The following is a 72,089-nucleotide window of genomic DNA, read 5'->3' as shown; positions in this document are numbered from 1 at the left end:
GAGATCATTACGGGCAGCCAAAGAAACTCCCTGTAGACCAGGTTTGGCTAACGGACTGTTGAATTCACTAACTCTCTATTAGAGCATTGTAGGTTTGTTAACTGAAGCGGTGCACAGGGCTCGTGAATAGGTGCTGGACGATTGGGAACCTCCAGTAGAGTGGAGACACGACCGGATACCTGGCGAGTGGGTGTAGGTGAAGAAGAGATACTCTGCCAGACGTTGCAATCCTGCTGGGAGGGAATATCAAGTGCCACTAACTACTGACTGTGCCATCTGAGTGACAGGATGAGATCGCTGGTCCCATGCATCGCACCGAGCCACGGCACCAGAGATTAAGTGAACAGAAAGAAGGATATTGTTACCATTTCTGTGTCTGATGCTTCCTAAGGTGGACCAGCAGTGTGCTTGTTAGGCCTGAAAAGCATTACTGGGGATATGGTATCAATACATTCCAGGTGTTGGCATATGTATCAGCAAAAAAAAAATGATAATCAGAGTTGGTTCAATATTGCTATTCCAAGATCCTGACGATAGATCTCCACATGGCTGAGGTCTGCGTTTGGGTCCTGGGGTGGAACTTTATTACAGTGTTTATTTGTAGGAATAGTATTGCTTATATGTATGATTGTAACCATCACGTCCACAAAAACATGTATCACATCTTGCTATAACCGTGGAACGCACAATGTCATGGCAATGCATGCCTGTTCACCTAGAAAGGAAAGATCTGCCCTGACATTTTTTGTGTAAAAAAATAGGCTGCACTGACGTATGCCATATTTTATAAGGGGGGAATGAAGAAAGATGTGAAGACGGGTTTAAATTATATCCTTTTCTGTATGAGGTTTAGACTTCTAAACAACAAGCTGGATTTTATGGCAGGAAAGGGGGTTAACTGATAAGGATTCCAGATGCGAGCTAAGAACCCCCTGGGGACATAATCTTAAACTGACCATTTGGCCAGGGTCTCTTAACTGGCCAAATACCATTACCCCCCTCTTTACCATAAGACCGAGTGACGTCAGAAGCGGAAAGAAAATACTATATAAACTAAAAGTTTGTACCGGCACATTGAACAATATTTCAGTTTTGTTGTTTCTTGCGGGAAATAAGACTTGGGCTTTATTGTTCCTTGCATGCAATAAACTCATCTGTTTAACTTCATCTCAGGATCCAGAACCTTATTTTTTCTGTTACAACAGTTTGTTAAAAGGACACCTTTCACATTGGCCAGCAATTGGATTCAGACCATTGAATTGTCATGAGCATTTAGCCATACAATACACAAAGTTACAATTATTAACATAGCTACAAATGGGGGGTAATGAAGATGGTGAAAATCAGGAAATAGACTGAGCAGTTTAGTCAATAAGTCAAACAATTTTTCATAACCCCCAACTTATAAGTGATTTCTCTAGAATGTACCCACGCAGTTGGTATAATTTTAGGCATGTAAATTCTTTATTCTCTGGCACAGCTTTGGTGAAAATGGTAACAATCCAGACACATATGGTTAAACAAATATTCATTAATGACAAACAATATATACACACAACAAAACATACACTCTACAAGTTACTGTAAATACAGTATGTACAAACAAGGCATTTCAGAGGCCTAACATCCTAATCACCCAGAACACCCCTAGATTTCTACTAAGTATTAAGCTGTTTTTTTTTAAATAAATGCAATATAACCTGCAGTTAAATCACTGTCTGCAAACCCAGATGCAAAAAATTGAAGCCTATCTCCCTATTCTAGAAATGCACCCAGAAGCAGGAAAGATGTTTGTAATCATTGTATCTTTTACATAGGAAACCCAAGTTGAAACCTAGTACACAGTTCCCATTGTTGATATCTAACTTAGAAACTACCTTAATGCCTATCTCTATTGTCTTTCTCCCAATCTTAGTTTTGCCAAAAGTGTCAAACACCAGAGGGCGGTGAAGACAGAAGAGTCATAGGACACCTGTTGGCTGAGTAATTGGTAGGACACCAGACAGGATCATGACCAAGGGGCCAGTATCAGAAGCAGTAGGAGATAAAAGAGAAATATTTAAGGCTCTGTAGCTCCATTTTCTATTATTTTTCACTTTTCCTGACTGCATGAAGGGAAGGAGGGTGAAGATTCAGGAATAGATAATCCTGGAGGCAGCTGCAGGGCGGAGGTTTGAAGAATGAGACTGAGAAGACCAGATGTTGCAGGAGCTGCAGCAGAATTCTATGCAGTACGTAGTTATTAGAAATGATGGTATACTAAAGTATTTCAGGTGGGTAGCTGCGTCAGCATGCTAAAGTATTTTCCTAATATCTACAATAATTATAAGATATTACATTTTGATAAGATAGATAAGATAAGATAAGCAAATAAAGATGGTAAGTGCAGATTAGCTTAGTTGAAAGAAAATAACTAGTAATTCAACACCAAAATATTTGTTTCTTTTGCTCCTCAAGATACATTTATATTAAGAACATTGCATTTTAAAGAATATTAGATATTTCTAAAACAAAATACACATTATAAAATGTTGAAAAACAATATCAATGTAACTACATAATTATTCTATGCATTATGCTTTTTAAGTCAAATTGTAACAGTACTGTTTTTAAGAGGCATAGTTTCAGCTACAGTTCTATTTAAAGATATTATTAATGTTCACAATATTTTCTTCTTTCACATTTTAACAATATTCACCAGTTAACAGCAGAAAACAAATCTATCAAAGACAATGCATTTATAAAACCTGACCGTTCCTATCATAGTACATCTCAAGTAGAGGTTATTTACTGGTAAAAAACATAGAAAAAAGAGCATCACTGTCTTGAAATGTTCCATAACTGCCCATTACCTAACTCGACATCAGCTTTTGCTTCATTTACAGTATCAAGCACAATGGCACTGGAAGTGTACTCACTTGTGAATCAGCTACTTCAGCTTCATTCAGCCCAGTTCCATTTTACTATTATGATTATTAACTTTTGAATGAAAAAATAATAACATTCAGTCCCACTGTTGATATCTGACTTCAGCATAAACTGCCTTATGTCTCTTGACTTCCTCCCCAACTTAGCTTTTCCATTAGTGAATTTCAAGGCAGAATAATTCAACATGTCTGCAACTTCATCCTGAAAAAAAAGGTATTTTATAAATATTTTTATAAATATTTCTATTTAATGATCTACAGTATTTCGTTACCCACCTCTATAATTGTATTTTTAAGTATAATGTTTTTTTTTTATTTCAAGACACAAAACATAAGGGGAGAATATACGTATTAAAAAGATCAAACCAACTTTTTTATAAATCTTTCACTGTTTCTAAAACAAATCTTAAATATTACCATGTCATTTTATCACATTCAGATATGTTATAATTTCAAATGGATTACTAAATTCACAAATATTACTGGAAGTACTGGAAGATAATCCACTTAAACATAGTACTAACTATACTACTGTTAAACTTATTTCAACTTCATGTATTTAAAGTTGCTAATATTTAATATCATACCTGTTCACATGACACGTTTGCGGTGGTGTCATTGTTGGGATTTAGCTGAGCAATGTTTCCTGAGAAGAAGATACTCTTGTAATAAAATAATTGATTATTTCCTTTCTCATCTAATCACATCACAAAATATGTTTAAATAGGTGTTCTTGCACAAATTAAAGAAGGATTAATCGTTTAAAAAATAACATAACTGCTCCGTAAAGTATAATACAATTGCATTGTATTTTCTGTAAAAAATATTGTTTTGGTTTTAAATGGAAGTCCTTAAGTTCGAGAGGAATAATGACAGACAAAGACAATTTCACCCAGCTGTTCTAAATCACTGTCATTAACAACTTTCACTAGATATACATCTCTTACATACAGTACACCTCTTCTCACATTTTCCACCTTTGCAGCTGTCCTTAGTTAATTAATCCCTCTCTCTGACTGGGGTTCCAAACCTCCTCATCCTACGTCCAGGAAGCTACCTTTTAACCAAGCAGGTTAAGCCAAAACATATTATACTTAAATACTGAAACATTCATAAAGGAACTGATTTTTTGTTGTTATTCCTTTTGAAATTTCAGTAACCTCACTAATGCTAAAATACAAAATGTTATGGCCCATTCTCTACTAATTGCATTTCTCGCAGATGTTAGCGAGGAATGAGAACTATCAAATTCATAATTGAAAATGAAAACTCAAATCCTCCATTTTACTTTTTTGAAGTGCTATTAAATAATCACATTAAGCTCCCCTCTACCTCACATCTGCTTTTCTTTTGCATGCTTCTTTCAACACATCTCTACCTTAGCAGCAGGCACTTCATTAATATTACTCTACATTGGGCCCTAAATTTCTCATTCTATGGTGAGGTCTTCAGAACTCAGCCAAAACCCTAATGCCTAACTTTTTCAAAACATTTTCACCATATTTTCTGATTGTCTGTCATTACTCTTTCTGAATTGCTTATTATTATCATTCAAAACAAGTAGGCAATTTTAAATATCAAGATGGTGATGATGTTGTTAGTAATCAATGATTGTGAGTTTATTATTAGTGCTGATTGTGACGATCATCAGATTGTGTGATATTTACAGACAATATTTATACAGGTATTGTATGAATATCGTATATGAGCATATTAGGAAACCTTTCTGTGGATATAACTAGCAACACAATTATTTTTATATGTTGTTGCAATGATGATAAGGCTGTAAAATCCCAGACCTGCACAGTGTTCACATTTCCTCTTCCATCTTCCACAGACAAGAACAATGATCACAATCACACACAGAGCAATAGACACCAGCATGCCAAGAACAAGGGGATCCAGAATACAGACAGATGGAGAAGTAGCAGCAATACTGGATTCTAAAAAAAATAAAAATAATTTAATTTCATATATATATATATTAACATAAAATTTTGAAATACTATTTTAAATGCAGATTTTACACATTACACACAGACATTGAGAATTTTCTAAAATACTACATGTTGATTTTTTCTTCAACCATGCACACAGAACTACAGTATTTCTATCTAGAGTTTAGACCTAAAGCCACCTTCATTCCATTTAGTAATATTTTAATGAAATACTGAAATGTCAGACAACAAAAACTTAAAGATGCTTTGTTAGTATTACATCCCTCTTAGAAAAAATAATAAATGTGATAAGATACAACTACAAAGGATAAAGAGTACTATATTATATCAGCTAACACATTCACACTCTTATTTCTGTATTAATATCCTGCTACTAACGAGCATAGAAAATTATATAGAAATAACTACATTAAAGTACTAAAAAGGTAACACATTATGATCTTTTCTTTCATATTAAAAATAGTACCAAACATTCAAAATAAAATGTTAAGATATTAATCATGTTCATTGCTCTTTAAAACATCCTTTTACATGGTGGAAAAGAGGCACGTTTTGGATTTCCCTTATTGAAAATTCTTAATACAGCTTGTATTAATACTCAATTATCTTAATATATTAGTAAATAAATTCCCTTAATTTTATTGCTGACTATATACTGTATATGATGGAGCAAGCTGAGGTTTAAAGCCTCTTCCTTCTCTGAAGTACATTGGACAAACCTGTCTTAATTGACTGATTGGAGTGAATGGAATTCCAACGGAAGACAAAGGAATAACTGATTGGCCCTGTGCTTAATTGGGACATTCCTTAGGAGTAGCAGCGATCACTGTAATAGTAAACAGGTGCAGAATGCAGGGAGCTGTGTCTAAGCTCCTGCAGTTCAGGAAGGGAAAGTGTCAATGGTCTGATTTGTGGAAAGTTTTGAACATAGGAGTGTTTAACTACTGTGCTTTAGTATCAACACCCAGCCAGCTGTCCTATGTCCAGTTCAAGTTTGAGAAGTTGGAAAGAGATCATGTGATATAATATAATATATCATATAATAATATGAGAATTCTCTGTAGTCTTTACAGTGTAGTAAAGTAGTGTTTATAGCTGGAAACTGCACCATTAGATGAGGTGTGTCAATAGGTCTCAGAAGAGATGTGGAACATGTAATGTATCTCCCAGACCTGTACTACTGATTCTTCATGGGCTAGGGTTAGAGATCATTTTACTACGCAATAAGCCGATACTAAGAAGGATGCTAAGATTTGAGCTGAGAGTCAGCAACATAAATGTCTTGAAAAATAGAAATAGTTTTTCATCAAAACTTACCTGTAATTTCCAGCAGTGTCCCATTTCCAAACAATATTCCACCACATGTAGCCACGGCACAGTAATAAGTCCCAGAATCAGAGTGGCTAAGGTTCTTCTTGGTGAGGGTATAGACACAGCTTTGTGTAGGAATCCCAGCCACAGAGCTCTTTTCACACTGATCACTCTTGCTTCCATTGGTGTTAATTATGTTTGGAAAGGATTCTCCTAAGACATTTCTGAACCAATGGATATCATGCTGCGCTGGACAGATGTCAGTGTATATTGTACACTGAAAAGTCACATTATCTCTTGGCTGGACTGGGATGGACACAAACTGTTGTACAACACTCCAGCTTATAGACTATATCTGAAGTAATAATAAGAAAGTTAACAGTGCAATCGATCCAATGAAAAAACATCCATCCATTTTCAAACTGCTTCTTCCAATTCAGGCTTGTGGTGGTGTCGAAAATTAACCCAGCAAGTAACAGGTGCTAAGGAGGATACACCCTGGATATTATTATATATAATATAACATATTATTTTCATTATATACATGGACATAACTCAGACTATGAAAAATATCTGCTAAATAACTGGGTACAATTGCAATATTAATTGTCAAAATTGAATAAATGATTGTTACACTCCCAATTGCTTTTATTTGTTCTAATGATATTTTGCTTGTTTTTTATATATATATAAATCTCTCTTGCTTTTCAGCATTTGTTTTGTCTGTTTACCCCTGCATTTGTCAATAGTTCATCTGCAAGAGACATTTTTTCTTAATCCTTAAAAGTACAATTTAATCCTGGTATTAGATATTAGATATCAAACTAATGAGATCTAATAATATAGAGAAAATATTCATTTGGCAAATATAATTTGGTGAGTTATTTGGTGAAGAAAATAATTGCTAAATTGTTTTGAGTTCTTGCTAAATTTAGAAGTGTTTGGCTGGACCTAAATTTGCAGCACTAGTGTCATTACAAAATCCACTTTGGTTTAAAATCACTGTCCTCAACAGTGTACTAGCACCTACATCATCAAACTGCAATCATACTAGGCAGATAGTACCTGAACAGTTTGAATTTTTTTTCATTTTTTTACAATTAGTAAATATTTTGCTCTTGTTAAATACAAACCATTTTTAAATTGATCATGTATTTTCAAAAAGGTTCCATTTCCAAAATGTACAAGGCTGTTTTTTATTGCAGCACAGTAATACGTTGCTGTATCTGAGGGCTGTGTGCTTGATATAGTGAGATGGAATCGCCCTTTAGCCTTCTCTGCCCTGAAGCATGGATTGTCTTTAAACTCATCACAAAGCTTGGTCAATTTTGATTGTGAAAGAGACATTGCTATGCATTGTGGCTTATGTACAGTGTGCTGCTTAAACCAAAACACATGAACAGTTTTCTCTTCTTGAAAGAAACAACGCAGGGTTACATTGTTCCCAGATTCTTTTGGCAGTAAGCCATGGGTTTGAGAAACTTCCTCACTCAGAGTTACATCTGAAATTAGAAAATTAAATAGGGATATTAGGGATGCAAGTCCAAAGATAAGGAATCAAAATTTATATAATGTAATATTCTGTATGCTCCTTGTTAGAATTTAGTATCTTCTGTCTCTAAAATGAAAACTGATGATGGAAAATATTTTTATACATGAAGAAAAAAATGAATTTGATGCTTATTAATATACATTTCAATAAACAAAATAATTTCACATATTCAACAATACTTGACAATGTACTATATATGTAAAGCATGTGATCTATCTTAATAAAGCAGGTTTTTACTTACACATTACATTGAAGAGCATGAGAGTCACACATAGTCCAATCATTTTCATAGTTGTTCTATGTTCACAACAGTTTGCCTTCTGAACAATGTAATGTTCAGTTCAGTGTAATGAACTGGAATAAAGGATCTCACTGCAAAATCAGTGTCAAGTAAGATAGAATATAGGTGGGGAAAACTGACTGAGTGATGTGATTGGCTAAAGAAAAAATCACACTAGGCTGTTTAGTAAGTGAGAGAACAAGCAACCACTTTTGAACGCATTAATAGTTTAAATTCAGTTTCAACCAAAATTTGCAGAAGCAGATGTAATAACCACACACAGTACACATTAGGACTCCGCACACAATGACAAGATGATGCTTGCAAGTTTAGAATTGGGCTGAATGCAGCTGATATTGATATATTGTGACATTGAAAATGTTTCTGGCTTGAATAAGGGTCTTTATATAATTGTTACTTACATTGCAGATGTACAGTGAAATTAGAAAGTGGATTATTTTTTAAAACAGAATAAAAAATAAAAAATAACCTAGTGCCAAATGCAACAAGTTAAAGTGTTTGTATAAGAATGTTATTCAATGCCATTAAGAACAATATATTGGAAAAAATACAGTGTTGCTCAAAACACTCCAACTTCCAATGATATCCTCTTTGGTTTGATTAAATATATAATCATGTTTTTGAAAGGAATAGTTTAATCAGAACTTGAATGCTCAAACTGAACAATTTTGAAGTTGAAAGAAATTAAGTGTCAAGAACTGCAGAGAACAAATTCTTGAGAGGGGTGGTGGAAGCTGCAAGAGAAACGTGTTATTTAGATAAAGGGCTGAGTAGGTGGAAGCAATGCGAAGTCAGGTCACATTCAAATGAGGCTACAAAAATAGATTTCTTGAAGTTCATTATAATGTTTCACAGTAAATAAATACAAGGATTAACTAAGAAATAAAATTGGCATAAATGTATACAGATGGAGTGCATGAAAGTTTAATAAATTCTGTCAAACTCTCAGCTTCATTAAAGGCAATTTCTTCCTGTAATGTATGTGTCCTTAAAATCTTGAATTATCTTGGAAAGTACAGACAGTAAAGGCCTATCTCGTGGAGCCAAAAAAGCGTGTGAAAAAGAATCTAACCACTATAGTTAGTCTCTCTAGTTTTGTCTATAGCTTAATAATAAAATAAAATATTTGATGCATTTCCACAAGGGAAAGGGTTACATTTTGAGAAGTCATGTACTCTTTGAAAAGTAGCAGATTGTGACAAACTTAAACAGCTTATTTTGCAAAAAAAATTAAAATCTGCCTGCCTGAGTGTATTGTAGCTAATTTCATCGAACAGATACATTGCTCTTATAAGCGTCTGTTTTAACAGATTAATTTGTGTTAACATATACAGATGCAGCCATTCAAAATGCGCGGGCGATACCGCATTATTTTCCGGTACGCTGTACGCAGTCTACCGCGAGTTACTGGTAAATACCGCGAGTTACCGGTAAATACCGCTAGTTACCGTAAATTCTCCTATAATACGGCAAGCAAAATAATAGTATCCGGAATTTCCGCAAGGTGGAGCTAATAAAGCTCAACCTCTCATGTTTGAGCTGTCGCCATCAAAGTCTTTAACGAAGATATTACTAATAGTATTAATAATGAATGACCTTGGACAAGCTGTAAGTGTAAACTCAAAGTATTGCCCTGGTCCATATTCTTTTTTTCATTGACACTCTTTGTAAAAGTAACACCACAGCATTTCGCAATCACGCATTTGTTTCCAATCATGCAAAGTACAGTAATTTTTGAGAATCGATTCACCATGCCTTTCACATGCTCTTAAAAGAGATTGATTTAGGAACATAAACATATTACCGTATGCAAACTGTACTGTATACAGTATGTATATGTATATTTAATGTCTTAACTGTTCCCGTTTAAGTATTGAATATTTATATGGAATTTTACCACTGAAGGGGAATCTTAGTGACTGAGCATAAAAAGAATAGGAGCATACTGCAATGCGTGTGAAGGCCATAAACAATATTAATTTTGAAACTTAAACATACAGTATATGGCTGGTCTCGGTACTTTAAAGAAAACATACACACCAGTATTCCATTTGTCCCTAAACATTTTAAGCATCGAAGTCTTTAACTAACGTGATACCGGAGTCAACAAGCATACTTTTAGAATTTGATTAAAAGGGAATATAATATGGAATCGCGTATCTCAAGAAATTAATAACGATATGATTATATTTGTGTACTGCGACAGGGCTTTATAGGGCTGTTTCGCCTCTTTCTTCATGCAACTTCCCTTGTAGCCCACTGGTCTACGTGCCCGATTACCAATTCATGGGTTGTGTGTTCAAATCCAGCTGGTGCTAGACTTTTCTTTTAACAAACATTTCTTCGAAAAAATAGAATAGCAATATTATGGACAATCAATTGACTTTTTTATTTCAAAATAACACAACATGATCTATTCTAAGTCATTTCTGATAACAATGAATAGTCACCTTCTTCCCTTCTGACAATGGTCCCTGCTTCTGCTTCCTGCTTCTATTGTGTGTGTGTGTAATAGAGTAAATTTTTATAGAGAAATGGAGGCTGGACAGTATGCGTTACAATATAAACATTTATATTGATTTAAATCGTGTTTTGATTTAAATTGCAAACGCATATTTAATTATATGTGTTTTTTAATCATAATCAGACTAATGCAACATAAATTGATACAGTATCTTTGTCTTCTAAGTATCTTAATAAACTTTCAGCATAGCTTTCTACCCGTTTAGATTTATTTTTCTTCGGATTTTGGGATCAAACGTGAAAGGATTAGATTGTAATCGTTTTTATTTTTCAAATACGTTTTAGAAAAGTGTAATCTATACCTAACCAGACTGTACACCTTCCTAAACCCCGCCCTGACCACTTTCACTCCTGTCCTGCTCTTCCCCACGCACCCCAGCTGGGTGCTCTTCGGCTTCTTCCTGGGACGAATGTATATTTTTATATTTACACCCAGCGCGGCACCTAGGGAGCGTCTGCATTCATAACTTAGTTTTTAAAATTAATCAAGCAATATGAAGCATCTCCTTAAATACATTGAGCACAGCTTTCTCACCACTTAAGATTACTTTTTGATACCATCCTTACACAAAGCAGAAACTTTCCAATGACATACAGTACAAGTGGAAAGATTACAGATTTTAATCGTCTTTAATTTTGTTACGTTATACGTTTTAGGAACGTTTCATCTAAACAAACACCACAAAACTATTCTCGATTGTGTTTCTGAATGTTATGTTACACCTACAGTAGTTCACTGCTTTAAATACATTGAATTAAGAAAGTTAGGTGTAGCACTTTAGATCTTTTTTTCTGAACCAGGGAAAATCTGATCATGTTTCTCTATAACAATAATAAAAAACTTTATTTTACATATCACCTTTAAAAGTGGCATCTCAAAGCAATACAGTAGATGGAAAAACAGTTAAAAGGGGCCAAAGTAAATACCAGACAAACGCAAATGCGTTTTTAATAAAATACTTTTATTCATTCAGCAGAGAGTGAGAGGGACATCCAGCAGAGAGAGACACACACACCGGTTTCCATTGACAAAAGTAATTGTTTTTTTTCAATTCCTCTTGTCAAACAGGAATGTTTTGTTTGTGGACACACTGTTAGACTAGAGGAAAAGAGCGCCTCCTTCTACGAAGCATTTGGTTGATCCGATCACGAATTATTTTCCAGTCGCACGAAGTAAGGGTTGAGAATCTCCGATTCACCATGCTACTAATGGTTTCCAGGAGATTGCAAGGCAAGGCACTTTTGCCTCTGGACCCTGTGGATTTATGCCATATTCACATGTATGGCTAGAATGTTCATTGTCTTCCAATGAAAGGCGTGTGCCTTTTGCCGAAGTCGGGAGACATTAGAGGCTTGCCACACCCGGACTGTTAAACCAATGCATTAGCACGTCAAAGCCCATTGAGGACCCGGGCGCAATAGTTGTTTTGTCCCTTGATTAACTGATCTGCATTAATTATGGAAATCGAGTTCCTGCTCTTTGCAGACGACCTGGTCCCGCTGTCGCCCACAGAACAGAGGCTGCACCAGAACCTGGCACTGCTGGAGCAGCACTGTCAGACCTGGGCGCCGACAGTCAATCTGGACAAGACCAGAGTTATGGTTTTCCAGAAAAAAAGCCAGACCTCAGGGAAACAGGTACAAATTCACACTTAACAACACATTAATACCTAACAACGGGAGGAGGGACAAATTAGGCCAGTACCCACTATTGTTAAACATACAGAAAAGAATATTAAAGTATTGAAGTATTGGCTTTAGTATTAGCCATACAGAACATTAAAGTGCCCCTTTTCCATTCAGCGGGTGCCTGAGCAGCTGTGTCCTATCTTCTGACAGTCGCCATTGTGAATGTCTGTAGAGTGTATCTTATTTTTAGTACTATATTTTTGTATTATATTCCCTATTAATCAAACTCTAAGAGTATGTATCCGCTTGTCCCCTCCTCCCGCCCCTCTCTGTGTACAGTAGGGCCTCCTGTCCAGCCAGAACATGTCCACAGACATTCACAACAGCGACATATCATAAAACGTTTGCACATATAGTTAAATTATTAGTTGTTTTTCAAGAAGTTAAAAAAAAACACTTGAATTACTTATCCAGTCTCTCGAAATAAAGTTATTTTTCAAGCAACTCAACAAACGTCGGGCAATGTGTTTTTTTTTAATCCAACATTGACAGCCACATCTTAAATCTTGGCAGTCAGCTCTCTTTTCTCTATTTGAATTGTGGCTTACACATCGCACGACTTTAAAAGCTAGAAAGACAGGTTTCGATTCACATTAGCTGGCGAGCCTTGTTAACAAAAAAACAGACAATACACAGGGAGGGGGAGGTCAAGCGAGAGAGAGAGTTTTTTACCCTCTGTCTAAAAACTCAAATAACCCGGGGCAGAGACTCTGGGGGGGATCATTGCGTGGTACAGAGCGGAGCTCAGTCAATTCTTATGGAATGTGTTTTCTTTCTTCTTTTTTCAGCATGGAATAAACCTGTTACTTGATTCATATGGATGCCCGGTTCCGCCGGGGATTCAAAACATTTTTTTTTTTAATCAGGTATCAAAGGGAATAGCTGTATTAATAATGTAACATGCCACTGTTTGTGCATGAACAAAGTTATACTGAGACTTCCTTAGATTCGCGATTTAAAAAAAAATAAAAATAAAATTGAATCCCCGGCGGAACACATTCCATAAGAATCAGCGCTTTTACAGTATATATCGCCTTTAAAGGTGGCTTCTCAAAACGCTTTACAGGATAAAAACAACAAGAACAGCAACAACAACAATATTGTATTTCATTGCACTTTGAAAACCAAGTAATAACTTAACTATATGTGCAAACGTTTCATATGTCGCTGTTGTGAATGTCTGTGGAGTGTATCTTATTTATCTTACGTCCTGGTTATCTCGCTCGCCCTCCCCCCTCTCTCCCTCAATTCAATTCAATTCAAGGTGTTTTATTAGCATGACAGATGGGTACAATCAGTGTTGGGCATTTACTTTGCTTTGAGATTCCACTTTTAAAGGTGATATATAAAATTTTAACTAAAATAAATAAATGAAATCGCTTTAACATGCTAATGCCTTGGTGTAACAGTCCAGGCATGGCAAGCTTCCAATGTCAACTTGACTCGATTGGAAGACAATGAACATATTCTAGCCCTAAATGAATTAATAGCAAACATGGTTTACATAAAAGACATTTTTCCAAGAAAGTTTATAATAATACGATCTATAGTTGAAATCTGAGCCTAAATATATAGAAAAAGCATTTTCAGAGAGCAATCACGCTGTGTTTATGTAGAAAAAGCGATTAGGTTTATGAGCAATCTAATTACCTATTCGCTTAAATGCTATATAAAATAAAGTTTATTTAAAGATGAATGATAAGTGTCGCAGTTTAAATAATTTTCATAGTAGGGCTTGGACAGATTGTGCATTTTTGCAATTTACGTTGCATTGTCCAATGTGCTGCTGTAATACAGTTTAGAATACAGTAAGTCTAAACTATATCAGCTTTATTTATGGGTTGCAATTTAGAAAAAGTCAAAAACCGCACTCAAAATGCAATTTAGAGCTTTCTGGCAAGAGGAGACACCCAAATTAATAATGTAACATGTCACTGTTTGTGCATGAACAAAGTTAAACTGAGACTTCCTTAGATACGCGATTTAAAAAAAAATAAAAATAAAATTGAATCCCCGGCGGAACACATTCCATAAGAATCAGCGCTTTTATACAGTATATCGCCTTTATACACATATATTTAAACACGCGTTTACGATTTAAATCAAAACTCGATTCAAATCAATATAAATGTTTTTTTTGTAACGCATAGGTGACTATTCATTGTTATTAAAAAGACTTAAATTCGATCATGTTGTGATATTTAGAAATATAAATTTGTTTTGTGCGAGTGAGGTTTTATTTAATCTCTGACCAAGGGAAACGTTTCATTTTTTCAAAGAAATGTTTGTTAAAAAATAAAGTCATAGTTACATGGGATTCAATCTTAGAGCGTGTGACATGGGAGTCAGGAACCTAACCCACAGCGCCACCGGCGCGGTCACATGCTGAGTGCTGAAAAAGCACTACAGAAACATTCTCGACAGACAATGTACAGATTTGATAAAGCTATAAAATAATGTCATTAGGCACAGAACAAGTTTACAGCACAGTACAATAATAAATGCTGACCATGACTTTAGAAGCATAAATTACCTTACACTCAATTTAAACACAAGCTGTCTTTAGCCCTCTAAGCTGGTTCATACAGAAATGTAGAGAACCAGGCTCAGAACACACAGCTTCATAAGCGAATACATATGCAGGACAACTGGAGAAGACGTTTTACAGTGGATGGATTTTTAGAAATATCCCATCAGTGACATCACTGAAGTCAACTCCTAGGTAACTGTCGTGTGGATAGTTTCACAAGAATCAGACAAAGGTTTAAGCATCGCTTGTTCTAGATAAAACTGCAAAAAAAAACAACAACCCATAATGTACTTCTTGATGGCTCTGTTTGCCCAAATCATATATTCACAATATATTCAATTCCATATGAATATTCAATACTACAACGGGCACAGTAAAGACGTTTACTGTAAATCTTTCTACGACTGACCAACAGACCACGAGTGCCCCTGTCGGTCAAACAATCACGTACCGTGGTACCCCGCGTCATCTTGCGTCAAAATGCGCGACGCCGTAGCCAATTACCTCCGTGTCTGTACCGCGCACTTTGAATGGCTGCATCTGTAGGAATTTACGACACTGCACCGTTTTGACTGGTAACACCTTTATCAGCCTGTCTGGGAGGTGGGGCTGAAGTTATTATCTCACTTCCTTAATTTGATATCTGATATGTCCTCTGTACCAATATGGGTTTAAGAGATTGTGAATGTAAAGTGAATATTTAACATAATGTGATACATAATTTAATAAAAATGTCACCGTGTATGTATTAATTTCATTTAATTATAAGAGAATGATTTTATTTATTTCAGATTTTAATTCCTGAAATATATTAGACATAGTGACTTTAAAATCATCGTATTAAAAACACAAGATGAAAACCAGGAATTACTTAGCTAAAGCTGCATCAGTGACTATTAAGAATGTATATTAGTGGAGAATGGAAATAAAAGCCCACACGCAGTTTCCATTCCCCCTACTACAAGGATATAATGCACTGGCTGGCACAAAACAATTTCTCCAGTGCTACATCAGAAAAGTTAAGATGAAATAGGATTTTTCACAAATTAAAGAGAGGTTGAATCCAGTACTCAAAAAAGATGCATAATTGGAAAGGATTTTGAGTACAGATGCAGCCATTCAAAATGAGCGAGGTACGCTGTGGTACAACGCAGTGGATGTGTCGCATCATAACGCGTCAATCCGCTTAATACCTCAGCTATTATAATAGTATCCGGACCCACCTCCAGGTGGAGCTAATAAAGCTTAACCTCTCTTGTACAGCATTTGAGCTGTCACCAGAAAACACCCGGTTTCGAATCCCAATCACTGCTGAGGGACAAGCTTTATCCAATTAAGAATTCAAGTTGTATACTCTTTAGACTTTCAATTTTAAACTGTGTATTGCAGCATGTTAATCATTAAACATTAAAAAGTTGGTATATTTTATAAAAGCAAGATTGCTCAGTTAGACAAAAGTATACAACCTACTACCTTTATAATAAATATTTTAATTATTTTAAATATTTTATGCATCAAAGTCTTAACCGAAGATATTACTAATAGTATTAATAATAAATGACCTTGAACAGGCTGTAAGCTTAAAGTATTACTGTGGTTCACTTTCTTTGTAACCGTCCTTGTAAACGGAAGTATTTTATTTTTTCATTGACAAAAAGTAACACCACCGCATTTCGTTGATCCGATCACATATTCATTTCCAATCATACAAAGTTTTGAGAATCTCCGATTCACCATGCCTTTCATATGCTCATAAACAATATTAAATTAGGAACATAAACATATTATGTAAACTGTATATTGCTGGTATTTGTAGTTTAAAGAAAAATACAGTATTCCACTTTCTCCCTAAACATTTTAAGCATCAAAGTCTTACATGTGTTTTTTTTCAGAAAAATTTTTACGTGCTCCTTCTGACCATATTAAGGTTTATAAATGAAAAGTGAAAAGTTATAATGTTTTAACCTTTTCTGCGAATACGCTCGTTAATCAGAGTAAACAAAAGCATACTTTTAGAATTTGATTAATACGGAATACAATATGGAATCGTGCATCTAAAGAAATTAATAACGATATAATTATATCCATATACTGTAGGTCAAACAGTAGTATAAGACTTTCTACAGATATGTGTACATCTGTTTCACTACTTCATATCTGACTGCATCTGTGGCATGATGGCTTAAGCGTGTGCCTTATATTCCTGAGGTACGTGGGTCAAGCCCTGCGGGTGCCATGAGTTTTCTTTTAACAAATAAACATTTCTTTGAATAACTAAAATAGCAAATATTATGAACACCATATTGACATTTTTTATATTTCTAAATATCACAACATGATCGAAGCTAAGACATTTATTAATAACAATAAATAATTTCAAACTGCTACTACTGTCGTTATTACTGATAATAAATATTATTGACACTGTATTGAATTTGTTGGTATTTCTAAATATCACAAAACGTTAAAAGTTAAGTGACTTAAGTGATTACCATTTTAAAATGAATACTTACGCTCGTTATCGCAGTAAAGGACCGAGGTTATAGAGGTGACATGTTGTGTATCGCCTCTTTTTACAGCTGTAAAAAAGAACATTCCAATGTTAATGCAACATGGAAGATATTATTAATAATGTAGCACTTTCTGGCTCACGTGGGTATCCGCCCTACACCCTGCGGGACCGCTGTGTACATACGTTCACAATGCAAGAAATACTGCTCAATACGAATTCGTGCGAAGAAGGTGACATTTAGAAATATATGTTGTAGTATTTTCAGGTTCGATGAGGACGGGCACAGTTATTTGTTGGCTGAAAAAGGTGCTTTTATTTTTCGTCACAGCCAGCACAGCCCCCGTGCCCACACACCAGCAGAGAGAGAGACATGTACCCACTATTGATAAACATACCGAAAAGAGTATTAAAGTATTGGCTACACCTAAAAAACAATGATCAAAATTCCTACCGCCACAAAGCCCTGCTGAGCCAACAGCTGGGCCCAAAACAGAGCCTCCTGAGCCAGCTCGTCCTGAGGCTCACTGGCCTGAGCCACACAGACACCAGCTAGCCTCAGGACAGCACTGCTAGAGCACCACAACTCACACCCAACCACATTACAGCACAGATCAAACAGCAATATCTCACACACTGAGACACACGCACACAAAAACAACATAAACTGGAATGTTACAGAACCCTAAACAGACAATACACACTAGCTGAATATTTGACCAAGATAAGAAACAGCAAAACAAAACAAACCCTGATGAAGTACAAGCTCAGTGACCACAGCCTAGCCATAGAAACTGGGCAACACAGGCAGACCTGGCTGCCCAGAGAGGACAGGCTGTGCTCCCACTGCCAGTGGAGAGAAATAGCGACAGAGGCACACTTCCTACTGCACTGTGTTAAATATTCCCTAATTTCAGAAATCTAATCCCAGAGTTCTCACTATGCATCCCAATCCTACTGGGAGAGGGAGGCGGGAACTCAGTTGAACTGGCAGCCCAGTATGTGATCTCCTGTCACAGCCTGAGGAACAGTGAATCTGTCTCCCAATAATGCTCAATATGTTTACAGTAAATGTAAATATTTTATGATATGTCTTTGTTGTAAATGTCTGTAGATTTTATTTTATTTTTTATTTTTTGTTTTGTTTCATGTTAATTTGATTATTTTTATTTGCTTTGGCAACACTGATTGTACCCATCAGTCATGCTTATAAAGCACCTTGAATTGAATTGAATTAAATTGAGAGAGAGAACAAGCGAGAACCAGAGAGAGCAAGAGATAGAGAGCACAGATCCTTTCACCTGGCAATCTACCTGAACATAAAGCAAGTGGTCTCGTAACACTAGGAGGTCTCGTGAAAACACTACAGGCGTTCAAAATCATTTTCGAACTTCAAGCTAACTTTACCACGGTTGAAACCCCCCCCCCAAAAAAAAATGACACTGAAAAAGTTACAAGAAGCTTGAAATTATTATTATTAACTTAATACTGTTAATAATTACCAGACACATTATAATTGTTTCAGTGGTATTTTTAATACCGCTTTGTTATTCTTGATTCTAATTACAATATATACAATTTCCTTTTAAAGCTTGAGGCGTTAGATTGCCCCACTGACTAAAGTGTTTTGAATTAAACCGATTGAACAGCTCTCAGCTCTCTGCATTCTCAGAGTAGAATATGTAAACCTTCCAATGAAAGTCCCCCTCCCCCCACGGACAGACTGACAGATGTTTTCATGTTTTGATGCTGGCCCCACTAACACATCTTCCAGCACCAACCTTAGTTTTTCCCAGGAGGTCTCCCATCCAGGTACTGACCAGGCTCACACCTGCTTAGCTTTAGTGGGTTGCCAGTTGTGAGTTGAAGAGTGATATGGATGCTGGCACTTACTTAATTAAACATTGAAACACTTTTTGTAAACTCAATGCACATTCCATACAGAAATAAAATAATGTTTTTTACAGGTGTTAAGCAGATTAGCAGGTTGCTGACTAAATAGTGCAACATCCACCACTGCCCAGTATAACTTAAAACGAACTTTTAGCTTCAGTAACGTGTACACCGTATGGCCGACAGGTATTAGGGTTAATAGTACTGGCTGGTTCCCTGTTGGGTGACGGGCTTGTTTGATCCCTCAGCTGGTAGGGCGCATACCCATGTGAGCCAGAAAGCACTACATTATTAATAATATCTTCTATTAATAATAATATCCATTAATAATAGTGTTGCATTGACATTGGAATGTTATTTCTAACAAATGTAAAAAGAGGCGATACACAACGTGTCTCCTCTATAACTCTTCAGTTTACAAATTTGCCAGAGCCTCACAACATTGTCCAATAATACTCTTCTGGTGTCTAATTTTTACTTTAGCAGGATTTGAGTTACAGACCATAAAAAAACAGGATTCACTTTTTTCTGTCTTTTTCTGCGATTCGGGCACAGAATGGTTAAAAAGAGGTCAGACAGGGAGAGGGAAGGGGGAGAGGTGAAACTGTTACTTGTCCTGGATAAAGCAGTTAGAAACTAGGTGGATTTATACCTGTAAAAGTGTTCCAATTTTAATGCGATATGGAAGATATTATTCATAATAAACTATCTTGGACGGTCTATAAACTGAAAATTTATAGAGGAGACGCATTGTGTTTCGCCTCTTTTTACGCTTGGAATAATATTCCAATGTTAATGCGACACTGCAGATATTATTAATAGCCTTTTAAATCTGAAGCTGTTAACTCTACATCACACCTGCATGTCAAGATCACAGTTTCAAAATAAATAAACATCAAACCTTTGATTGGATGAACTTCATGATTGTTACGCAAGGATGTAAAACGTGACAATTTGTTACAGTTACGATCAGGAGAAAAGTTTATTTTTTATATATGTCTGGCTGCTGCAGTTGCACCCTTTGCAATGGCTGGATAGTTAACAGTTTCCAATTGCTTAGTCAGTCTGTCCATGGGGGGGAAGTGGGGAAAGGGGGGGAGGGGGCTCTCCTTGACAACTGACAGTCCTCCATATGCTTAAGTGAAAAATTAATAAAAAACACCAATGTAAACATCTTATTTACATTTTTTTAAATAAAAATGGTTATAAAGTTCTCTAAACCCAGTGGGCAGTGATTCGTCGAATATACATATATTCATGGTGAAAATACGGCTATACGTATATATACATCGCTGGGACGTATAATCAACGTTGAACTGCAACCGTAAAATCGACGACATTAATAAACACATATATTACGTCGAAAACACATCTAACACAGTGCCTGAGGCTTTTTACTGTATATATCGTGTGCCGCAACTAGGAGTATACGGCACTCTGCACAGTGTATGAAGTAAATTATTTTTGCAGTGATTAATTAATGTATTATATTTATTACTATATTTATTATAAACGTGTAAATAAAGTTATTACTGCAAAAATAATTTACTTGCTGTTGATTAGTGCTTCATGATAGAAGATAACGACTAGCAATCTGGTATTTGCGATGAAGTTCAGTTTCACATTTTTCGTCACTCTCGCCATTTTTTATTGCCTGGAGCGAAAAGTACCACAAGCATTCATTTTTGCAGCTACATCGACGGAGGTTCTGAATCGTTAAGAAAAAATAGTTGTAAAACCAACAGAAAGCACAGACTGATAACTAGTCCTAGTTATATAACGATTTTAAGTGTAAGGATAAACTACTGTAAGGAATCGGTCCACCTGAGCAAACAGGATCGTAATGTTGACACTCACTAACGACACTGATATGTGCCGTTTCTGGACGGAGAGCCCTCCTGCACATCAAACAGTCCGAGTGACTGTTAGTGTCACGATATTAGTCCCCCCTCCTTAAGGGTGCTCCAGCCCTTTCACTCAAGACTTTATTCGGTGCACCTGTTTCCCATTCCCAGCCCACCTCAAAAGCCAGGCGCTGACGCTCATCCGGGCTCTGCATCTGATTTCCATATCGTGCGAGTCCGGGACCTGGAAGCGCCTGGTCCCGTTAAGGTTTTAACCTCTGTTCCCGTTCCTGTTCCCCGTCCGCCGGTTCCGACCCAGCCTTCGTGGTTTTTAATTCTTTGTTCTGATGGATCTTCTGGTTTTGGACTTACCCTTGTGTTTTGAATATTCCCATAGGACTACTCTCTCGGATTGTTCGCCTCGGCCACACCTCCCCCGTGCACCAGCGCACCTTGGACACGCCCCCCTGTCTTCTGCCCCGTATTCCTGCATGACGTTTCCCTAGTGTTTCCCCACTCCGTCGGATTGTGTCGTCTGCATAGGGTCCGGAAAGAACTGTTCGTTACAGTTAGTGTCAATTAGTGTTGTCTGACCATTGACAAACTACAACTATTTTTGTAGGGCGCAAGTTAAGTAAATCCTTTTGCCCAAAACTGAAGGGGCGACACAGCTCCCTCCCCCCGTGACGCCAGGCCTGTCCCCATCCTATTCCATAATTTAATTATACTGTATATAATACCATACAACAGTGACCGATCCTTACTAACTGTATGCGTTAAAATTGCACATCAGCACATATCAGGGGGCACATAGCCGTTATGTATTATCAATGTTAAATTTCAACCATAATATCGACAACATTAATAAACGCATACGTTGAGAAAATATCGAACCCAGCATATTTTCCGGTTATATACCACAATGCATTGCTAGTATTCGTTGGTCACCATTTTGGCCACGTTTTTCAATCGTAGAAGATGTCCGCAAATATCTCAGCAATCCTCTTTTGACGAGTAAGTATAAATAATAATAATAATAATACTATCTTAATTCATACAGATCTTACTTAATATTATTTTAATTAAAATATTATGTTAATAAGCAAAAAATGGCACATAAAAATAGTGTGAAGGGGAAGATTACACAAAATCGTTTTGCTGTTTCTCTAATTTGAGAATCAGAAAAAACAGCACATGTTCAACGGGTCATTGAAAATAAGTAAGTAACGTACCATTAACAACGTCAATGCTAAACAACCCTTAATGTTATAGTACTCCATGGATTTGTAAAGTATGTGATGATAATTTTCTCTGATTCTCCTAAAAATATATGGATATTCTTAGAAATTAGAATTGCCTCAGCAAGACAACTTTAAGGAATAACGATATGTTTTTATGGGAAAAAAATAATCGCGGTGTTATACTCCTTTTTGTGTGATTTCTGAAATAATGTTATTGTTCTTAATTTAACTAGGCAATGATATACGGGAAATACCCGCGTAGTGTGACCTTTTTTACTCACCCTTTTAAAGTTAACAACATTTTTATCGCAGTCATTTTGTTCTTTTAATCAAATTAGATTATCTAAATGTAAACAGTAGAAAATCTCTGTTAAAATCCCAAAAATAAAACTGATGACAGGAATTGCGGGAAATTACCGAGCATACGGTACGGTCTAAAACGTTCAACAGTGCTGTATGTAATTTATTTACACAGGGGTTTCGCGAGGGGGTCTTGCCACCAGCCTGAAAAAAAATAATTATATGTTGATTTCTTTGAATGACAATATTTCTATTTTTATTTTCTTAAGAAAAGTTTATACCATTTCCTCTTATATTCCATCGTCCTTATAGTACCTTACATACAACAGTCACTGTTTATTTACTGTTTACTGTTTATTTACTGTTTATTTGCATGTGTTACAATTATCTGTAGGTGCACATCAGCACGCAAATGGCACACCAAATCAGACTTTATGTCAAAGCACTATTTATCCCGATGGAGGAAGCAACGTGCAGAGCTTAAATGCTCTTGCAGAATCCAGCAGTGATGATCAAGATGACAGTTTTCACATAGATGACACCAAGGACGAGAATGTGGAACAATCGTCTGGTGATATGGGTGCTTGTGTCAGTGATGACATTACACATTAGGATTCAAATGACTACGGGTACACTGAAGAAGTTATTACTTCTGAAGAAGAAATCTTGAACGAGGTTGAATATGATGTAACTGACCCCAGTCCTGAATCTACTGACCTTGTAGATGAGGCACAGACTGACGCAGCAAGGCCAAATCTATCTACCGAACTTGTAGCTTGGTCTGCTAAGCATGGTTGTAAAAGACAGTGGTTCAATGATTTATTGGAGATATTGAGACGTCAGGGGCACAAGCTTCCAAAGGATTGCAGGACTCTCCTACAAACACCTAATAAAGTGCAAATCAGTGATAAATGCGGTGGTCAGTACATTTACTTTGGATTAAAGAAAGGAATCCTGAAAAACATATCTTCTTCTAAAACATTCCAAGAAGGCATGCGTTCTGTAGACCTGTGTATCAATGTTGATGGAGTTCCTCTCTTCAAATCTACATCTGTGCAATTTTGGCCTATTTTGTGCTCTTTTCAGCAATTCGAGCCTTTCATTGTAGCTTTATTTTGTGGAGGGTCCAAGCCTGAATCAGTTGATGATTATGTGAGTGACTTTTTAGAGGAGTTAAAGTTACTCACCATTAATGGCATTCACTTTGAAGATAGAGTATTTAATGTTACTGTGAAGGCTTTTATATGTGATGCCCCTGCACGCTCATATCTGAAATGCTGCAAAGGACACAATTCGTACTTTGGCTGCGAAAGATGCAAAATTAAAGGGAGCTGGGAGGGAAGAGTTGTTTTCACAGGGGGAGAGGCATGTAATGATCGTACAGATGAACAATTCAAGAACTTTGAGTACAAGGAACACCAACAAAGACTATCTCCCTTAGCTGCTGCTGGAATTGGGTGCATAAGCCAATTCTCCCTTGACTACATGCATCTAGCTTGTCTTGGTGTTGGCAAAAGAATTCTTATTTTCTTAAAGCAAGGACCACCTAAATGTCGACTGTCTGTCAGGCAGAGGAAAGAAATTTCGGATAATTTGGAAATTCTTAGTGGAAAGATACCTGGGGAATTTGCTAGACAGCCAAGATCGCTCTCAGAGCTTGACAGATGGAAGGCTACAGAGTTCTGCCAGTTCCTGTTGTATACAGGCCCCATTGTGCTTCGTAATGTTGTATCAAAGGAACTATACACCCACTTTCTGATGCTAACAGTTGCCCTTTCCATTATGTTGGACTCGGATGAAAGAAAGAGAAATGCCTATCTCAACTGTGCCCAAAAACTGCTTGATACCTTTGTTGACAATGCCCAGCATTTGTATGGACCAACATTTGTTATATATAATGTGCACAGTTTGAGACATCTACATCAGGATGTGGTACAATTTAATTGTTCCTTAAATTATGTATCTGCATTCCCATTTGAAAACTTTTTACAGTCCTTGAAGAAACTAGTGCGGAACAGTCATAACCCTATAGCTCAAGTAGTAAAGAGAATGAAGGAGAAGGAAAGAGTTCAGAGCAACTGTGAAGCATCTGGTTCACGGATGTATATTTCGTCAAGACAAAAAGACTGCTGTTTCCTGTTGGATAATGAGGACTTTGCATTTGTGAAGGAGAAAAGAGCAGACAGAAGTCTTCTATGTGATGTTGTACGACAGACTCAGACTTGTAACTTCTTCACTGAACCATGTGAGTTACAACTGCTTAATATTGTATATGTTAATAGTCTGGAGGTGCATGCAAGGGAGAAATTCCTCTCTGTAAAAGAGTTGCACAGAAAAGTAGTGTGTCTCCCATATGGTGCTGGTTATGTCCTATTCCCTCTTCTACATGGCATAGAACATAATCCTGTTCCATGAAGAAGTTGCAACTTTGATTCACACAGGATGCTTCTGTCTGCTCTTTTCTCATGGTTAAGTTTAAAGTTTAATGTTTGTGAGGAATTGCATGTAGTGAATACCATCTAACTACAAATGTATAAATAAAGCAGAATGTTTATTATTGAATTATGTGTTTTTATTGAGTATAATCATTATAAGTGGACACAAGTGTAGTAATCAGCACCACAATCTGAATTAAAATGTGTATGTCTGTTTCAGGTGATGTGGACACGCGCTGTTTGGATAGAGTAGGAGGGGGAGGTTGAGGGAGTCTTGCCCTCAAACTGGGTGGTTGCCCGAAGTGAGTATGTGTGGTGGCTGAATGATCGAAAGCAGGCCACAAAACTATACAAAGAGAAGGCCAACCCTAATAAAGATACTTGGGTTACCTTCAAGCTCATTAAAGTTAACCATACATCAGATATAGGTTTCTTTGAAAATAAGAGCAAATTCCTGTAACTGTCTATGTAAATGTATTAGTGCAACAATACCTTTTTCATATTTGTCATACGTAATGTAAATATAATTATTTGTAGACAAGAAATCAGAGTGTGATCATTTTGATTTAACCACCTCTGTTACGGATGCTGAAGACGAGGATGAGACACCCAATCCAAAACGCATAAGTAAGAAGCGGGTGTTCTCCGATTACGTTGATTGTATGTAAAAGTAACAATCTCAATAGCTATATTTTTAACCAGTTATTAATATCAACTGATGCCTAATTTAGCTTGTACCTTATTGATTTTTTTTACAACACTTTAAAATAAGTCAATTTGAAAGGCGTTCTGTATGAAAATGTTAAAAATCCTATCAGATTTGTTGACAATGGAAATTGCTAAGAATTTTGGTTAGCTTATTCTATGTTAAACTAATTTTCAGTATTATATTGAAATATGATCATTTTCTATTATATTACAGATTTTGATTCTGATGCTTCTACTCCAAGTAAGTCAATTTCCCAAAATAAAGTAAATAATTTTAATGTAAAAAGTTACAGATCAAGTTGATTAAATAATTTAATTTGATATGAAATATTTTACTGCCATATTTTTTCTGTTTAGAAAAGAAGAAGCCACCGAAGCTGCCAGTGCCACCCCCAAAACTGAGCTGTTCAAGTACGCTTAAAGGTAGGTTATTGGAATTAAAGTTAAAATGTTTTCTTAATGTCCTTAGAAGATAACCATCATCAATCATATTTAAAGACAAGTTAACACCATTATTTATGTTATTGAAGCCCAACCATCAAAGGTGAGAACCTCCCCAAGGAAAAAAACGGTGCCGAGTTCTGGCTTCAACATTCCTGAAGGTATTACTACATTTTTTGCCTACATCTAATTACTCTATGAAATTGAGATGAAATTCACAAGTTAATTTTTTTTTATTACGTCTGAGGTTATGTCACTGTACTTTCCTAAGTCTGGAGAACTGTCTACCATAAGCGAATTATATTAAAAGATTATTGGACTGGTGAAAATTTTATGTCCATACTTAAATATTAAATTAATCTGCAATATTATATTAACAGCCAAGGTAGTCCACATTGTGACCTCACCACGCAAACCTCGAAGCCCTAAGCAAGTTATAAGACCAAAGTCTTCAACTGAACCCTAGAGTCACCATGCCTCCTCAGCTTCCTGCTCACCCTCGCCTTCTCCCTCATCTCGATCAGGTGAGGAAATAAGGCTTTATAAATGTTTTAACACAAGGCTTTGTAGACATGAACAATAGTACATTACTTGTATCATATTAATTAAATTATTAAATTTAAGAATAGTTTATGATCCCTCTGCAAATTATAGATTTGATAGGTATGAGATTATTGTTAACTTTTTAATTTCTAGTATCAAACAAGGATTGGCCAGATGGCAGAAATGATCCTGGAAGACTGTCAAAAAGTATTTATTTTTTATTGTATAAAGTAATAAATAAATCTACCCATATTATAGTTTTACACAGAATGTATTTTATGTGTAGGCTCGTATACAATATAAAAATATGTTGTGTTTTACCACAATGCTACAAACGACACAAACATATTCAAAATTGAAGCTATGTTTTTAATAAATACACCAATGGAGTTTAATTGACATTGTTTATAGAATCCTAGTTCAATGACAAACTAAATGACTAAATTGAAATATTAAGTTATGTGATAAAGTAAATGTTTTCCATAACTGAATTCTTTTCAGAGTCTCCCAGGCAGAAGACCATGTCCAGACCAAAAGAGAAGAGAGATAGAGATATCCTCTTTCAGAAGGAAGTAAGTACAGTTAAAATGAACTACAGATGTGGGCATTTTTTATTTTTAAGATTATAAATTGCATGTAGCACATTAGCAACACTACAGTAATGCTAATGTGACAATAGTGTAAAAAAATCCTAACCCAATTCCTTTTAAATGCTGATATAAAATGTAAATTATTTCAGAGTTTCAGAAGCGGGTATTGGGCCTCCTGATAGAGATGAGGGATGAATTGAGGTGTTTGGGTAGGTCCACAGAACCGGTGGACTCCCAATTCCACATCAGGAGGCTGACCACAATGGAAGAGTTCTGTGCATACAAGCAAGCACTTGACAGCATGGACAATCAAAACCTGCTGGTATGATATTATATTCTCACTGTGGTGTAGAAAATAGTCACTACTAATATTCTAGGTTTCAAATAGGTCATAATTTTATAGCCTACATCTGATTAATATGATCCATCTCTGGCATACGTTCATATTTTTTGGTTTATAATGTATAATCTTGCTTATCCTTAACGGCAAAATAAAGTGTTTTCATGTTCCAAAAAGTTACTACAATTTTATTTTACTTTGAAAAATGGTCACTTTGTATTTTTAGACTGATAAAATACTGCAAAAAAGTGCAGTTAATACGTGAAAATGTGTTTGTTCCATTGAATGTGTAAATGGGTATGTCTGATTAGTTGATTAATGAAGATCTAGTAGTAAAAATAGCTTCTAATATTATTTCTAATATAATATTATTTCCAGATAAACCAACTTCAGAGAGTAGGCGGTAGTGATGTCAGAGAGAGTGTTTTCACAGTCTTGTCAAGGTATTGCTTATTGATTTTTTAAAATGTTTTTACATTACATTTTTACTTCGATCAAATTAACATATCCACAGAATTGAGCTTATAGATACCTATGTGTTAACCACTGAATGTGCAAGGTGTAAAACTGCAAAATTGTCTTTTAAAATATAAGGATTACAGTACTACATTTGATCCTAAATATTTGAGTAAATAAATGTTGAGTGGAAACTCATTTGAAAAAATGACTAAACTCAGTGAAAATTTGGTTTTCAGACTTATGACAAATGAACTGATGACAGAATTCAACTTCGCTGGCACAAACCGAAAAGACAGACAACAAAAGAGGGGCCTGGGAGACACAAATCTTTATAGAGTAATTAAAGGTACTCATATTCTATGTTGTACTTTCAAACTTTGGGTACTCTTTAATTAGGACAGACTTTATTGCTCAACTGCTGTGATGCAAGCCAAATTTTATCCGTTTATTTCAGCTTTGAGCTTAGTAAACCTTAATGGTTCATTTTTGAGATTATACTCAAGAAGATATTAACCATCATTTATTTGAGTAGTAATATTATATAATTTTCTCCTAGCTGCAGTGCTGAAGTCCCACCCTACATCGACAGAAAAAGATATAAAGGAGCACGCAATGTGTTACTTGAAGAATGCATATGCAAGGCAGGGGGCCAGGATATCTGGACACTGAAAATAATAGGTTCCTGGTCCTGTTAGGACAATTAGACAGGGTTTGCAAATGGTGGACAAAAATCGTCTTAACTTCCATTGTAATATTTTTTTTTCTTGGAAATATAGAAGTTGTTCATTTTAAAATTTATATTTGAATCAAAATGTGGTTTTGAGTTAGTGTGTTAATGTAATTAGTCTGTGTTTGTCATTACTATACTGTATATTGATGTTACCAGAATTTGTAGCTGAAGTTTAAGACTAGTTGTGTTTTTTTATGATTATTGCCCATATGTTGATTGTTGATTGATTGCATACAATGTATTATTTGAAATACATATTTTTCAGGTGTGAATGTGTATTTTCAGAATAAATTTCTAAACCAAATCATTGGCTTGGTTTATTAGTTTCTACACCTATAAAACCTATCTTTGATGTATAATAGACCTCTAACCATGTATGTATAATAGTCTTTTAAAGTTATCCGTATAATAGTACGCTGGGCAAACGTTCCGAGGTCAAATTCTTCCAGCACAGGGGTACCTTTAAAGCGGAGATGACGGCACCGAAATGTTTTGGCACGCCTTCTCTTTAAAGCACTGGCCAAATATGAAGACAGTACGTACAATTATAATTCAAACGGAATTAAAAACTACACATCCCGGTTACCATGGTGGTGCTTGTGATCATTGCGTTTAACCAACGAAACAGGGCGAAAAATCAGTCACATGACTTTGGGGCAGCATTTCGAAAGATTAACCTATCAGCAACAAAGTGAAATTTACATGATAGGCTGCCTCAAACTGTCAGTTACATGACTGTGTATGTCGCTTAAGCCACTCCTATTTGGCATTTTAGTTATGGAGGTAAGAAGACACCCCCCCTCTCTGGGTGCCTGATTTGTCGCCATCTTTAACTGTTCAGTGTCCGAATCGCAGTAGCTACACGTACGAAATAAAGTTCATCCCAGCTACAAAACATATATATTTTTGTTGTAAGAGGGAGCAAAACATCAGTATTTACTGCTATTAATTACTGTATGATTTATAGTTTAAATCTGAGCCTAAATATAAAGTTAAAATCTCGACAAAGCAATGTAGGAAATACAGAGAAAATAAATCCTTTCTGACATCTAAAATCAGTTTCGATCAAGGTCTCTAAAACGAATAAGAAAAAGAGGATTTTCGGAGGGTAATTCCGCTGTGTTTATATAGAATAAGTGATTTATGAGCAATCTAATTTTTTGTTCGTTTAAAACAGTGAAATGTCAGCTGCAAAAGATCGCACCAGAAACAGCACTCTCTCTGCCTGTCAAAGACGTTCAGGAAAGGGTGAATGACGTCATATCAAGTACAATAATTCGGTGATCAATAATAACAGTTGTAGGACATAAAACAAAAGATAGTGAAAACTTAAGCTTTTTAAGGCTAAAACTCAAATTCATTCTACAAATTAAGGAAATGAAAATTCAGGACGTTAAAGTGCTAGAGGTGTAAAAATATACAAAAATGCACATTAGCAAATAGTTTTAGAAATGGAGCAGGTGTTGCTTTGAAATAAGCAAACAGAAAAAAAGCCATGACTATAGTGCAGAAGAGGGATGCAGGAACACATGCTTAGATATACAAAAAAAATCACAAAAAGGTGAATGTTACAAAAGAACGTGCAAACATGTTCATCATGTACATGAACATGTACATCAATTTCCCTTCGCGATCAATAAAGTCTTATCTATAAACATGAAACAAAGTGAGGAATCAGAAAATTAGCATGCAGAAAAAACAGCAATTCTGTCAGTGAGACCTAAATGAATTAATAGCAACTATGGTTTCATGGAGGGCTTCTCAAATAGTTGGGCATTCAGGTAGATTGCCAGGTGAAAGGATTTGTAAACATATTTTGTTAAAGCAAGTCAGTTTTTTCTGCAACACATAAAATACATTTTTCCAAGAAAGTTTAGCCTTTGTCACTAATGAAACCACTAAATAAAGACATAAATATAGAAATCTTAAGATTTTTTTTATTCAATGTTGGTAGCAGGATGAACTGTCAGGTTGAGCTAAGTGTATATTTTGTTGCAGAGGTGCTGCAAGATGTTAACAATGAAAAAGGGTATTTAGAAATGAGTTAGTTCAAGAAGAAAATTTTCTGAATAATTGCAAATCTAGCAGGATAGAGAAAGCACAGAAAACAGTCAGTTAGATTGATCAGATTAGTATGAAAAGTCATTTAGCAAAGGGAATGAGAAGAATGACAAACTAGTATACTTTAGATCTTTTTTTTCTGAACCAGAGAAAATCTGATCATGTTTCTCTATAACAATAATAAAAAACTTTATTTTATTTATCACCTTTAAAAGTGGTATATCAAAGCAATACAGTAGATGTAAAAACAGATAAAAGGACTGCAGATTACAAAGTAAATACATATAAGAACGACAAGCAGTTAGAGGTGCTACCAAAATTAGAAAATAAAGCAGATACAGACATTAAGTCTTCTGAAAAGAAAGGTTCTGAGGTTAGATTTAAATGCATTCAGGGTACATGACTGATATCACTGGGAATACAAATTGAGAGCTCTGGTTTGCAGCTAGAGAAGACCCTGTCACCCACAGAATGTAGATGTTCTTGAGGACAGCTAAAAGACCAGAGTCAGACGGACAAAGGTGGGGAGTAGACAGATAATAAGCCATATACTGTAGGTACTGAATGAGGATGAGGATTTTGAAGTTGACTCGAAACCTGATATTTGGTAACCAGTGCAAGGACTTGAAAACAGGTGTAATGCATCCCTGATAGGATTCTCGCTGTCATATTCTGAACATATTGAAGATTGCTCAGTGTGGATTTAATTTCCCCAGTGAACAGGATGTGCATTTATTAATTCTAGAAAAAAAGCCTTTCTTGATTTCTCTAGTTCTTAGTTTCTCTAGTTCCCTTTAAAATAAACTATTATTCCACAATGCAGGGTATTACATGGCCAGTATTTACACATGATATTTGTGATTTAAAGAAATTAACACAAGCAGCTTTTGGAGATTTAAGTGTTGGCTGAGTTATTGCAGGATAAAAAACTAGAGATGTTGGTAAGAAGAAGATAATTTTGGGAAAGCCGAGGAATACACTGATAACAAGAACACTTCCTAATGGGGTTAGGCATACTTTTGATGAAGATGATGAAGTTAACAGACTGTATGTTTACATAGATACTGAAATGAGGATTGTATTTTAGATTTTGTGTAGTTGCTAGCATTGAACTGTGTGTTGGATGCACATGAATTGAAGGATTGGGCAAACATAGCTGATGCGGATCCACAGAGCCAGCATATTAAGATGTTTATAATTAGAGGCAATTTGTTTAAATAACTAGGTATGGATACTGATCTGCAAGAGAGGTGGAAAGGCTGTTTCCTTAAGCCAGCACTATAAAATACTTTATTTGCCGTGAGATGCTGCCATTTCATAGTGGGTTTCTAACACTGTGTATAGTTCTATCCACACAGTGCCTATACTTCCATCCATTTCTAATCTCTTTATCCAGTACAGAGGATTTGGAGCCTATCCCAGTTAGCAACTGACACAAGGATGAATACACCCTGGACATAGCGCCACTCCATCACAGGACAGACAGACACAAACACACACACACCAGGGCCAGTTTTCCCACAAACCAATTAACTTACCAGTATGTTTTGGAGTGTGAGAGGGAGTCATATCACACATATGGAGAAAAACCATGTAACCCAGAGAGAACATGCAAATCCCACACACATAGGATGGCAGGAATTGAACCTAGGATTCCAGTGCTGCAAGATAGCAATGCTAACCACTTCGGCACCATTATAAATGGATGGATATCTTAGTTATCTTTCTAGTTCACAGGTTTGCATGCATAATTTAATTTTGAAAGCCACTGAGACATCAGGTACAACTGTTGTATTTATGAAAAAGAAACAAAACAAAAAAGCATAATAACAACTGTGCCATCCTACTCCTTAGTTAATACATTTTATTATTCATAAACAGTTAACATTGTTAGCAGAATATTTTGAATTATATTTAACCCTATTTTTTCTATAGTTTTGTATTTAACTTATTATATGATAGTCAGATTGAATGTATATTTGAACAATGAAAATATATTTTTACAAGATGCGGGGGAAAGTGCAACAACTTATTACAGTGCTAAATTTAATATTATTGATTGCTAATAGTTTATGCTAACACCTAACTTTCTTAATTAGATGTATTTAAAACAGTGAACTAAGTGTAACATACCATTCAGAAAAACAATCGAGAATAGTTTTGTGGTGTTTGTATGGATGAAACGTTTCTAAAATGTATAACGTAACACAATTAAAGACGATTAAAATATGTAATCTTTCCACTTGTAATGTCATTAGACAGAACAAGAAGTTTCTGCTTTGTCTAAGGATGGTATCAAAAAGTAGTCTAAGTGGTGAGAAAGCTGCGCTTAATGATAATTTAGTGACTTAAAAGTAAAAAGAGATGCTTCATATTGCTTGATTAATTTTAAAAACTAAGTTATAAATGCAGACGCGATTGCTGCCATAAGCGCTCCAGGCAGCAGAACGTGCGTTCTGTACTGCTGAGCTCCGTGCCTCCTCTCTCTCGGTGCCACGCCCCTCTCTGACAGAGCGCAGTGGGCGGTACGCTATTTTCAGAGCCTCTGATTGGAAAAAAAAGACTTGCTGATCAGTTTCACACAACAGGAAGAGAAAATAATGGGATTTTTGTTCGAAATGTGTGTTATCTTTATGAAATTTGTGTATTTTACTTTTACTTTTAATTAAGAAGTAAAAACCTTACAGCATACACAAAGATTCTGAGCTGATCACGAGGAAGAAAAATCACCTATTTTTCGCCATAAAAAGCTAAGTTAAGCAGGAACACATCATTATTTCTTATTTTTTATTTCTTTAAAAAAAAAATTAAAAATCGTTTGCCCAGCCTAATAATAGACCTCTAACCATATACGTATACAGATGCAGCCATTCAAAGTGCGCTGTACAGACACGTACCGGAGGTAATTGGCTACGGCCTCGCGCATCGTGATGCGAGTTGACGCAAAATACCGCTGTACGTGATTGGTTGACCAACAGGGGCTCTCGTGGTGCGTTGTTCGGTCGTAGAAAGATTTAAATTTCTTTACTGTGCCCGTTTTAGTATTGAATATTTATGTCGAATTTTATCACTGAAGGGAAATCTTAGTAGCTGAGCATAAAAAGAATAGGAACATACTGTAACACATGTGAAGGCCATAAACGATATTAATTTTAGAACATAAACATACAGTATATGGCTGGTCTCGGTACTTTAAAGAAAACATACACACCAGTATTCCATTTCTCCCTAAACATTTTAAGCATCGAAGTCTTTAACTAATGTGATACCGGAGTCAACAAGCATACTTTTAGAATTTGATTAAAAGGGAATATAATATGGAATCGCGTATCTAAAGAAATTAATAACGATATACTTATATTCATGTACCGCAACACAAGAATTGTACACGCTGTACGATGTCTGTTGATAATGTTTTGTAGGGCTTTTTCAACACTGCTCATGTGACCTTGCCGGTGGCGCTGTGGGTTAGGTTCCTGACTCCCATGTCACATGCTGGGTGGTTGAATCCCGCTGGAGCCATGACTTTTTTTTTTAACAAACATTTCTTTGAAAAAATAAAATGTTTCCCTGGCTCAGAGATTAAATAAAACTTCACTCGCACCCAACAAATTTATATTTCTAAATATCACAACATGATCGAATTTAGGTCATTTTAATAACAATAAATAGTTACCTATGCGTTACAATATAAAAATTTATATTGATTTAAATCGCATTTAAATCGCCTTTATTTAAAACCCATAAATAAAGCTGATACTGTTTAGACTTTTAATTATTTAAAACTGTATTACAGCAGCACAATGCACAATGCAACGTAAATCGCTATCTTTGTCTTCTGCATAATAATGTTCACCTCTCTGTCCAGCAAATTAACAATAGTAATAATAATGAACTTTATTGTATATGGCGCCTTTAAAGCTGGTTCCTCAAAGCGCTTTACAGAATAAAAACAATAACAACAATACTGTTAGGCTGGGCAAACGATTTTTTTAAAAAAGAAATACAAAATTAGATTTAATGATGTGTTCCGTCAAGAGCATAACTCGTGGGTGGTGTAGCGGTCGGCTCTGGCTTTCCCATCTATACCGATGCACTGCAAGTACAACCCCCCTCTCTGAGGGAGTGCTGGCTGTGACAAATTAAACCGGTTTCACAGGAATTTTCAAAGTAGAAGGGGGCGAGATTTCCAGTGAAAGACACCTCCCCCCCTCCAAAACCAAGTAAGTACAGTACTTACTAGTTAAGAAAGCTAGGCTCCTCAATGAAATCGCTTTAACATGCTAATGTGTTGGTGTAACAGTCCGGGCGTGGCAAGCTTCTAATGTCAACCCGACTATGACGAAAGGAACCCTTCTTTCATTGGAAGACAATGAACATATTCTAGCCCTAAATGAATTAATAGCAAACATGGTTTACATAAAAGACATTTTCCAAGAAAGTTGAGCCTTTGTCACTAATAAAACCACTAAATAAAGACATAAATATAGAAGTCTTAAATTTTTTTAAATACATGACTTTGCTAAAATTTATTTAAAAATAAAAACGATTACAAACGCCAGCGGAGAGAGAGAACAGGGGAGGGGTGTTATTTCTGCATAAGGGGCGGGGCTATGGAAATGAGGTCTATTTGGAAATGTGGAGTTACATGTTCTTACTGTTTGTGAACTATCGTTGTTGAGTATGGAGTGTTGAGGTATTGATTTTGTGTAATGCTTTATGTTGAAAATTGAGGTGGATTTTGTTTATGATAAAGAGGAATAAACTGGGATGGGAGGAGGGTTCGGTTTTGCATAAGGGGCGGGATTATGATAATTGGAGGAATTTGAGAGAGTTTGCGGGCTATTTTTGGTTTGCATTACGAATAATTCGTACAAGATATTGAGATTTGTTGATAATTGGAGGACGGTTTTGCTTTAATGGTTTGATATATTTGATTTTGTATTGTGGTTGTTATCTATGTTTTTGGTTGGTATTATGTTTATATGGTTGTTTTTGTTGGCTAAATTTTCTTGGAAAAATGTATTTTATGTAAACCATGTTTGCTATTAATTCATTTAGGGCTAGACTCTTACGGTAGACTGCGTAAAGCGCACCGCAAAATAATGCGGTATCACCCGCTTGTTTTGAATGGCTGCATCTGTAATAGTCCTCTAACCATATACGTATAATAGACCTCTAAAGTTACCCGTATAATAGACCTCTAACAATATACGTATAATAGACCTCTAAAGTTATCCATATAATAGACCTCTAACCATATACGTATAATAGACCTCTAAAGTTATCCGTAACTCCAACCATATATGTATAATAGTCCTCTAAATTTATCCGTATAATAGAACTCCAACCATTTATGTATAATGAACGTCTAATCATAGACGTATAACAATAGATGTATATTAGAATTTCATTCTAGACGAATTGCGGACCACATTTAGACATCTAAGGTATGCGTTTAATAGACGTATATTATACATCTTTATCCCACTGGGAAGCCTTCTCAGTCCAGAACGAGAATTCATGTAGGGAGCTGTGTCAGCATGCATAGGCTGCAAAAGATCAGCTAAAGAGGGAAAATGCTTTCAGAGAAAACAATGTTTTAGGTGTGAAGAATACAGATCCCCAATTGAATTGCAGCTTAAACCTTTCCCCACACACCCTGCCCCCACTGCGATTGGAATATACACAAACAAAGCACTGAAAGCTTTACATTAGACAGTTATGGTCAGGTGTTTTGCAGATGTATGGATAGTAATTCTGACTTTATGAACTCACTTATACCTGGGATTCGCTTTATTCAAAATAAGTTTTTTTGAAAATTGAACTAGGTACTAGATCTTGTTTATACAAAAGGTATATCACTGGGCAGAGTGATAGAGACTGAAATACCAAAAAAATCAATATAGTGTCCATAATATTTACTATTTTAGTTTTCAATGAAATGTTTATTTCTTAAAAGAAAGCTAAGGCCAGGAGCTACAGTAGGTTCGAACCCCCAACCACCAGTATGCAAGTCATTCGCCAAAGCCATTACATCAATGTGCCGCTTGACAACATAAGCTATAACTGAAAAGGTTAGGCAAAATGTTTCCAAGCAATCGCAGGTGAATGAGTCATATTGATGCAGATGTTTACAAAAAAAGTGGAGTACGTCAATAATTTGAGCTTTATGAAAATAAATCCTTAAATATCATTATTGATTTCTTTAGATATGCGATTCCTTATTAGATTCCCTATTAATCAAATTAGAAGGAACACATAACATTTTTTCCAAAAAAAACATAGTAAGTAACCAAATTAAAGACTTTGATGCTTAAAATGTTTATGAAAAAAGTGAAATACTGGTGTTTAGACTACCCATACCAGCCATATACATAATATGTTTATATTCCTAAAATAATACCATGTATGACATTCAGAGACGTTATGCTCCTGTTATTTTTGTCCTCAGCTACCAAAATTTCCCTTTAGTTGTAAAATTCCATATAAATATTCAATTTTAAGCTGATTTAAACATGCACAGTAAAGAGATTAAATGAAGCAATGCCCCACAAGTGCTGCTTGTCAGTCATTTTGGCCAGCCAATCACGTACTACTGTATAACATGCTAATCTGCAGATAATTTCACGTAGTACGGGGTTTTTCTGTGCATTTTGAATGGCTGCATCTGTATATATATTTATTTTACATATTGCATACAGCTGGTAGTGGTAACTAAAAAAAAAATAAGGTACACAACAGTATTCTGCCTAAATAGTTTAAGCATCAAACTATTTGACTCAGTCACTGGCTGTGGTTATTTTGGAAACTTTTCGACATCCTTGTTCTAACTATAAAGTTTTTAATATTATAAAGAACTATAATGTTTTTTTTCTATGAGTAATGATTTGATTTGAAAATGTTTTTTGATTTGATTTGAAAAGTACTTAAATTAATATTTAAAAATTTAATATTGAATATTCATATGGAATTACAGTGCTGCCCTTGAGTTCAGTTCCTAGGGTGCTATACTTTAGCCTTAATTTATGTGGATGATGTTAATACTTTGGGAGAAGGCTTTAACATGCACAAAACATTGATGTTTTCTGTAGACAAGACAGGAATCCAAAAAAGAGAAAACAATTCTTGAGTGTAATAAAACAGAGTGCCTTTCATTAAGTAAGATATGTCTTTTATTTTGTTTCAGCTAAGATGAGATTAATATAAAGTCAAATTAGTCAGGTTCCCAGAGTATAATAAGCAAGCTCATTGGTCTAAAACATTTCACATAACAAGACCTTTTGCATCTTGACAGTGTAGATTAGTAAACAACTAAGTGAGAAATAACCCTTCTTCCCTCCTTTGTTTAAATTATCAACTTCCATGAAGAATCCCTTGTTCACAAAACCATCACTAACAATAATTTATCAAAATACACACACTCATACCAAAACCAAATTTCCCAGTATGTCTTTGGGTCGTGCAGTACTGTACATATAATGTACAGTATATTGTGCAGTGACCAACTGCAGTATGATATAATCAGTACATAAATGTATGGTATACACAATAAATGCAGTACGGTACTGTAAAGTCACTACAGTACAGTATACATGAAATATATTTTTTTAATCAAAATTTAAAGTAAAAATTGTTTCCTGATTATTTGTAACTGAAATTTGAATTAAGACAAAATATTTAAATATTATTTTAATGAGGATGCAAACCTGAAAGAAGAACATCACATTCACAACAAGCTATAATAATAATCTATTTTTTATATATCCAACCAAATTATTTTATGTAAAATAGCCCTACTTTCTTTTTTTTATTTTAATGTAATATTTAACATACAGTAATGTACAGTATACACTTAATAAAAGTCTAAACACTATACAATTTAAATTCTATAATTGAAAAAAGATTGTCCCAAGGGGCTCAGTATTGACTAGGATTAAACACCAGGCTTTTTCTAACGTCAACCCAAATGCTTCCACACACCACATTAAGCATTTCTTTATGGAATATTAATATGGAATTTTGTAACTAAACTGAGCTTTTGGTAGCTAATATTGGAAATAACTGAAGTATAATAACATCTCTGAACATCATTAACAATTTTAAGAATAATAAAAATGAAAATAATATATAGCAGGAACATATATAGCTAAAGTAAAAAATAAGGTAAACAATATATTCCACCTTCATAAACATTTTCTGTTTTTTTAACTTTCACTTGCTGTGGTTATTGTGGGAAAGTGGTGAAATGTTCCTTTAAATATATTGGTGGCTCAATGGTAGGATTCTGCACTAAGCACAAAAGGGTCCGGGTTTTATTCCAGCTCTGAAAATAAAGCTGCAAATAACAATTTCTCTCATTAAACCAGCATTTCATCTCTTCACAGCGATCTGTTTCCAAGACCAGGCTTTCTAACCACCTCATATTCCTGTCACAAATGGTGTGACGGACCCTATGCAGGTCGGGTAGTGAACAAATCCAATAAGGCAAGACGAAGTCGGAGTTGGGTGGGAAGGCAATGTCATTATCCAGGAGGCTTGAAGATAGTGCTAGCAAATCCAAAAGGGCAAGGCGAAATCAGAGTCATGAAGACAGGCAGTGTCATATCCAGGAGGCTTGAAGAAAGGTAATGCAAAAAGGGTTTTGAGGGTGAAGAGCTCAGAGAAACAGTTGACTGTTTAAGCAGTGAAGTAAAGGTTGAGGAGGTTTAAATAGATGGTGTCGTGAGAAGTGAGAGACGTGATAGGATAATTAGATTGTACGCTGTCGTTTTCGTGAATTTGATTGGGTTGGTCTCTGATTGACTGAGGTCGTGGGAATGCGCCAGCGTTTATCATAATTATGTGACTTATTATGTGAGAGCATGACAATTCCTTTACAGATGTCATTGTTATAATATCATTCCTCAAGGATCCCCTCTGGACAATTCCAGAATAATCAGATGACATCTTGTTTTTCCAGCAACCTTATGTAATGCATCTCTTGCAGAAAATGCTCAAATATTTACATTGGTGAGACAGGAAGAAGACAGGAAGGAGACTGAAAGACCATATCTCTCCTGCTTCTGCCTTCTCTCCACTCCCGGCTTTTGTTCTCCCATGGTTTATCAACTGCCAGTTTTCCCATCTCCCTCACACCTGAAGAAGTTTCCACAGTCAAAACGTTGTGTCTCTTATTTTCAGCATGGAATAAACCTTTACTTGTTCTTCTGTATCAGCAACAGCTCTATTTAAAAGATATTATGAATATGTTAACAATGCTGTCCTCTTTCACATTTAAAGAAAGATATATCAGCTAAAAACAGAAAACAAACATTAAAGCAGACAAAATGGTTTGCATGTGTTTTATTTATTTGTACAATTATAAAATGTCTACCTATCCATGTTAGCAGACCTCAAGTAGGTTATTTCCTGGAAAGAAGTGATGAAAGTAGAGGAAAAAACACAGTGTGTCAGCTTTGGCATTTACAGTATGTTCTGCAATGTGCTATGGTTGTGAATTAGCTAATGGGGCATCAGCATTTGGTTCCTTTACATGGTCATAAGTAACAGTAGCACTGGCAGTGTGCTCACTGGTGACTCAGATATTTATGCTTCATTACTGTCCAGGTCAATTTTATAATTATAGATTGAAAACAAATTAATCCCGCTGTTGATATCTGACTTCGGCATATATAGCCTTATTGCTTGTCTTTCTTGTCTTCTTCTCAGACTTAGCTTTACCATCACTGAAGTTCAAGGCAGCATAATTCAACATGTCTGTAACCTCATTCTGAAAAAAAAAGCAGTTAGATATCACTACATTTCTCAAAACCCTTAATGTTCTACAGTATATACATTATCTTCCATATTTTATGTGATTACCACCTCAATATTTTTTTTTTTTTATTTGTAAAGCTTGGTTTGTACAGGATGTACGCCTTACCTTGAACTTGCAGAAGAATAGCTAACAAATGGACATGGGAAAGATGTACTTACAAGGACACACAAGATGTGCAGAATAGGAAAACAAGTTGAATTTGGGAGTTTAATTTGAGAGGTGAAAGAAAGGATGTTGACTAGGTTCCTGAGATATGATAATGAATAGTAAAGAGATGTGTTTGAATCTATTTTTTAATAAATACGTTTTTTGTGACAAAAAAATGGTACACCTTAGCAGATGTGTCTGCTTTTGATTTTTGAAAACTGTTCCTGTCATGGAGGGACAATCTCTCTCTACAATCTCCCTATTTGCTGTTTGAATATATTTTTTAATATAATTAATGTACAATGATACTTAATATCAGTAATGATAAATTACTGTAATTTGCATAAATCTAATAATTTACATCATTTACATCAATCTAATAATAATTTACCTTAATAATTCAACATTCAACAGTACTATTGTTAATTTTGTCACCAGTTTTTGATTTAGTCATGGTCTTAGTCAAGTTGACTAAAATATCTATTAGTCACAGTTTCAGTCACCCACTTTTAATTTAGTTCAGACTCCACAGCTAAAACTTTGTGTTTCCTTTCTTCTCTTTTCAGCATGGAATAAACCTATTACTTGTCACTTTTAATTTAGTCTACTTCACAAAATATTCGGACTATATTTAGTCCTACTTTTAGCTGACTAAAGAATTTAGGTTTAGTTTAATTTTGGTATTGAATAATAAAATGTATTTCTAAGAAACTATTTAACACATCTGATAAGGTTCTTTGAAAAAGAACTGGTCTATTTTGCACAATATATAGAGTATTATTCCAAAAAAAGGGTTTTTGATAAATAATCGTATCATATCGAGACATTATTTGAGTCTTTACTAATAAGAAAATCTATTTTGACACTGTTAATAATAATTCTGTATTGTAAGTTTTTTATAAGGTATTTTTTCAAGGTGACTTTTTCAAAGTTTCATTTATAAATTTATTCAGTAGAATGATCCTGCCAATACTGAATTTGCCATGACTATAGTATGGTATAGTGGAACTACAACATGAGTCACTAAAAATACTAAAACCAGACAGGACAATTAATATACAGTACATATTATTTAACTGGTATAATATTATTAATACTATTCCTTTTGAAATCATAATATTTCAGTCAACAAACTACTAGGAGTAGTAGTTTAAGTACTACCATGTTATCAAAGTGACCCGTGTTTTAGGTCTATCACATCGCTTTCACTTTACATTCTTCTGGAAAAAAAAATGGAATATGACAACATGCACTACAAAATGTTGGCTCAAAGATAATATATTCTCTGTCAGCTAAACACCTATCCACATAAACAAATAACTTGCAATTAAAAAACATTAATTTCTGATGCTTATTACATGCTGTGAAATATTCAGTACACAATTAGCATTTTATAAACTCAATTTAATATTTTGAAAATAAAATATGAACAAAAATCACAATTCTGATGTGACTACCATTACGAAGCTGAAATGCAGCACGGATAGAATGTTTCACCTATTCTCACATTTTTCACATTTTAAAAGAGTAACTTTACTTCTTATACTGTGCATACTGTCAAAACATCTTTTTTTCACCTTATAAATATCGCTAGACTACGCCCTATGCTATCATTAACTGTGGCTGAAAAGCTGATCAACACATTTGTATTCTCTCGAATTGACTACTGTAATGCTTTAATTGCTGGGGTATCTAAATCTACTCTGAACAAACTGTAGTATGTCCAAAATTCAGCAGCCAGAATCCTGACCAGGTCTAGTGCAAGTGTTCACATTACTCCTATCCTGGAGTTCTTGCACTGGCTTCTGGTTAAATTCTGTGTAGACTTTAAAATCCTCATGCTCACCTTTAAGGTTCTGCATGGCTTGGCACCTCAATACCTGTGTGAACTATTATCACCCTACTCCCCACCTCGCAACCTTCGCTCTTCTAATTTTTCTCTCCTTACTGTCCCCCAAGCCCGTCTACATTGTATGGGTGACAGGCCTTTTCCTGTTATGCCCCCAAGCTCTGGAACTCTCTCCCCAAGTATATCAGAGAGTCTCCTTCTCTAAACTCCTTCAAATCCAGACTCAAAACCCTCTTCTTCAGAAATGCCTTTACTTAACTGGTTCCATTCTTCACCCCTCTGCTTTTCTTAGTACCACCATCCATGTCTCCTCTGTATATTGTAATTGTGTTTTATCTTGTGTATTCTTTTTATTTATTGTTGTCATCCTGTAAAGCACTTTGAGAAGCCACCTTTAAAGGCACTATATAAAATAAGTTTGTATTATTATTATTATGATTATTATTATGATTATTATTATTATGATTATTATTATTATTATTATTATTACTTTAATCTCTGGCCCAGAATGGTAGTTTCCTAATGCACAGACTGTAAAATACGTTTTAGTCTAGATGGTTGTCTGTTTACAACGTAAAAAAGGACGTCTTTTCAGTGCAAAAGTGTTGTGACTCATATGAAGTTTCAAAATTGTTTCAGTTTTTCAACTCATAATGTAGCTGCATTCTCTTTATCTTCAGTATTTTTTTACAATAGCCTTTTCTGGTTTACTCATCCTGTATGATGGACTACCGAACGCTAGATTTTTTTCTTCTAGCTGAAAGCATGGAGAACCACAAGCATTTCTTGCATTTCAGTGGCTTTTCTTTTTCTAAGCATGGTGCTCTAGTTTTAATATTTAATCTAATTATAACAGTGTATACACCTAATTTTTATCTAGGCACAAATCAATTAAAAAATAAAAATAATTCATGGAAAAGGCCAGCTGGAAATCAGAGACAGAAAACAAAAGAGGAGAGAGAAGAGCACACCCTGATACTTGGGATTCTCTCACATTAGTAGGAACTAAGCAGTCCAAACACAGCCACAGTCCTGTGATTGTACTCATTACAGACAGCCTGCTATTTGTCAGAAATAAAGTAAATGCACAAACTGTGATCCTCATGTGACAAAATTAATTTCAGCATGAGTTTCAGTCAAACAGGTCATTTCATCTCACCTTAATTCAAACAATTTAGTTTCATCATCGTCATTGTGGAATATTTTCCTTTGCTATTTTACTTACAGATGCAGCCATTCAAAGTGTGCAGCACAGACACGTACCAGAGGTAATTGGCTACGGCCTCGCGCGTCACGATGCAAAATACCGTGGTACGTGATTGGTTGACCAACAGGGGCACTCGTGGTCCATTGGTCAGTCCTAGAAAGATTTTAATGTCTTTTCTGTGCCCGTTTTAGTATTGAATATTTATGTCGAATTTTACCACTGAAGGGAAATCTTAGTAGCTGAGCATTAAAAGAATAGGAGCATACTGTAACTCGTGTGAAGGCCATAAACGATATTAATTTTGGAACATAAACATACAGTATATGGCTGGTCTCGGTACTTATAATATGGAATATAATATGGAATCGCGTATCTAAAGAAATTAATAACGATATAATTATATAATGTACCGCAACACAAGAGTAGTACACGCTGTACGATGTCTGTTGATAATGTTTGTAGGGCTTTTTCAACACACCTCAACTGACCTTGCTGGTGGCGCTGTGGGTTAGGTTCCTGACTCCCATGTCACACGTTACATGTTCGAATCCAGCTGGAGTCATGACTTTTTTTTAACAAAAATTTCCCTGGGTCAGAGATTAAATAAAACTTCACTCACATATTTCTAAATATCACAACTTGATCGAATTTAAGTCATTTTAATAACAATGAATAGTCACCTATGCGTTACAATATAAACATTTATATTTATTTAAATCACGTTTAAATTGCCTTTATTTAAAACCCATAAATAAAGCTGATACTGTTTAGACTTTTAATTATTTGGAACTGTATTACAGCAGCACAATGCACAATGCAACGTAAATCGCTATCTTTGTCTTCTGCGTAATAATGTTCACCTCTCTGTCCAGCAAATTAACAATAGTAATAATAATGAACTTTATTGTATATGGCGCCTTTAAAGGTGGCTCCTCAAAGCGCTTTACAGAATAAAAACAATAACAACAATACTGTTAGGCTGGGCAAACAATTTTTTTTAAAGAAATACAAAATAAGATATAATGATGTGTTCCGGCTTAGACATTAATGAAGAGCATAACTCATGGGCGACGTAGCGGTCGGCTCTGGCTTTCCCATCTATACCGATGCACTGCAAGTACAACCCCCCTCTCTGCGGGAGTGCTGGCTGTGACAAATTAAACTGGTTTCACAGGTATTTTCAAAGTAGAAGGGGGCGAGATTTCCAGCGAAAGACACCCCCCCCCTCCAAAACCCAGTAAGTACAGTACTTACTAGTTAAGAAAGCTAGGCTCCTCAATGAAATCGCTTAAACATGCTAAAGCGTTGGTGTAACAGTCCGGGCGTGGCAAGCTTCTAATGTCAACCCGACTACGTCGAAAGGAACCCTTCTTTCATTGCAAGACAATAAACATATTCTAGCCCTAAATGAATTAATAGCAAACATGGTTTACATAAAAGACATTTTTCCAAGAAAGTTGAGCCTTTGTCACTAATTAAACCACTAAATAAAGACATAAATATAGAAATCTAAAAAATTTTTAATTACATGACTTTGCTAAAATTTATTTAAAAATAAAAACGATTACAAACGCCAGCGGAGAGAGAGAACAGGGGAGGGATGTTAGTTTTGTATAAGGGGCTGGGCTATGGAAATGAGGTCTATTTGGGAATGTGGAGTTACATGTTCTGGCTGTTTGTGAATTATCGTTGTTGAGTATGGAGTGTTGAGGTATTGATTTTGTGTAATGCTTTATGTTGAAAATTAAGGTGGATTTTGTTTATGATAAAGAGGATAAACTGGGATGGGAGGAGGGTTCGGATTTGCATAAGGGGCAGGATTATGATAATTGGAGGAATTTGAGAGAGTTTGCGGGCTATTTTTGGTTTGCATTACGAATAATTCGTACAAGATATTGAGATTTGTTGATAATTGGAGGACGGTTTTGCTTTAATGGTTTGATATATTTGATTTTGTATTGTGGTTGTTATCTATGTTTTTGGTTGGCATTATGTTTATATGGTTGTTTTTGTTGGTTGGTCGTTATTATGGTTATTATGTTTATTGTGTCATTTTTGATTATTGGATTTAATAATCAAAAGAAAGAGAGAGAGCGAGTGCCTCCTTTTTACTTTTGTAGCCAAAGGGCCTTGCAGATCAGATTCCCTTCCCCCTACGGAAAGACAGACACATGTTTTCACAGTTTAGAAGCCACTCTTCAGACACAGGCGAGCAGCCCCTAGATAAAATATCAACTTTATTTAAACTCCAATGAAAGTATTAATGGTTTTTAATTACCGTACTCTTATGGAACATGCCACCAGCCATCTGCATTGAACGATTAAAAATAAAAAAAGATTACGATTGGCACTCCTGTAGCTTTTTCATGAAACCTCCTTTTTCCCGAAACTTCCAACAGAGCTGTTCAACCGGTTTTTATCGGGCACCTCTTATGTCAGGCGTAAGCGATAAATATACAGTATTTAGCTGAAAAGCTGTACAACACAAGACATTTCGTTACTCTAGGAGGTTTCGTGAAAAAGGTTTCGTGCTGCTGTAATAGTTTTAAAAAAAGTCTAAACAGTATCAGCTTATTTATGAGTTGTAATTTAAAAAAAAGTCCAAAACCACACTCAAAATGCAATTTAGTGCTTTCTGGCAAAAGGAGACCCCCGCCAGGGGGAGCTTAACCTCTCATGTACAGCATTTGAGCTTTTAAATTTGAACTGTGTATTACAGCATGTTAATCATCAGTCATTAAAATGTTGGTATATTTTATGAAAGCAAGATTGCTCAGTTGGACAAAAGTACACAACCTACCTTTATCAGAAATATTTATGCATCAAAGCCTTTACCGAAGATATTACTAATAGTATTAATAATGAATGACTTTGGACAAGCTGTACTTGTACTCAAAGTATAATTTCTTTAGCACATTTGTACAAGCACTTGGAATCTGTCCAAGCCATACTTTGTCAGGCATTTTGTTTTACTTCAACGGGCATAAAAAACTCCCTTGCTTTTAACAGGGCGTTTCATAATTTCTAACTACGAAAATGATTTAAAATGCGACACTTATCATTCAACTAGAGCTCAAAATATCACAAGGATCCTCAAGAGCACAGCAAAGACTGTATTAAAAGATACTTGTATGAGATACATGAGAATCCAGGCTTTTTTATCAATGCTTTCTTTTCCGTATACCAGATATTATGGAACCATAAGGGTGTCAGCCAGACAGATTCCAGGAATCGGTACTTTAAAGGAAAAATACACACCGGTATTCCATTTCTCCCTAAACATTTTAAGCATCGAAGTATTTAACTAACATGTGAAATAGCGTGTGAAAAAGTGGTAGTTTTAAGCTTTTCTGATAATATAATATGGAATCGCGTATCTAAAGAATTTAATAACGATATGATTATATTCGTGTACTGCGACAGGGCTGTGTAGGGCTGTTTCGCCTCTTTCTTCATGCGACTTCCCTTGTAGCCCACTGGTCTACGTGCCCAATTACCAACTCACGGGTTGTGTGTTCAAATCCAGCTGGTGTTGGACTTTTCTTTTAACAAACATTTCTTCGAAATAATAGAATAGCAATATTATGGACAATCAATTGACTTTTATATTTCAAAATATCACAACATGATCGATTCTAAGTCATTTTTGATAACAATGAATAGTCACCTTCTTCCCTTCTGACAACGGTCCCTGCTTCTGCTTCCTGCTTCTATTGTGTGTGTGTAATAGAGTAAATTTTTATAGAGAAATGGAGGCTGCACAGTATGCGTTACAATATAAACATTTATATTGATTTAAATCGTGTTTTGATTTAAATCGCAAACGCGTGTTTAATTATATGTGTTTTTTTAATCATAATCAGACTAATGCAACATAAATTGATACAGTATCTTTGTCTTCTAAGTATCTTAATAAACTTTCAGCATAGCTTTCTACCCGTTTAGATTTATTTTTCTTGGGATTTTGGGATCAAACGTGGAAGGATTAGATTGTAATCGTTTTTATTTTTCAAATATGTTTTAGAAAAGTGTAATCTATATCTGCCAAGACTGTACGCCTTCCTAAACCCCGCCTTTCACTCCTGTCCTGCTCTTCCCTGTGCACCTCAGCCGGGCGCTCTTCGGCCTCTGCCCGGGACGAATGTATATTTTGATATTGAAACCCGGCGCGGCACCGGGGGAGCGTCTGCATTTATAACTTAGTTTTTAAAATTAGTCAAGCAATATGAAGCATCTCCTTTTACTTTTAAGTCCCTTAAATACATTGAGCACAGCTTTCTCACCACTTAAGATTACTTTTTGATACCATCCTTACACAAAGCAGAAACTTTCCGATGACATACAGTACAAGTGGAAAGATTACAGATTTTAATACATCGAATTAAGAAAGTTAGGTGTAGCACTTTAGATCTTTTTTTCTGAACCAGGTAAAATCTGATCATGTTTCTCTATAACTGATAAAAAACTTTATTTTACATATCACCTTTAAAAGTGGCATCTCAAAGCAATACAGTAGATGGAAAAACAGTTAAAAGGGACCAAAGTAAATACCAGACAAACGCAAACGGGTTTTTAATAAAATGCTTTTATTCATTCAGCAGAGAGTGAGAGGGACATCCAGCAGAGAGAGACACACACACCGGTTTCCATTGACAAAAGTAATTGTTTTTTTTTTCAATTCCTATTGTCTAACAGGAATGTTTTGTTTGTGGACAGACTGTTAGACTAGAGGAAAAGAGCGCCTCCTTCTACGAAGCATTTGGTTGATCCGATCACGAATTATTTTCCAGTCGCACGAAGAAAGGGTTGAGAATCTCCGATTCACCATGCTACTAATGGTTTCCCGGAGATTGCAAGGCAAGGCACTTTTGCCTCTGGACCCTGTGGATTTATGCTATATTCGCATGTACGGCTAGAATGTTCATTGTCTTCCAATGAAAGGCGTGTGCCTTTTGCCGGAGTCGGAAGACATTAGAGGCTTGCCACACCCGGACTGTTAAACCAATGCATTAGCACGTCAAAGCCCATTGAGGACCCGGGCGCAATAGTTGTTTTGTCCCTTGATTTACTGATCTGCATTAATTATGGAAATCGAGTTCCTGCTCTTTGCAGACGACCTGGTCCCGCTGTAGCCCACAGAACAGAGGCTGCGCCAGAACCTGGCACTGCTGGAGCAGCACTGTCAGACCTGGGCGCCGACAGTCAATCTGGACAAGACCAGAGTTATGGTTTTCCAGAAAAAAAACCAGACCTCAGGGAAACAGGTACAAATTCACACTTAACAACACATTAATACCTAACAACGGGAGCAGGGACGAATTAGGCCAGTACCCACTATTGTTAAACATACAGAAAAGAATATTAAAGTATTGAAGTATTGGCTTTAGTATTAGCCATACAGAACATTAAAGTGCCCCCTTTCCATTCATCGGGTGCCTGAGCCGCTGTGTCCTATCTTCTGACAGTCGCCATTGTGAATGTCTGTAGAGTGTATCTTATTTTTAGTACTATATTTTTGTATTATATTCCCTATTAATCAAACTCTAAGAGTATGTATCGGCTTGTCCCCTCCTCCCGCCCCTCACTGTGTACAGTAGAGCCTCCTGTCCAGCCAGCACATTCACAACAGCGACATATCATAAAACGTTTGCACATATAGTTAAATTATTAGTTGTTTTTCAGGAAGTTAAAAAAAAACACGAATTATTTATCCAGTCTCTCGAAATAAAGTTATTTTTCAAGCAACGCAACAAACGTCGGGCAATGTGTTTTTTTTTAATCCAACATTGACAGCCACATCTTAAATCTTGGCAGTCAGCTCTTTTTTCTCTATTTAAATTGTGGCTTACACATCGCACGACTTTAAAAGCTAGAAAGACAGGTTTCGATTCACATTAGCTGGCGAGCCTTGTTAACAAAAAAACAGACAATACACAGGGAGGGGGAGGTCAAGCGAGAGAGAGAGTTTTTTACCCTCTGTCTAAAAAACAAAATAACCCGGGGCAGAGACTCTGGGGGGATCATTGCGTGGTACAGAGCGGAGCTCAGTCAATTCTTATGGAATGTGTTTTCTTTCTTCTTTTTTCAGCATGGAATAAACCTGTTACTTGATTCATATGGATGCCCAGTTCCGCCGGGGATTCAAAACATTTTTTTTTAATCAGGTATCAAAGGGAATAGCAGTATTAATAATGTAACATGCCACTGTTTGTGCATGAACAAAGTTATACTGAGACTTCCTTAGATACGCGATTTAAAAAAATATTAAAAAAAATTTGAATCCCCGGCGGAACACATTCCATAAGAATCAGCGCTTTTACAGTATATATCGCCTTTAAAGGTGGCTTGTCAAAACGCTTTACAGGATAAAAACAACAAGAACAGCAACAACAACAATATCGTATTTCATTGCACTTTGAAAACCAAGTAATAACTTAACTATATGTGCAAACGTTTCATATGTCGCTGTTGTGAATGTCTGTGGAGTGTATCTTATTTATCTTACGTCCTGGTTATCTCGCTCGCCCTCCCCCCCTCTCTCCCTCAATTCAATTCAATTCAAGGTGTTTTATTAGCATGACAGATGGGTACAATCAGTGTTGGGCATTTACTTTGCTTTGAGATTCCACTTTTAAAGGTGATATATAAAATTTTAACTAAAATAAATAAATGAAATCGCTTTAACATGCTAATGTGTTGGTGTAACAGTCCAGGCATGGCAAGCTTCCAATGTCAACTTGACTCGATTGGAAGACAATGAACGTATTCTAGCCCTAAATGAATTAATAGCAAACATGGTTTACATAAAAGACATTTTTCCAAGAAAGTTTATAATAATACGATCTATAGTTGAAATCTGAGCCTAAATATAAAGAAAAAGCATTTTCAGAGAGCAATCACGCTGTGTTTATGTAGAAAAAGCGATTAGGTTTATGAGCAATCTAATTACCTATTCGCTTAAATGCTACATAAAATAAAGTTTATTTAAAGATGAATGATAAGTGTCGCAGTTTAAATAATTTTCGTAGTAGGGCTTGGACAGATTCCAAGTGCATTTTTGCAATTTACGTTGCATTGTCCAATGTGCTGCTGTAATACAGTTTAGAATACAGTAAGTCTAGACTGTATCAGCTTTATTTATGGGTTGCAATTTAGAAAAAGTCAAAAGTCATGTTTGTGCATGAACAAAGTTATACTGCAGTTTTCCTCAGATACGCGATTAAAAAAAATACATTTTTTGAATCTCCGGCGGAACACATTCCATAAGAATCAGCGCTTTTATACAGTATATCGCCTTTATACACATATATTTAAACACGCGTTTACGATTTAAATCAAAACGCGATTCAAATCAATATAAATGTTTTTTTTGTAACGCATAGGTGACTATTCATTGTTATTAAAAAGACTTAAATTCGATCATGTTGTGATATTTAGAAATATAAATTTGTTTGGTGCGAGTGAGGTTTTATTTAATCTCTGACCAAGGGAAACGTTTCATTTTTTCAAAGAAATGTTTGTTAAAAAATAAAGTCATAGTTACATGGGATTCAATCTTAGAGTGTGTGACATGGGAGTCAGGAACCTAACCCACAGCGCCACCGGCGCGGTCACATGCTGAGTGCTGAAAAAGCACTACAGAAACATTCTCGACAGACAATGTACAGATTTGATAAAGCTATAAAATAATGTAATTAGGCACAGAACAAGTTTACAGCACAGTACAATAATAAATGCTGACCATGAATTTAGAAGCATAAATTACCTTACACTCAATTTAAACACAAGCTGTCTTTAGCCCTCTAAGCTGGTTCATACAGAAATGTAGAGAACCAGGCTCAGAACACACAGCTTCATTAGCGAATACATATGCAGGACAACTGGAGAAGACGTTTTACAGTGGATGGATTTTTAGAAACATCCTATCAGTGACATCACTGAAGTCAACTCCTAGGTAACTGTTGTGTGGATAGTTTCACAAGAATCAGACAAAGGTTTAAGCATCGCTTGTTCTAGATAAAACTGCAAAAAAAAACAACAACCCATAATGTACTTCTTTGCGGCTCTGTTTGCCCAAATCATATATTCACAACGTGAAATTAGAAAATAATATTACGTAACCAATATCCGCAATATGGAAACAGAACCTGTTTAATTGTTGACAGATGATGTACTCGTAACATTTTTACAAGATGAACTACAACATTTAAAAAATGACTTGTATGTACTTGATATCTCTAATCAATCCACGGCGATATAGTTAAAGCAGTCCCCGCACAAAATGAAACTAAAATGCCCTGGGCATACCGTTTCGCGCTTCTTATCAGTTGCTCAAAAGTAATTTGACCGTATGAAATGCATAATATAAACCTAGAAACATATACGTGAGCAGTATTTACGTAGTATCGGTGTCAAGACATACCTCTCAAATACTGTAAATCAAGTTAAAAATATCTCAAGACCGATTCTGGTCATAATGAAACCATGTTTCGTGTATGTTTTCTTTAAATTACCGAGACCAGCCATATACTGTATGTTTATGTTCCAAAATTAATATCGTTTATGGCCTTCACACGCGTTGCAGTATGCTCCTATTCTTTTTATGCTCAGGCACTAAGATTTCCCTTCAGTGGTAAAATTCCATATGAATATTCAATACTACAACGGGCACAGTAAAGACGTTTACAGTAAATCTTTCTACGACAGACCAACGGACCACGAGTGCCCCTGTCGGTCAACCAATCACGTACCGCGGTACCCCGCGTCATCTTGCGTCACGATGCACGACGCCGTAGCCAATTACCTCCGGTACGTGTCTGTACCGCGCACTTTGAATGGCTGCATCTGTATGAGGACTTTTGAAACCAAATTTCCCAAATATAATATGTGCTTTTCTAAATTTATTGTCAATTGATTGTCCATAATATTGCTATTCTAAGCAAGGAGCGCTTCACCCTGCCTGCTGTGGGAAGAGTTGGCTTATTCTTTCCCTGCCTCACCGACACCGGTTCGACCATCACCCTGCTGCGGCCTGGTGTCCTGCCTGGCACCGAGGCAGCCGGACCCCAGGGCGCTCACCGTGCACTTTGGGGCTGCGAGGGTGAAACACCCCTTCTACCTTGCCCCAGTCCGTGTGGACTGTATCCTGGGATTGGACTTGTTGCAGCAGGTGACCTCAAGTGTCAGGTGTAAGCGATAAATATATTTAGCTGAAAAGCTGTACAACGCAAGACATTTCGTTACTCTAGGTTTCGTGAAAAAGCACATTGTGCTGCTGTAATACAGTTTAAAATAGTTAAAAGTCTAAACAGTATCAGCTTATGTATGGGTTGTAATTAAAAATGCAATTTAGTGCTTTCTGGCAAGAGGAGACACCCAAATTAATAATGTAACATGCTACTGATTGTGCATGGATATAGTTATACTGCTATTTCCTTAGACACGTGATTCTATGTTTTATTTTGAATCCCCGGCAGAACCGGGCATCCATAAGAATCAAGTACTGTAATAGGTTCATTCCATGCTGAAAAAAAAGAAGAAAGAAAACACATTCCATAAGAATCAGCGCCTTTATATAGCGCCTTTAAAGGTGGCTTCTCAAAACGCTTTACAGGATAAAAACAACAATAACAACAAAAACAACAATATTGTATTTCATTGCACTTTGACAGATTGTCTTTAAATCAACTGTTGATTTAAAGTTTGACACTAAATGTTTATATTGTCACACATACAGCCTCCATTTCTTAATAAAAATGTAGCCTAAGAGGGGGGGTCTGCTCTCACAATCCTCCATATACTCAAGTGAAAAATTAATAACACCAACGTAAGCGTCGTATTTACAATTTGTTGATAATAAAAATGTTACGTTCTCTAAAGCTTTGTGATAGTTTACCCAGTTTACCCATTGTTATTAAAAATGACTTGGATTCAAACATGTTGTGATATTTAGAAATATAAAAGTCAATTAATTGTCCATTTCTATATTTATGTCTTTATTTAGTGGTTTCATTAGTGACAAAGACTAAACTTTCTTGGAAAAAAATTTTGCTGTCTTGCTGATAGGTTAAGCTTTCGAAACTCAGCCCCAAAGTCATGTGACTGATTTTTCGCCTTGTTTCGTTGGTTAAACGCAATGATCACAAGCACCACCATGGTAACTTGGATGTGTAGTTTTTAATTCAGTTTGAATTATAACTGTACGTACTGTATTCATATTTGGCCAGGGCTTTAAAGAGAGGGCGCACCAAAAATATTCGGTGCCGTCGTCTCCGCTTTAAAGGTACCCCCGTGCTGGAAGAATTTCACCTCGGAACGTTTGTCCAGCGTACATACAGTATAGGCACATCCCGGAATTTTGACTTCACTGTGTAATGAAGACATTTTAAAGACTACTTAGCGTGGATAAAAAAGCTTGGATTCCCATGGACAGTATCTTATACAGTACACATATCTTTTTCTATTGTCTTTGTTGATCTCTTGAGGATCCTTGTGATATTTTGAGCTCTCATTGAATGATAAAAGTGTCGCAGTTTAAATAATTTTCGTTGTTAGAAATCATGAAACGCTCTGTTAAAAGCAAGGGAGTTTTTATATCTGTTATAGTAAAAGAAAATGCCTGACGAAATAGGGATTGAACAGTTTTTCAGTTACAATCGATGGAAATGTTCAAATAAATGTGCTAAAGAAATAAACAAAAAAGTGATTCCTTTATCATATTGGCTAGCTAATGCCCCAGCCTTGTTCGTTAGATCAACGGAATGCTGTGGTGGGTGTTACTTTTTGTAGATGAAAAAATAAAGTATTTTCATTTAAAATGACGGTTGCAAATAGTGTGGACCAGTGTAATACTTTGAGTTTTACTGGTGGAGCTCATACAGCTGTGTCTGGATATCTTGGTCAAATATTCAGCTAGTGTGTATTGCCTGTTTGGGTTTCTGTAGCATTCCACACGGCTGGGCAGCTTGTTCCCCCCTCCCGCTGTTTAGGGAGAAATTGAGTATTGGTGTGTATTTTTTCTTTAAAATACCAATAACAGCAACATACAGTTTACATTATATGTTTAAGTTCCTAAATTAATATCGTTTATGACCTTTATGACCTTCCTTATGCTCCTCTGCGTTTTATGCATAGCTACTAAAATTTCCCATTTTTTGACCGGGGCAGGGGACATTCGGGAATGTGAGTCCGATTAAGAATGAATAAAAGCATTTTATTAAAAATGCGTTTGTGTTTGTCTGGGTGCTGACAAAGTAAAAAGCAATTACTTTTTGACAATGAAAAACTGTGTGTGTGTCTCTCTCTCTCCGCTGGCGTTTGTAATCGTTTTTATTTTTAAATACATTTTAGCAAAGTCATGTACCATAAAAGTATGGTAATTAAAAACCAATAATACTTTCGCTGAAGTCTAAATAAAGTCGATGTTTTCTCTTTTTGGCTAGACTTGACTATTTAGCCATGTGATAAACAATACTTTGTCATTAAACAACTTTATTATAAGGCGCATTTATGAGCAATCTTATTTCTTATTTCTGAACATTATTATGCAGAAGACAAAGGTAGCGATTTATGTTGCATTGTGCATTGTGCTGTTGTAATACAATTTTAAATAATTAAAAGTCTAAACAGTATCAGCTTTATTTATGGGTTGTAATTTAAAAAAAAATTAAAAACCGCACTCAAAATGCAATTTAGAGCTTTCTGGCAAGAGGAGACACCACACTAATAATGTAACATGCTACTGTTTGTGCATGAACATAGTTACAGTATACTGTTATTTCTTTAGATACGTGATTGCATGTTTATTTTTTAATCCCTGGCGGGACTGGACGTCCATAAGAATCAAGTTAAAGGTTTCATTGCGCTTTGACAGAAACCAAATTATATCGTTATTAATTTTTTTAGATACGCGATTCCACATTATATTCCCTATTAATCAAAAAACGACCACCTTTTGTACACATGTTATTTCACATTAGTTAAAGACTGCGATGCTTAAAATGTTTAGGGAGAAATGAAATACTGGTGTGTATTTTTTCTTTAAAGTACCGAGACCAGCCATATACAGTTTACATACTGTATGTTTATGTTCCAAAACTAATATCGTTTATGGATTTCACACACATTATGGTAAAATTCCATATAAATATTCAATACTTAAACGGGCACAGTAAATACATTATATATACATATACATACTGTATACAGTACAGTATACATGTTCCTAAATCAATATCTTCTATTAGCATGTGAAAAGCATGGTGAATGTGGACCAGGGCAATACTTTGAGTTTACAGCTTGTCCAAGGTCATTCATTATACTGTAAATACTATTAGTAATATCTTCGGTAAAAACTTTGATGGCGACAGCTCAGACATGAGAGGTTGAGCTTTATTAGCTCCACCTTGCGGAAATTCAGGATACTATTATTTTATTTGCGGTATCATGCGGCGCTATGCAAGAATATACGGTATTAATACCGTAACTTGCGGTATACTGCGTCAAGCGCACCAGAAAATAATGCGATATGAATGGCTGCATCTGTATTTGTTTTCTAAAATGTAAGGTCAAATATAGACAGATATTTTTGTCATAATGTTCATTGATGAAACAAACACTTCATAGTACTATCATTACTAATATCAAAGTTACTAATAACTCAACTGACTTCAGCTTGTAAAATCAATACAGTTTAAAAACATACCTGTTCACGTGAGACATTTGTAGTGGTGCCATTATTGAGATTATGCTGAGCAATGTTTCCTAATAAGAAGACAAAGAGATAGGATGATCTTATTTTAACCACCCTTGTATAAAATATTAGATTCTTCAAAAATTCAACTAAGGTATGTTAAATAGTGTTAAATAAATGAAGAAAAGATAAACATACTTTGTAAAGAATGACCTCTCTCAAAAACAGTAAAGGTAGATGCTGTTTTAAATGACAATCATTACCGTCTTTCACTATATACAGTAGATATAAATCACACACCTCTTCTCACATTTTTGTTGCATTCTTCCTGCTTTCATCCCATCTCTACTTTTGCAGTTACCCTTTGTTCTGTCTGAATGGGGTCTGGGTCTCCTCATCCTATGGCCAGGAAGCTGTCTCTTAACAAAGCAGTTTAAGGCAAACCTTTACTCTTGACAGCTGGTAAATTGTGGGAATTAGATTTAATATTAGCATTGTCATTGTGATGATGACAAGGCTGTAAAAACTCAGACCCAGACCCAACTTCCATGTTCTGTGTTCAGATCATTGTATCTAACACAAGCAGGTCAAGCCAATGTTTAAGGTCTAATGCTTTCTCAAAGCAAAATTTACAATAAATATTCTGATTGTATGCTAGTATTCCCTTTCAGCTGCAAAGTATATAAGAGTAATAAACGTGTGTTGATATATTTGGTCCTTTGGTATGAGGTACAACCACCACTTTTTTAATAATCATTTTACTTTTTATCTGGAGGAACTGGGTTTTTATTATTATTATTATTATTATTATTATTATTATTATTATTATTATTATTATTATTATTATTATTATTATTATTGTGTTGCTATGATAATATATGTTAAATTCGAACCTTCACAGTGTTCATGTTTTCTCTTCCATCTTCCATAGACAAGGACAGAAATCACAGTCACACACACAGCATTAGACACCAGCAAGCCAATAACAAGGGGATCCAGAATACATCCTGTTTGAGCAGTAACAGAAGATTCTAAAAAAAAAATTGAAAATTATTTTCTAAATCTGAATATATATATTTCCATATAAGGATATAAAAAATGCATATATATATATATTACACATTGAACAAAGTATTGAAAATTCTTTCAGAATTAACAATTGAATCTTTCTTCAACTGGGCATAATAAACTCTTTCTGAGTACCTTCATTACATAATACATTGTGTTTATTTTGTTTGCAGTTAACAAATATGTGCTTTTGTACTGAAGTGCTCAGATTTAAGGAGAAAAATCTGAAAGCAGGACAACAGTTAATTTTATTTTTTACACAATAGTTCATTACGACCCCACAAAGATTGAGTTTAATACTTAGGATGTGACGTAAAGATGATTACTTAATTGTTTCTTAATTTGACTTAATAGACTTTCCAGGAATGTATTTATTTTAAGGAAATAAGCCTGGAATACTGTTAATTCAGACAGGAGTAATGTATTAAGCAGAAAATAATATGGAATATAGAAAAAAGGTAATTGATTAACTATTTAAACAATTGAATACAGACAAAAATGCCAGGATATTCATCAAAACAAACCTTAAAGATGTTTTTTTCTGTATTTCTTATGTGTCATCCTGATCAAACTTTTATCAAAACACACTGTTAATATTTCAAATACACCTAAACAATTATAATATATAAAGAGTAACAAATTAGATTAGCTGCCACATTCACATTCGTGTTTTTTCACTAATACCCTGCTATACTAAGCATCTGAGAAAAAATATAAAACAAATTCATTATAATAAAGCAAACATTTAATTGTTTTTTTCTTACATTATTAGCAATGGTATCAGAGCTTAAAATAAACATCTAAGGTATTCATATTCAGTGATGTATGTCCTATTACATATAAGTAAAGATGCACATACTACAAAGTTATCTTTTAGAAGACCTTTTTAAAAGTTTAAAGGCTATCTGTATTAAAACCTAAACATATTATAATAATATTTATTTTCCTTTCACATTTAAGTGAAAGTGTTTAGATTAGTAGTAGTAGATTTGGCTTTCATAATCATTCTAATTAAAAGGCTTAGATACTGGATCCTTCTAAAAAAATAACCCTGTTCTTCTATATTGTGTCGAAGAGTTTGAATTCACCAACGCAGTAATAGAAAAGGGAAAAAAGGAAAATTAAAATAAATCCCTTGAAGGACTGATGAAGTGTTTGAGTAAAAACCTACCTGTAATTTCCAGCAGTGTTCCATTTCCAAACAATAGTCCATCACATGTGGCCACAGTACAGTAATATATCCCAGCATCAGAGTGGCTGAGGTTCATCTTGGGAAGGTTATATACACAGCATTGTGTATGAAACCCAACCAGAGAGTTCCTCTCACACTGATCACTCTTACTTCCATTGGTGTAAATTATTTTTGGAAAGGGTTCTTTTGAGCCATTTCTGAACCAATAAACATCATGCTGACCTGGACAGGTCTCAGTGTGTATTGTACACTGCAGAGTCACATTATCTCCTGGCTGGACTGGGACAGACACAAGCTGCTGTGTAACACTCCATCTTATTAACTCTGAACCTGAAATTAAAAAAGTTAATATGGCAGTCTGATGATTATATCATCAAATATTTATATGGGTTATTTTAAGTACATATATTTAGAAATAATCTGAAAATATAGTTATATTGAACTTTGAAAATATACAATTTTCTTATTGCTGTGAAAAAAAGGGATATTGTATATGATCTATAATTTGCAGGTTGGCTATTGGAGAATTTCATTTTCACATATCACAAGAATGGTGTTAAACTGCTGGGAAGTACCACAGTTTTTGATGTTTGAGTATTAATCATGCTTATTCTAACAAGAAACTCTTCTGTATAAAAGGATACTTTCTAAAAACTAATTCCATATTCCACCCAGACAGAATCCATGCAAACATGGGAGGAAAATACAAATTCACACAGCCAAAGAATAATGATTAAAAAAAGAGATTGTTAGATTGTTTCACTTCCAACTGTTTCTATTGGTTCTAGTGCTATTTTTCTTCTATAGTATAAGTCAAGTATATTAGTCTGTGCGGGAGATTAGTATTTTAAGATTAATCCTAAATTTAAATATAATTTACCATGCAAACATAATTAAGTGATAAAAACTGTATCCAGCTATTGCTAGAATAAAAAATTGCTTGAATATTCTAAAATCATTTGAGAATTTACAAAGCTTATTAGATTTAATTTCTGTAATGATATCTACCATTGTACAGAAAAGATACATCAATATTACAAAAAATGCATTTGGTGATGCATTTGTGCAGAAATAAAACTATCATGGTTATCACTAGCCCACAAGTGTTTGGACCAATTTTTTCAGTGGCATTTTTATTACAACATTCATATTGTTATAGTATCGCATTTGCATACAGTTGTTCAGTTGATCAGGCGGCAGTATTTAGAAAAAAAAAACATTATAAAGTAATACTTTAATTTACCCTGTATTTTTAAAAAGGTTCCATTTCCGAAATGCACATAACTGGTGCGTATTATCCCACAGTAATACATTGCTGTATCCGAAGGCTGTGTTCTTGATATCATGAGATGGAATTGTTTTTTGTCCTTCTTTAACATAAAGCGTGGATTATCTTTGAATTGTTCATAAAACATTGCCCGTTTTAAATTTGAATAATACATTGCTATGCATTGAGGCTTCTGTCCAATTCTCTGCTTGAGCCAAACCATATAATCAGCTTTCTCTTTTGACAAGTAACAATGCAGGGTCACCTGGCTACCAAGTAGTGTTGTCTGAATGAGACCAGGCTGTGTAACCTCCTCAGTCTGAGTTAAATCTGAAATGAGAAAAATCTAAAGGATATTACTGAAGCAAGAACAACCTATTGAATCAAAGGTTAAACAGTCTAATATTTTGTAAACTCCTTTTCTGAATTTAGTCTCTTCTGTCTATAAAATGAGCAGTAATGATGAAAATTATTTATATATGAGAGTAAAATTATTTGGTGTTACATTTTAATAGTAACAAATTATTACAATTTTAGCATTTGTGAAAATGTACAGCATATATACTTTAGTAAAGGTGGTAAGGAAGCAGGATTCTACTTACACACACAGAAAAGCATTAGAGTGACACAGAGTCCAATCATGATGGTACTGCTTCATGCCCAGTGTGTCTTGCACACAATGAAAGTTATGAACTGGAATGAAGGATATATTAAAAATTAATTCATAAAAACAAGAAGATAGGCGGGGAAAACTGGCTGAAGTGAATTGATTGGATGAGGAGACATTCACTCTGGGTTGTTTAATAATTGAGAGAAGAAACACCCACACTCACTCTTAACCTACATTATGGTTTATACTCAGGTTCACCCAAAATTTGCAAAATCAGATGTAATAACCAAGGAAATGTCAGAAGTTTTATTTTTCAATGCTGTCCTTGAAAAGTGTGTTATTAATTGCTACAGCTACAATTTACAATTACCACTTACATTACACACTTATTAAAACTCAAAGAATTATATAATATGAATAAAGAGATTATATAGAATCTTCTGAATGTATAAAGTTAAGGAGGATGTGAATGGGGGACTTAAGAAACAATATCATAGTAATTACAATGCCTTTCAAAATTGTTCACCCACATCCAAAGATGCCTTGTTTAGTTGAAGTACTAACTTTTACACATCAGTAAAGTCAATATTTAATATATTAAAATATTAGTGCTTGAATATTTAAAAATGTAATTAAAAATTAAAACTGAATGCTATAAAGGTTAAAATACATTTAAATATCTAAAAGAACAATAGAGAAAAAATTATGCATGACGTGTTTAGGAGAAGAGGTTGAGCAACCTACTAGATAACTGTTAGTTATCTAAGTTAAAAAATGAGTAGAATGTGCTAAAATTAAAAATATATGTCACAGGATGCAGGCCTTTGAAGTAGAAATGGGGTGTGATTAATTGGGCTGTGTTGATGGCCAGGACTGTGTCAATGTTTGCCTCCCCCAAAGTTTTCAACTTCGGGTTTTCTAATGCAGACATTGGGTCAGGGAATAATAGTAATGATTTAGGAACAATTTAGGAACACCCAGGGGTTGCTTAGCCAGTTGAATCAGACCTTGAGCAGAGGGGAGAGCAGGAAAACAAATAAAAAAGTGACAAGAGCCCATGACTCGTAAGGTCTGCACATTCACAGCTCTCAAACACTGTACCTTTTGTTGCTCAAATGACCCAAGCTCCCTCCTGATAATCTACTGGACACTTTCGCCCCTGACAGAGACAGTGGAAAACCCCCTGAGGGGGAATTGCTAACAGAAAGAATAAAAATATCTGAGCCTGAACAGAGGAGGCTCTCTCTCCTCTGGAAAAGTGGCAGTTGGCAGTGGAATGGAGGTACTGGGCAGAGACGTTTAATACTTGGGGGCAAGGAGCAAAGAAACTGGTCTGGTGAGTCGATACTGAACAAAGGGGAATATAGTGCAGCATACAACAGGACTCCCGATACAGTCCAAATGGAAACTAGAATAATTCCCTCTTTTATGTGTGGCTTTTCTTCTCCATACCATCAAGACTTTCTAACGCCCTCTCCTCATCACCTAAAAGCACATATGACCCTCAGGAATTCATTGTGACCCTTGGAAGTACCTTTTGTTGCTTTGAATGCTGTTTTCCTTGTGTCTTGTGGTAATGGTAAATGTTGGAGTATTTAGAAAATAAAAAAGGCACTTGTATGATACTAATGCTTGTTGCTGGTCTGTGTACAGATGCAGCCATTCAAAACACGTGGGGTATTTCGGGGTACACCGCGGTGGGCGTGTGGCATCAAAACGCAGTTTCACGCAGTATCATGCGCTGTAACGCGTCATTTGACGTCTACCATAAAGTATCCAGAATCACCTTGTAAAACCGCCAGGAGGAGCCAATAAAGCTTAACCTCTCATGTACAGCATTTGAGCTTTTAAATTTAAACTGTGTATTACAGCATGTTAATCATCAGTCATTAAAAAGTTGGTGTATTTTATGAAAGCAAGATTGCTCAGTTGGGCAAAAGTACACAACCTACCTTTATCAGAAATATTTTAATGAAGCAGAAATATTTGCCTCAGGCATTCATGTGAAGGGCAACAGATCTTTCACTGGCCGATTATCATTATCATTATTATTAATAATGATATTAATTTAAGGGTCTAAATATCTAAAAATATGTATCTATATAGCAGATAGTATCACTGTATAAGAATATTCGTGCATGGTCAAAAAATGTCATTAAACACTTAAAATTAATATGGTTAATAATAGTAAACTGTAACATGCTGTAACAAGATCGGCTAAACTGGGCAGAAAATGCTTTCAGAGAAAATGTTTCAGGTTTCATAGATCTCCAATGCAATTTCAACCAAACCTGTTCCCACACACCCTGCCCCCACTGCCATTAGAATATACACAAAGCACTGAAATTTTTCGAGCTAATGATCAGGTGACCCGAGAGAGAGCGAGAGAAACACCAAGGGGTGCGGAACCAGGGAACTATTTACATGGAAAACGGCCGATCTCCCCAGACTGTCCGCCCGTTTCACTGTTACCTGGATACCTCTTTATTTAGAACTCACTCTCGCCCCTGCCTGTCTGGCTTCTTTTAATCCTTCTGTGTCCGGATTGCAGCAGGTAAGATATTTTTCCAAGAAAAAACAGAAATTAAAAAAAGAGAAATTTCACCAGAGCCTCTTCTCTTCTTGTATCTAATTTTTAGTTTAGAAGGAATCAAGCAGGATTTTAGATGAAAGGCAGCGACCTTAATCAAGCCCAAATCATAATTGAACCCATTTAGAGCCTACATTACATTTTAGCGTTTCATTCTGAGCAGAAGACCCTCACACCTGTAGAAGGCTTGCGTTTTCTGTCTTATCTTTTAAGCATGTGTACAATGCTGTAATACAATTTAAAATAATTAAAACTTTAAACAATATCAACTAAACTCCATTAATATAAGTATCGAGTGATATTAAATAAACACAGCTTTTTAGTATAGATTACAATTTTCTAAAATGTATTTAAAAATAAAAACGGTTACAATCTAATCTTTCCACATTTGATCCCAAAATCCCAAGAAAAATAAATCTAAATGGGGAGAAAGCTATGTTGAAAGTTTGTTAAGATACTTAGAAGACAAAGATAACAATTTATGTTGCATTTGTCTGATTGTGAATCAAAAAATACATTTAATTAAACACGCATTTGCGATTTAAATCAAAATGGGGGTAACGGGGACTCTCTCTCTCTTATTATCAACACTAGTTCAATTGTGTCTCTTCTCAGATAATGTAGTTCAGCATTCAGGTAGATTGCCAGGCAAAATAAAAACAGGTTTCGATAGTTAATAACCACTTTTTATACACGAAACACGGGTGATTATTCTTCCTCCTGATCAGTTTAGAAATCTGTGTACGCTGTAAGGCTTTTACTTCTTAATTAAACTTAAAATACGCATTTTGAATAGAAGCAACATATGTTGTTGTCTTCCTGGTGAGTAGAACAGATCAGCAGGTCTTTTATCCCCAATTAGAGGGGTGTCAGATGGTGTCAGCCAATCACCATTCTGAAGCAGTACCGTAATCTCTGGTATAGGGACACCCCAGAATTCTGTGGCATTTTCATTTTAGGAAATAATGAAATGCTCGGTTAAAAGCAAGGAAGATTGTCCGTTAAAGTGGACATAAAAACAAGAGTTTGCTGCGGCGTTATTGGAAACCCAATTTTAACACAAATCGCTGGCATTATATCCTAGAAGACACAGACCACCGCCAGTGGGAGCATAAAAGAAAATGCAGACGAACTAGGGATTGGACAGTTTCCAAGTGCTTGTACAATTGATGGAAATATTCAAATAAATGTGCAAAAGAAATAAACAAATAATTTATTCCTTTATCATATTGGCTAGCTAATGTCCTCTCTTTTCTAGTTACCTGTGGCTGTGTTTCTGCATTGCGTAGCAACGAGTGGCTATATTTTCAGGTGGAGGAACGTAAACAGCTTAATTTTCGTGTTAAATCATTTTTTTTAATTAAAATTCATTCTATACAGCAATCGCATATTTGGGGGACCGTTTCATAAAACTTTGATGCTTAAAATGTTAAGGGAGAAATGGAAGACTGTTGTGTATTTCTTTAAACCACCAAGACCAGCCATATACAGTTCAGTTTACATACAGTAATATGTTTATGTTCCTAAATTAATATCGTTTATGACCTTCAGATGCGTTATGCTCCTCTTCTTTTTATGCTCAGCTACTAAAATTTCCCTTTAGTGGTAAAATTTCATATAAATATTCAATACTAAGTGGATTAAAATGTCCACAGTAAAGAGATTAAATTATTAAATCTTTTCGCTACCAACCAATGCACCATGAGTGCCCCTGTCGGTCATTTTGGCCAGCCAATCACTTGCTGCGGTAGACTTGTGGGTAGTTGCGTGTGGTACAGGTTTGTACCGTGCGTTTTGAATGGCTGCATCTGTATGCATTGCTGATTCTGGGAGATGAACAGAACCTGTGGTAGAGAGTAGAGGGAGCCTAGCACTCTTTTTGTATTTGCTAGGTGGTATAGTCAAATATGAGGCAGGAATAATTCTTGTTTGATGGTTCTCCTCACTGTGACATATATACTAAGGCATCACTTCAAGTTCAAATTCTATACACAAAATAGATTTATAAGAGTTAAGTTAATTTTTAAAGGTTTAATAAGAGATAAATAGATTAAAATGTGTAATAATAATAAAACACTTTATTTTATACAGCACCTTTAAAGGTGGCTTCTCAAAGCACTTTACAGAATGACAGCAACTACAACAATTAAAAATAAACAATAAAAAGTACACAATGAACAATAAAAAACACACAAGATAAACACGATGAGAATATGCAGAGGAGACAGTAGATGGTGGTACTAAATACAGTAGACACAGAGGGGCAAAGAATGGAACCAGTTAAGTAAAGGCTCTTCTAAAGAAGAAGATTTTGAGTCTGGATTTGAAGTAATTTAGAGAAGGTGAGTCTCTGATATCCTTGGGGAGAGAGTTCCAGAGCTTAGGGGTGTAACAGGAGAAGTCCATGTCACCCATAGAGTGTAGACGGACTTGGGGGACAGTTAGGAGATTAGAATTAGAGAAGCGAAGGTTGCGAGACGGGGAGTAGGGCGATAATAGGGTGGAGCGGTGGCACTGTGCCTAAGGATCTGCACCTGTGGCTGGAAGATTGCCAGTTTGTATCCCATGGCCAGCAGAGAAATCCTACTCCGTTGGGCCCCTGAGCAAGGCCCTTAACCCCAACTGCTCCAGGGGTGTCTTATAATTGGCTGACCCAGCGCTCTGACCCAAAGCTTCTCTATCTGCTCTCCCTGTCTGTGTGTCTCATGGAGACCAAGTTGGGGTAAACAAAAAGAAAAATTCCTAATAAAAGAAATTGTTTATGGCCAAAAAAGTTATCTTATTTTATAAATCAGACAGGTACTAAGGTGCCAAGCCATGCAGAGGCTTATACAGATGCAGCCATTCAAAGTGCGCGGTACAGACACGTACCGGAGGTAATTGGCTACTGCGTCGCGCATTGTGACGCACGATACTGCGCGGTACCGGGGTACGTGATTGGTTGACCGACAGGGGCACTCGTGGTCCGTTGGTCTGTCGTAGAAAGATTTACAGTAAATGTCTTTACTTTGCCCGTTTTAGTATTGAATATTTATATGGAATTTTATCACTGAAGGGAAATCTTAGTACCTGAGCATAAAAAGAATAGGAGCATACTGTAACGCGTGTGAAGGCCATAAACAATATTAATTTTGGAACTTAAACATACAGTATATGGCTGGTCTCGGTACTTTAAAGAAAACATACACACCAGTATTCCATTTCTCCCTAAACATTTTAAGCATCGAAGTCTTTAACTAACGTGATACCGGAGTCAACAAGCATACTTTTAGAATTTGATTAAAAGGGAATATAATATGGAATCGCGTATCTAAAGAAATTAATAACGATATAATTATATTCATGTACCGCACAACAAGAATAGTACACGCTGTATATTGTCTGTTGATAATGTTCCTGTAGTGCTTTTTCAGCACCCTGCATTTGACCTTGCTGGTGGTGCTGTGGGTTAGGTTCATGACTCCCACGTCTCACGGTCTGTGATCGAATCCCACTGGACACACGACTTTTTTTTTTAACAAACATTTCTTTGAAAAAATGAAACGTTTCCCTTGGTCAGAGATTAAATAAAACCTCACTCGCACCAAACAAATTTATATATCTAAATATCACAACATGATCGAATTTAAGTCATTTTAATAACAATGAATAGTCACCTATGCGTTACAATATAAACATTTATATTGATTTAAATAGCATTTTGATTTAAATCGTAAACGCATGTTTAAATATATGTGTTTTTTGATTCACAATCAGACAAATGTAACATAAATTGATATCTTTGTCTTCTAAGTATCTTAATAAACTTTCAGCATAACTTTCTCCCCGTTTAGATTTATTTTTCTTGGGATCTTGGGATCAAATGTGGAAAGATTAGATTGTAATCGTTTGTATTTTTTAAATACATTTTATAAAAGTGTAATCTATGCTAAAAAGTTGTACACCACCTGCTATAAAGATACATATTGTAATACTTTCTGGTTTGGATAGGACAGACACGAGAACTCAGACTTGTGGAGTTAAAGCAAGTTAAAGCCTTGATTTTATATATCACCTTTAAAAGTGGAATCTCAAAGCAAAGTAAATACCCAACACTGATTGTACCCATCTGTCATGCTAATAAAGCACCTTGAATTGAATTGAATTGAATTGAGGGAGAGAGGGGGGGAGGGCGAGCGAGAGAGCCAGGAAAGACAGGCAAATAAGATACACTCCACAGACATTCACAACAGCGACATATCATAAAACGTTTGCACATATAGTTAAGTTATTACTTGGTTTTCAAAGTGCAATGAAATACAATATTGTTGTTGTTGCTTTTATTGTTGTTTTAATCCTGTAAAGCGTTTTGAGAAGCCACCTTTAAAGGCGATATATAAAAGCGCTGATTTTAATCGCGTATCTAAGGAAATAGCAGTATAACTTTGTTCATGCACAAACGGTGGCATGTTACATTATTAATTTGGGTGTCTCCTCTTGCCAGAAAGCTCTAAATTGCATTTTAAGTGCGGTTTTTGACTTTTTCTAAATTGCAACCCATAAATAAAGCTGATACTGTTTAGACTTTTAATTATTTTAAACTGTATTACAGCAGCACAATGGACAATGCAACGTAAATTGCAAAAATGCACTTGGAATCTGTCCAAGCCCTACTTTGTCAGGCATTTTCTTTTACTGCAACGGACATAAAAACTCCCTTGCTTTTAACAGAGCGTTTCATAATTTCTAACTACGAAAATTATTTAAACTGCGACACTTATCATTCAACTAGAGCTCGAAATATCACAAGGACCCTCAAGAGCACAGCAAAGACTCGCGTATTAAAAGAATCGTGTATCTAAAGAAATTAATAAGATATAATTATATTCGTGTACTGCGACAGGGCTGTGTAGGGCTGTTTCACCTCTCTCTTCATGTGACTCTATTCAAAAGCCATTTAGCAGAGAGGGGATGAGAAGAGTGACAAACTAGTATACTTTAGATCTTTTTTTCTGAACCGGGGAAAATCTGATCATGTTTCTCTATAACAATAATAAAAAAACATTATTTTACATATCACCTTTAAAAGTGGCATCTCAAAGCAATACAGTAGATGGAAAAACAGTTAAAAGGACCAAAGTAAATACCAGACAAACGCAAACGCGTTTTTAATAAAATGCTTTTATTCATTCAGCAGAGAGTGAGAGGGACATCCAGCAGAGAGAGACACACACACCGGTTTTCATTGACAAAAAGTAAATGTTTTTTTACATTTCTCTTGTCTAACAGGAATGTTTTGTTTGTGGACAGACTGTTAGACTAGAGGAAAATAGCGCCTCCTTCTACGAAGCATTCCGTAGATCTGATCACAAATTCTTTTCCAGTCGCACGAAGTAAGGGTTGAGAATCTCCAATTCACCATCCTATTAATGGTTTCCCGGAGATTGCAAGGCAAGGCACTTTTGCCTCTGGACCCATCGCAATTTACAGACGTGGTCCACCTCCAGTAAATGTCAAAAGTCACAAGATTTCGAAACACGAGGTGGCGTAAGGTCGGCTCTTGCTTTCCCGTCCAATGAAAGGCAGGTTCCTTTTGCCGATGTCGGGAGACATTAGAGGCTTGCCACACCCGGACTGTTAAACGAATGCATTACCACGTCAAAGCCCATTGAGGAGCCGGGCGCAACAATTGTTTTGTCCCTTGATTTACTGATCTCCATTAATTACAGAAATCGAGTTCCTGCTCTTTGCAGACGACCTGGTCCTGCTGTCGCCCACAGAACAGAGGCTGCGACAAAACCTGTCACTGCTGGAGCAGCACTGTCAGACCTGGGTGCTGACAGTCAATCTGGACAAGACCAGAGTTATGGTTTTCCAGAAAAAAGGGAACCTCAGGGAAACAGGTACAAATTCACACTTAACAACAACACATTAACACCTAACAACGGGAGCAGGGCCAAATTAGGCCAGTACCCACTATTGTTAAACATACAGAAAAGAATATTAAAGTATTGGCTTTAGTATTAGCCATACAGAACATTAAAGTGCCCCTTTCCATTCAGCGGGTGTCTGAGCCGCTGTGTCCTATCTTCTGACAGTCGCTGTTGTGAATGTCTGTAGAGTGTATCTTATTTTTAGTACTATATTTTTATATTATATTCCCTATTAATCAAACTCTAAGAGTATGTATCAGCTTGTCCCCCCCTCCCGCCCCTCTCTGTGTACAGTAGAGCCTCCTGTCCAGCCAGCACATGTCCACAGACATTCACAACAGCGACATATCATAAAACGTTTGCACATATAGTTAAGTTATTACTTGGTTTTCAAAGTGCAATGAAATACAATATTGTTGTTGTTGCTTTTATTGTTTTTCAGGAAGTTAAAAAAAACACCTGAATTACTTATCCAGTCTCTCGAAATAAAGTAATTTTTCAAGCAATGCAACAAACATCGGGCAATATATTTTTTTTTTAATCCAACATTCACAGCCACATCTTAAATCTTGTCAGTCAGCTCTTTTTTCTCTATTTGAATTGTGGCGATTCAAACAACCTGGGATAACAAGTGGTCTCAAAGTCACCGAGCTCACAGAGCTTCAACAACAGATGACAATTCCCTTAGTCCTTCCTTAGTCTTCCTGAAATTGTCGGATTAAAGCATCTTATTAAAAAACACGTTTGCGTTTGTTTGGGAGCTATATTATGTATTTTTCATATGTAAGATATAATGATGTGTTCCCACTTACACATCACACGACTTTAAAAGCTAGAAAAACAGGTTTCGATTCACATTATCTGGCGAGCCTTTTTTTGTCAAAGGACAGCACAAAAAACAGACAATACACAGTGGGGGGAGGGCAGGCGAGAGAGAGTTTTTTGCCCTCTGTCAAAAAAAACCAAATCACCCGGGGCAGAGACTCTGGGGTGATCATTGTGTGGTACAGAGTGGAGCTCAGTCACTCCAAACTAGTATTAAAGAGAGTAGAGTCAACAATTGATTTAAGGACGCTCTGTCAAAGTGCAATGAAATACAATATTGTTGTTGTTGCTGTTATTGTTGTTTTTATCCTGTAAAGCGTTTTGAGAAGCCACCTTTAAAGGCGATATATAAACACACTGATTCTTATGGAATGTGTTCCGCCGGGGATTCAAATTTTTTTTTATTTTTTTTTAATCGCGTATCTAAGGAAATAGCAGTATAACCTTTCTGTGATATCACCTTAAGGACAGCACATACAAGGGTTAATTGCACAATGAACCACGCCAAGAAATTTAAAATAGTCTTATTTAGGTGTGAGGGTAGGAGTGGATCGCAGCAGGCATAATCAGCAATTTAGGAAAACAAAGAACAGGACAGGTAAGACGTGTATCCAGAGAGCGAGTGATCAGAAAAAGGGACAGCTGTTACACCCAGGTTTTCGACGCAATTGTTTTAACTTGCTAATGCATCAGACACATTTCCAGGTGTCCTGGTATTAGCTCATCGGTATGGTGTAAGTTTTATCTGTACCATACCATACAGTATATAGGTACAGAATTCAAGCTGCACCACTGTATCGCTTTGGTAAGGAGACGGACAATGGCCAAAATCACGAAGACTCTCTCACACCAAATAATGAAAATGAAAAGAAATGGGAAGTCAACACGGGACATTGTACAGCATTTGGCTTCGATGGACATCTTCGTTTCTGAAAGCACAGTGAGACGCACAGTGAGATTATAAAGGGGAGAGGAGGCAAAGAGAATCTAAACCAAGGACAATTCAAAGGTAAATAACTTTCTAAAAATAATTTCTTGCATGTAAATTCAACTATGCACATTATTTTTAAAACTAACTGTTGATCTCTTTTTTTTCAAGTCCTATTGTGCGAGCTATCGACAAACTGACTGATGAAAATGATGAGCTACCGGTGATGCAAGTCCAAAGACGGCTATGGGCTGACCTCGGTGCGACCGTTAGTCTGACATCGATAAGAAGAGTGCGCAGGAGGCTTGGATGGAGATACAGAAAAACCAACACATGCCCCATGATAAGGGTAAAAAACAAAGAGGAAAGACTCAAACAAGCGCTCCAATGGATTGAACAGGGGGAGGCATTTTAGGATGTACTTTTCATCAACGAAACAACAGTGGCTCTGGAACAGTTTTCAACAATGTCATTTTGCAAAAAGGGGAGATATGTGGACAAGCCAAAGCCCAAACATCCACTGAAGGTTCACATCTGGGGGGGTATATCTAGAAGAGGCCCGGGACCACTTCTTAGTTTCGAAGGAATTATGGACCGTGAATTCTTCGAGGAAGTCGTGGTCACACAGCATGCTGCCCCATATATCAGGGAGCACTTTGGATCAAGGCACCGTCTCTTTCAAGACAACGATCCGAAACACACAGCAGGAAGGGCGAGGCTTGTAGCAGAAGGAGTGAACTGGGTGAAAACTCCAGCCGAATCCCCAGATCTAAATCAGATAGAGATGGTTTGGCATTCGCTGAAAGACTACGTTCGGAAAACTGCGAAGCCTGTCACAAAGCAGGAACTGATCGATGTGATCTATAAATTCTGGGAGGAAGAACTGACCAAACAAAATTGTAACAATTTTATTAACAGGCTGTTTCGTGTTCTTCCTAGGATTGTTGACCGGGGCGGGGGACATTCGGGAATGTGAGTCTGAGAAAGACAGTCTCACGTTTGTGGACAGTCTGTCCACAAACAAAACATTCCTGTTAGACAAGAGGAATGTAAACAAAAACAATTACTTTTTGTCAATGAAAACCTGTGTGTGTGTCT

At 35.8% G+C, this 72,089-nt stretch overlaps 2 protein-coding genes and 1 long non-coding RNA gene across 5 annotated transcripts; 1 reads left to right on the top strand and 2 right to left on the bottom strand.

The window, feature by feature from the left end:
- Positions 1-1,511: 1,511 nt before the first annotated feature.
- LOC148676425 (uncharacterized) lies at positions 1,512-6,963 on the bottom strand. Its single transcript, XM_088644413.1, has 5 exons — positions 6,928-6,963; positions 6,203-6,545; positions 4,727-4,870; positions 3,515-3,573; positions 1,512-3,129 (listed from the first exon to the last, which is right to left on the bottom strand). Exons 1-5 carry the CDS (start codon positions 6,961-6,963, stop codon positions 2,941-2,943), a joined length of 771 nt encoding a protein of 256 aa, XP_088500539.1. The 3' UTR covers positions 1,512-2,940.
- Positions 6,964-26,180: 19,217 nt separating this feature from the next.
- LOC148676424 (uncharacterized) lies at positions 26,181-29,128 on the top strand. Of its 2 annotated transcripts, XR_015940889.1 has the most exons (7): positions 26,181-26,323; positions 26,543-26,686; positions 27,207-27,277; positions 27,445-27,617; positions 28,014-28,078; positions 28,331-28,440; positions 28,651-29,128. It is a non-coding gene; the product is annotated as an uncharacterized LOC148676424 (long non-coding RNA). The 2 variants fall into 2 exon arrangements; XR_015940888.1 differs by having other exon boundaries at positions 26,181-26,686.
- Positions 29,129-40,215: 11,087 nt separating this feature from the next.
- On the bottom strand, positions 40,216-60,814 carry LOC148676423 (uncharacterized). Of its 2 annotated transcripts, none has more exons than XM_088607897.1 (6): positions 60,729-60,814; positions 60,103-60,456; positions 58,839-59,189; positions 57,493-57,630; positions 56,612-56,670; positions 40,216-40,657 (listed from the first exon to the last, which is right to left on the bottom strand). In XM_088607897.1, the coding sequence occupies exons 1-6, from the start codon at positions 60,766-60,768 to the stop codon at positions 40,526-40,528; spliced, it is 1,074 nt and encodes a 357-aa protein (XP_088464023.1). In that variant the 5' UTR covers positions 60,769-60,814; the 3' UTR covers positions 40,216-40,525. The 2 variants fall into 2 exon arrangements, with proteins under 2 accessions (XP_088464023.1, XP_088464033.1); XM_088607907.1 differs by having other exon boundaries at positions 57,493-57,606.
- Between the last annotated feature and the right edge of the window lie 11,275 nt (positions 60,815-72,089).

This window comes from Lepisosteus platostomus, chromosome 2 (genome assembly GCF_059453375.1).
Source record: "Lepisosteus platostomus isolate fLepPlt1 chromosome 2, fLepPlt1.hap1, whole genome shotgun sequence".
NCBI lineage: Eukaryota > Metazoa > Chordata > Actinopteri > Semionotiformes > Lepisosteidae > Lepisosteus > Lepisosteus platostomus.
This window is presented reverse-complemented; position numbering and strand designations above follow the sequence as displayed.

Coding starts and splice junctions, on each gene's coding strand:
- LOC148676425 (XM_088644413.1), bottom strand. CDS start 6,963: ATGTCTCTTGCAGATGAACTATTGACAAATGCAGGG. Junction 3,574..4,726: donor GAAATGTGAACACTGTGCAG/GTCTGGGATTTT, acceptor TCTTCTTCTCAG/GAAACATTGCTCAGCTAAAT. Junction 3,130..3,514: donor CAAACGTGTCATGTGAACAG/GTATGATATTAA, acceptor CTTTTTTTTCAG/GATGAAGTTGCAGACATGTT.
- LOC148676423 (XM_088607897.1), bottom strand. CDS start 60,768: ATGATTGGACTCTGTGTCACTCTAATGCTTTTCTGTGTGT. Junction 60,457..60,728: donor TCTAATGCTTTTCTGTGTGT/GTAAGTAGAATC, acceptor TTCTCATTTCAG/ATTTAACTCAGACTGAGGAG. Junction 59,190..60,102: donor AACCTTTTTAAAAATACAGG/GTAAATTAAAGT, acceptor TTTTAATTTCAG/GTTCAGAGTTAATAAGATGG.